Source organism: Tympanuchus pallidicinctus, unplaced genomic scaffold (assembly GCF_026119805.1).
Source record: "Tympanuchus pallidicinctus isolate F22 unplaced genomic scaffold, pur_lepc_1.0 scaffold14, whole genome shotgun sequence".
In the NCBI taxonomy this organism is placed as follows: Eukaryota; Metazoa; Chordata; class Aves; order Galliformes; family Phasianidae; genus Tympanuchus; species Tympanuchus pallidicinctus.
The window spans coordinates 9,283,599-9,355,415 of NW_026294659.1; the positions used below are offsets into that span (position 1 = coordinate 9,283,599).

The 71,817-nt window shown below is 46.8% G+C and overlaps 2 long non-coding RNA genes across 2 annotated transcripts in view; both read right to left on the reverse strand.

Moving 5' to 3' along the window:
- Nucleotides 1-3,044, reverse strand: part of LOC128076464 (uncharacterized) — a 4,618-nt gene extending 1,574 nt beyond the window's left edge. Inside the window, exons 1-3 of the long non-coding RNA XR_008204385.1 lie at nucleotides 2,947-3,044; nucleotides 2,223-2,333; nucleotides 1-325 (exon numbers count right to left, since the gene is read on the reverse strand). The exon at nucleotides 1-325 is cut by the window's left edge and continues 1,574 nt beyond it. This is a non-coding gene — a long non-coding RNA (uncharacterized LOC128076464). The remainder of the gene's footprint in view (nucleotides 326-2,222; nucleotides 2,334-2,946) is intronic.
- A 20,563-nt stretch (nucleotides 3,045-23,607) lies between these two features.
- LOC128076410 (uncharacterized) lies at nucleotides 23,608-45,168 on the reverse strand. The gene is made up of 4 exons (XR_008204373.1): nucleotides 44,945-45,168; nucleotides 41,100-41,410; nucleotides 39,416-39,577; nucleotides 23,608-24,014 (listed from the first exon to the last, which is right to left on the reverse strand). It is a non-coding gene; the product is annotated as an uncharacterized LOC128076410 (long non-coding RNA).
- Between the last annotated feature and the right edge of the window lie 26,649 nt (nucleotides 45,169-71,817).

Genomic DNA, 71,817 nt, shown 5'->3' on the forward strand with positions numbered 1-71,817 from the left:
TATTGGCTACCTGCTGTAGCTAATTAACAACATGAATTAGCAGGGAACAATCCCAAATTCAATTTCTGGAAAAGTACCTAGCTCACCTATTTTTTTCCCCAAGATTGAAAGATAGCAAATCACAAACACGGCACAATATGTCCGATGCATGCAATGTAACCGCGCGATGCACATGTACAAAATACAAAGCTAAGCATTATCACAGATAAGAGCTTACTGACATTAATCCGCTTCAAATCATTGTCCAAACTACTTCAGAGTCAAGCATGCATTCAGTGACCTTGCAGAATATGCAGTTCCTTGGCTGGCACTACACAGACATCTCCTGAAATAAATGATGAACACAGTTTTGTCAATTACACATGTGAGAAAGGTGTGTTAGAGAGGCACCCAGGTGAACCCACACAGCAAAGAATAGAGGAAAGCATCATACCGCTTACTTCTTCTGGCACAGAAAGAGTAGGAAGACTAATTAGCAATTACTGAGGCAAGCCGTTCGTGTCAGGGCTGCTCCTGAGGAAGGTCCTGCAGCTGGGGGAGCCATAAGGAGCAGCCCGGGGACCAGAGGTCACAGTCAGAGGCACGCTCAGCTGAGCAGGAGGGAGCCCCATGGCCCTGGGGGAGCTAAGTACCCAGGGGATGGCCAGAGGGTGGGATGCCGTGACCAGCATGTCACGGTCCTGGGCAGACTCTGTGTTAAAAGCATCTCTGCCAGTGCCTTGGAAACGACCGAGGATTGAAAGCATCAAAGAAATAAAGCTGTTGCCAGCTGGAGGAACAATAGGCAAGCAGAGCTCTCTTTAGCCCAGGGGATTAAATTCAAATTGCAAATGTGAAGGCTGCCCTGCAAGGAAAGGCCTCACTGTGTATGGAGCACTAAGCACAGCCCAGCACCCGCAGACCTGGCTCATCCCCTGGCTCTGCAAGAAGAGAAGAGGAAAGGAAGGAGGAAAGGAAGGAAGGGAGGAACAGAGGGAGGGAGGAAGGAAGGGAAGGAGGGAGGAAGAGAGAGTACGTCCTAAAATGATGCCACTGTCCTCACACAGACCTCTGAATTGACAGTGCTGATTTCAAAAGCCACTGAACTTGTGATCCCTTTGGTAGCAGCCAGTGTAACAGTCCTGGAGGAAAGTGTGTGCTGCAATTGCCCGTAGGCCTGCCTGGGTGCTGCCCCCAAAAAGGGCACAATACCCAGTTCAATAAGAGATGATAATAAGCTTTAAACCCAGCTCCTGCGAGCATCACACTGGTAGAAGTAACCCGCTGTGCTGAGGGAGCTGGAAGTTAGGGACTGCAGGCACGGCAAAAGGAGAGCATACGCGGCTTTCTCCTGATAACTTGCTTAATGAATTGCAGACTTCTAAGCTGATTTGTTCAGCTGGGGAAATCCCACAAACATCTCACACCCGAGCGCTCGGAAATTGGTTTAATAGTCTCAGTGCCCGTAATGAAACGCCGCCACAGAGCAGAGGTCCCAGGGCTCGCCCCACGTGCGGCTGCATGCCATAGCAGCCAGCATCCCTCTGATTTCACTGCGTGCTTGAAGGAGGCTTTTTTAGAGTCCCAATAACCATTTTTAACGGCAGCATAAATAATGGCTGCAGATCAGCTGTGCAGCCGTCCGGTGTGCAAGGCTTGCCAGTAGTGCTTTGATTTTTAACTCTGCGCTGCAGTCATCTGTGCTTTTATGTTTGCTGTTTCATTTTTAAGCAGCCATTTAGCAGTATCTGGAGGGCATTTGCTCTTCTAATACTCAGCCCGAATACACGTGAAGGGAAGAGCTTTCACAAGCGACTGAGCTCTTTTAGGAAATGGGAGAAAATCGTGCTCCATCGCTGTGGGATGTGAGGAGAGAGGTGCTGCAGCCCCCTGCTGCTGCCGCCCTCTGAGGGTCAGGGCAGGAGTGCTGACGCACAGGGGGTTAATGGGAAGTTACAACTGCAGCAGTTAAAATTCACGAGGTGTAAAATACAAATTGCACGTGGTAGATGAGCTGCCTTTAAAGTTTATGTGTTATTTTCCCCCTCGCCCCGGTTCAAAGTGCTGTTGGCCCATGAGATGGAGGGCTTATAGAAGGGGATGAGCAGCCTTCATGGGGCACAGATTACACGGGGGGACGGGGAGACATCCGGAATGCAATTACAGATGTTGGGCTGCAGGAAGCTGGGGAACCCACATCATGTGCATGCATGGACAATCACAGAGCAGAATTAATGGCTCACATTCATTTCTTCCTCTCCTCAGCCTCCTCAGTTTTAAGGATATGAAGTACTGCCTTTGAAGTTTATGCTCTTTTGTTTGATTATTCCCACAGCTTAATGTAAGTAATTTTCCTACCAACAAAAGAAAAACAACAGCAAAACATTTTTAATAGCTCCCAAGGCAATAAAGGTTCTGTGCTTTTTTTTTTTTACAACTAACTCCGATCCCATCTTTTATGTGCACCTTATGACTTGGCACACCAACATCTCCCAGAACCAAGCTGTTTGCAGTTTTGCTCACACTGCTCCCTTTCCCCTCAATACCACTCCTTTCTCCATGCTAGAGAGATAAGGAGTGAGAATCCAACCGTATGGAATCAGCACTCCCATCTGCAAGGTTTTTTCCACACCCCAGCCAACCCTGTGTGTTCTCACCCAGAAGTCACTCCCTGAGGGGATTTTCTTTACACAATTATTCATGCACCCAAGAAGGAGCTGGGATCTGAGATTCGATACAGAAAAAAATATATGTAAATATCCAGAGCAACTAAAATGAGCATCAGCTTATACGTATCTGGATGGATTGAACACAGACAATGATTGAGAATAGGTTGCGCTGAGAGAGGAAATTTAAATTTCTATCCTAAACACTTTCTTTGCATTTCTTGAAATAAATTATTCCCAGCAATTGCAGGCAGAGATTGTTGATTAATTCCAGCAAAGGCAGAGAGATGGGAAAAATTACCGCGTATCGTCTGTTCCTGAGTTTCAAACGTGGGGCTTTTCATTTTTCTTTGCTGTCTCTGCGACTGGGCTTTTCGGCTCCAGAGTGATCTGTGGGTGGTTTGCAGGGGAGTGTGCTGCTCACGTCATGTGGACAGATATAGACAGCAAAGCACCGTCACGTGTACCAGATGAGTAGGAAGCGCTTTTCACCCAGAAGAGTTGAAATGCAGGCTGCGACCCAGCCAGCAGGCACTGAGGCAGCAGCACAGATGCCCTGGAGACTGCCACCTCCCAGAGCCCCTACAGGGAGGGACTGGTGCCAGGGCCGCTTGCACCCTGAGCCCTCTGAGCCGCTGGCAGCAGCAGCAAGCACCAGGAGGAGCGGCTGCAGGGAGGATGCCGTCACGGCTGGTTGAGCCCTGGCTGACAGAAAAGCCCCAGGGCCACTGGCAGCTGGGCATAAATTAGAGCTGTGGTGAAGCCGCTTTTGCTTCTCCGTGGGCACTGGTCCAGCTCCAGCTGCCTCAGAACAGTGAAAGGCCTTGGAGCAGCCCGTCCTCCTCACCCCGCACCACCTCAGCCTTCCTCCTGCCAGCTGAAGCAGGCCCCACTGTCCTGCTGGAGCAAACTGCAGCGGGCTGTGCCGGCGTTCCCTTGGATTGGAGGGGCCTCAGCATCACACAGGGTCTCGATGTCAAGTGAGGCACCGTGGTTCTCTCGGTATGAGCTTGGTGAGGGAGCTGTGGAAACTGTCCACACAGCAACAGAGAAAGGTGCTTTGTAATTCTCTTTCAAGCCTCAGGACTGGGAGCTGAGCCTTGCATGCTCTCTGAAGCTCTGCGAGCAGCTGTGCTGCAACGCACATTAAGAAAGAATGCAATGGCTGAAAAAAAGCTGTCATGCGGGCTAATCCCTCTGATGCCAAGAGAAAGTCTGCACTGGGCCTCATGTGGCCGCTGCCTGTGTGCCCTGTGCCCTGAGGCGTCCAGCTGAGACACACCGCAGCTGCAGTGTACCCACTCCCTCTGCTAGGGGATTTTCTCACATGCCAGCCCAAGCCCAAATTAGCCTTGTGTGGTCCAGGCAGGCCCTCAGTGCTCAGCGCAAAGCCAAGCATGCCAAACTACTCCTCACAAGGGCAGCCAAAAGCCACACGCCTCGCTGGGGGATGTATCCTGCTGGAGAAGCACACTGAGGCTGCCTGCAGCACAGCTCGACCCAGCAGCACACCGAGGCAGCTCTTCAAATTGCTTCCAGGCACAAGTGACAGCCACACCGAGGCTTTGCAGTACAAGGGTTTCTCCCTTCAGAGTGACCTCCGTCACCAGGACAGCACAGGGCTCCCACACTTCACACAGCAGAGGGTACTCAGCAGCAGTCAGTCAACTGCTCCTCAGCATCAGCAGGGTCAAACACTATCAGCACCGGGTTTAAGAAAAACAAAAGACTATTAAACCACTAGCAGAGCCTATAGGGAAAGAGCCTTTCTGGTTCAGGATACACAGGGGGGTTTTAAACCCAGGCTTAGGAATAAAAAGCAAAAAGAGGTTGCTGGGAGGCAGCGCCTTTCTAGCAACCTGCAATGGAGTGACCACCTGAGGTTAATCCAGGCAGAGTGGGTGGCAGGCATAAGGATTGCTTGATTGAAGGGGATGGACCAGCTGAATAAGGGATTTATTTGTGAGAAGGGCAGAAAAGGAGGGCTGGAGGAGCAGGCAACTTGGTGGCAAGCCTTTTCACAGCAAGTGATTAACTGCAGTTTCTAATAAGCAGAGGGAGACTAAAGCTGGCTGCCTTTTTAAAGTCATTTTGATAACGCTGGCCTTGATGCAATAAGCTATTTGTTTGTGCCTGCCGGCAGGGACAACAAACCACAGCAGGCACAATCCTGCAGCTCCACACATCAGCCCCTCCGGAGGTGTCAGCCACAGCATCTGAGGGGCCCGGATCGTGCCGCAGCATCACTATTGACACGCCTGGTGCTCTTTTGTGCTCTTTCTCTCACCCTGCCCTCTCCTCACCCCGTTGCCCCCTCAGGCCGGGGGCAGGCTGCTCGCCTGTCGCCCGCGGCCAGGAATCCCCAGATGACCTCCGCCTTGCTTCTCTGCCAGTTCACTGAGCCGCCCGTCCCGATGAGCATCACTGCTAGCCAACAGATCAGGCAGGGGGGCTGAGCGCCAGGGGCCACAGGGACAGGTGGTGGGCTGGACCCCCCGCCCTAGATATTTTAGGAGCTTTCCTGATCGTTGGCAGCAAGGAAGGCTGCTGGGAATGAGTGCTTCTCTGATGGCTTTGTCGAGTGCACGCTCTGACCTAAAATAGCATGAAAGCACCACACTGCAGCGCAATTAAATGCAGCCCGGAGAACAGCCCTGAACTCTCCGCCCCAGCCGAGCCCTCTCGACCAGAAACACAGTGTTCTGCTAAAGCCGCACATTCACAAAGCAGCTCCGCTTCCCTGCCAGCCCTCTTGTGAGCTCCTTCGATGCTGAATCATTCTTTTTCTATTGGTGCTGCAGATCACTCACGACCTCAGAAATCCCACGGCCCCTTCGCATTTCTCATCATGTCAGAGCCATGACCTGCCAGCACCACCAGGAAACTGCTGGTAGGACTGGGGTGCCTGCAGGCAGGGAGACACTACCTGTCCCTCCTCAGGGCCACAGATGACAAGGCTGCTGGTGTTTGCCAGAAACCCCGATGCTGGATCACAGAGTTGCAGTAGGCTATTTTTATTAGATTATTTTACTAATCATTATTTATATTGCCAGAATTCCTTCTCCCAGGAGTTTCTGCAGCCCTCACCTTTGGGTACGAGCCATCTTCTTTCATGAATTGATACCCACATCCCATGATGCAAAACAGAAAGTCAACTGCTTGCATGCTTCTCAATTCCAAACCTGCTGAAAGCATGCAAATACACACCACACCTCTCTCTTTGAATGCACAGTGCATGATCTGCCTGGAGACACAAGCATACACAAACACAAGTGATTTCTGTGCAGAGTTGCCCACATGTCCCTCTCTTGTTCCAGCTGGCAGATTGCTCCTCTTACACCTCCACCGTGCGAAGAGGTGGATCCAAATGGGCCTGCTGAGGGCTGCTACCTTGAGGCAAGGTGACTGTGTCTACCCCACAGGCTTGAGGCAGGTGGAACATCAGGGCCATGGGAGATTTGTGCTGTTAAAAGCAACTAAAAAGTAGGTTTGGGTTCAGCACCACCCGATGCCATCTGTGGCTGGGGAGCGAAGCACAGCTGATGCTGTGCTGGGTGTGAGACCTTGCAGTGGAATTACCAACGTCACCGAGCTTCCACAACGTAGATATAAAAAGTCTGCCTGACAGCTGCTGGGCCCCCACCCTTTTCCTTTGCATGAACTCATGGTTCCTGCTAACATCCCCAGATTATGGAAGGCCTGGCTGGAAGGGAGCAGCTGTTCCGCAAGCAGCAGCAAAAGCTCTTTACCATCCCATCCAAAGAGCTCCCAGGGCCACTGCTGGCTGACAGCAGGGGTCAGGTGAGGAACGGACATCCCCCACCGAAGAAAAGTGGTCCCCTCCCAACTCTCATTAACAGCGTCCCACTCCTATGGTTATTAAAATGAAGCAGAACAATACAGGCTGAAGTAACATGTTTATCCATATAGCTGTGGAGAACAACATCATAAAAATAACAAGCAAGCTTGTTCCTCCAGTCGTGCCTCCCTTCCTCTCAGTGAAAGATCCTCACTTCAAAGGGAAAATGCAAGTCCCGCCCCCCCTTTCTGCATTATTTTTTCCCCTGAAAATGTTTTTCCTCCACGTTTCCAAAGCATTGCCCAATTAATTACTTCTAGACAGCGTCTCGCAGCACGGCTGAGCAATAACATACAGATCCTTGTGGCTCACATGCTGGTGGCTTAAAAAAAAAATGACTTTTAATCAGCTGAATGAGCACAGGGGCAAAGCCTATTGAACTCCAGCAAAGCAGAAAGCTGGGAGCAGCACCAAGAGCAGCGGTTTCTGCGTGCTCAGCCTGGCTGAGGCAGGATCCTTCTCCCCAGCAGACTCCTCGATTAGGATCTGGAAGGAGCTGTCTCTCGCACGCTGCATCACATCCCTGGCTGCTCATCACGCAGCAAAACAGTTTGTGAAACATCACGGCTCGCTCCCTCGCCCACTCTCCTTTTTAAAGCCCTGTTCTTCAAGCCGAGTGATTCCAATGAAAGTAATTGTCGTGTGCTCTCCCTCCCCTACCAGCACAAGAAAAAGTGCAGCAGAACTTCAGCTTTACCCACAAATACACAAAGCAGAAGTTGTGCTTGTCCTCCAGTATCCCTGCTGCTTTTTCATTACGACCATTTTGGTACCAGAGCTTTTACTCCCTGTACAGCATGCATATCATCATGCTCGCTATTTGCTATCGCAACCTCAGTAACACAGGAGTAATAACAATTCCCACTCCATTTTCTGGTCCTGTTTCTAAACAGGATTGATGGAGTCTTCTATGCAGCACGCAGCAGTCTGTGCCCACCTTCCCTTGAGGTCTCACACATTAAGCTCACTTAACATCACCTTACTACACACTTTGGCACCTTTTCTCCTAACCAGAACCTGCCATCAGCAGCCATCTCTCTCCTCTGTGTGCCTGTCTTGCTCTTGTTAGAAAGCTTTGATTTTTACACATATTTAAGTTCAGGCCTAATTTACTAATATTCTGACAATTAGTAACACACCTCTCACTCAGAAAATGCCTCAGAGCACTTTACAATTTTACTCGCAGATTGCATCTTCTTTAATCTGACCACTGAAATATTTACTGTCCTGAATTGTTAGGAATTCTATACTTGGAGTGAATACTCCAGATCCTTTCACAAAAAAAAAAAAAAAAAAATTGCCCTTTCCTTGCTAAAATTTCAAAGCAAGCATTGATCCACACGTAGGTTGAAGATGACCGGATTGTGAAGACATCATTATGTTTTCTTCCTCTCAAAATCTTAAGTAAACTTTCCAAGCAGCTTCAGAAAAAAAGTTTAACCAGATCCTCTGATTGCCAGAGAATCACCTGGCCCACACATCAAGCATTGCCTCCAGGGTGTAATGCAGCGTGTTATGCAAAATTAATTGGTTTTGCACAGGTTGATTAAAAGTACTTCCTAGGGCACCAGGCTGCTTCTGCCTTTCCTTTTTGTTGTTGTTGTTGCTGTTGTTTTAATACAGAAAAAGAAAGGAAGAAATGACAAAGCAAACTACAAAGCAAACAAGTGACTTTGGTGAGAGATTTGTACCAGCAGCTGCTAAAGTTTATTTCCACCTGAGAAACAACAACTCTCCTGAAAGCCTTAGCCATTTTACTCCAAGAACTAGCTGTGATCTTTCCCATGTTTCTCGTACTAGCCGGGCACAGCAATACTAAGTCTTGAACTTCCAGTTTGAGAAATTGCTCACATTGTCTGTGAATGTCCCAATCACATTATCACCCGTAACTGGCTGTGTATGGGGGAACTTCTTGGGGCCCTGCTAGCTCACCACGCTCTGTCCCTTCTGCTTTGACCATGCTTGATGCAATACAGGGAGTACAAATGTGGCTTGATTGGATTAAGGCCTTTATTTCTGTGAGGTCTGCTACTATTCACAGAGGTTTAATTAAATTTGTGACCTCCAAGTGGTCAGGGAATGTGTGTCAAGGCAGACACATTGGAAAACTGATTCATTCTACAAAAGCTTTGGAGGTGGACAATGCCATTTGAATCTTTCATGATACCGATACCAAGAGAAGGGCCACAGCACTGTGAAGTGTCAGGGTACTGCTGAGCCTCTGAGACAAAGGCTTGAGCTGGGAAGGTTCAGGAGTCCAGGTGAAGGCCAGAGATTCTCCCTTCATCCCTGCCTGATTCCTACTGCTCTGTTTGTCCACTTACATACATTAAAACAGTGACATCCTTCCTGAGAGACTGCACCTGAAGCTGAAACTATAGAGGGCTTGGTACAGCCTCTCTCACCCCTCACACTCTAACTCACAGATGCTAGCAATGCCCTTCCTCAGGGCAGCCCCTTCCCTTGTCCCCTCTCAGCCTCCTGCCCACCCCCCACACACAAATGCTGTCCTGCTCCACTGCCCATTGGAGAAAAAGCCACATGTGGATCCTTCCATATGGATAAGGTCTCCCTGTTGCTAGAGACAGAGAGAAGGAAAACATAATATGGCCTGCAATGGAGAGATGCCAGGAGGGCACAGGATGAGTCTTGTGCACTTTGTGGCCTTGACACCCAGTCACTTTTGTAGCAATGGGTGGCACAGACCTCTCAGACTGCAACGCTACCTTGGTCTAAGTGCACTGACCATCACAACATCAAAATCTGTGGGATCGCAAGTATGAGTTTGTCAGTAACATTCTAACCCATTGCTTTGGAAAATAGGTCTGGTTTTCTAGGGAGCTGGTGAGTCTTCTGTTGTTGTTCATGACAGCCTGGTAGGGACTCTTCCAGAAACATGGATTTCAGTGAAAGCACAGACAGGACAAGGGATGTTGCCTCCAGAGAGAATGCAAGAAGCCTCTCCTCTCTGGGAAAATATCAGTTCAGACACAAGAGAGGAGACTAAGCAGACGAGTCTCAGCAACTAAGGGAAGGAGATGGTACCTCAGCCTGGAAGTGTGGATAAGTTTCAGGAAGAAGTAGTATCTTGAATTAAACAAAGAAGTACAGATGAGAAAACAATTCAGATTTTGGGAATGCAAGCCCTTCTTCAGGCCTGAAATACAATCAACAGTCTATCCAAGGTAAAAATGGGTGAGAAGAACTGGGTTTGTTCTAGTTCATTGAACGATCTGAAAGAAATTATATCTGATGTCTGCAGAGCAGGCTTGGGCAAGGAGAAAGAGAAGGAACATTAGCAAGGAGGAGGTGATAAAACTGAGAGGAAGAAGTCCATTTCTCACCCCTTTGCCTTCCTGAAAGGGATAGAGTAGATGGGCCCAAGGTGGGAAGGCCCTTCCTCATGCTGAGCAGGGACAAGGCTGAATCCTACCCCTAGACTGCAGCTCACACATAGAGGAGAGTGAGGACATTGGGTGGCCTAGCCCTCAATCCAAAGCAAAAATAGGCATTTATGCTGTGTCAGGACAAGACCTGAACAGCCATGCAGTAGTGAGTCAATTAATAGCAGGACAAAACAACAGCACAGAGGGTAAATGTGGACAAAGAGGGACATCTGGTATAAACGAAGGGTGTTGTGATGATGGTGAAGGGAAAAAGAAGATGAGGAAATAGAAAAATAGATCTGGGAAGAAAAGGAGTAACTGACAAAAGCGCAACGGAGGAGGATGAGAGAATACAGACAGGGAGTTGTAAATGGTTGACAGATTGGGAAATGCTCTGTAGGTGGCGAAAGGAAATTATAGAAAAGGGGACACATTTTCTAGGAAGAAGAGAAAGACACTGCAGCCAAAAAATAGCTTGTAAATACTGCAGGGGTTGAGGGGAAAAAACCCAAGCAAGAATCTATCCAAAACAAGGCCCCTGTCCTTTCTGCCAGACAAGTGCTTTCTCTAACAAAACAAGTTTGGGGACCCCAAAGGAACAGCTTAACCGTCTAGAATAACTAGGAAATATTTAAGATGCCAGCAATATTTTTAATATATGAATAAATGGCAAGAAAACCCTGAAAAGAAGCCCTGAGAGCTTCAGACTTGCAGTGTTTCCAGTCTGGACAATCAAGAGGACTTTTTTCCAAACATAAAAAAAATACACTGCAAATGAACACATCCTACAAAGCAGCAAAGGATATTGTATGGTTTCAGTCTTTTATCTGCAGGCAGCCCCTCTGCATATTTCTTGTTCCAGCTACTGCAAACTGCTATGGAATTGCAGGGAGAGAACTTGGACAAATGTCATCTTATTAGAAGACATTTAGAATGTGCGCCTGTCATTTAGGATGAATTAAAGCCTTGGAAATGAAATTGCTTGCTGTCCTGAGGCAGCCACTCAGGAACATCTCAGCTTATTTTCGCTATGGTGCTGTATGATAGCATCATTGTGTTGTTCAGAGCAACAAAAAAAATTGGTCTTAACAATGGCAAAATTGTAAAATAACCGTATTTTGTGTATTTGTTGTAGCATTCATGAATCTTCTCAAGCTTTGACTTTGTGTCTCTATTGGGTTGGAGTTTTTTTTTAACTATGACCCTAAATCTTACTGTTCTTAACCCTTCAATGAAATAATCCCACTTAATGTGAAGAAGGACACTCAGCAAATGGTCCTAGAGCTTTAAGATTTCTCTTCAAGAGCATTATCAATAGTCTCTTGGCAAAAGAGCTCATGGCTTCCTTCTTTCTGATGGCGCCCAAGTGACTGTAGTTTAAGCAAATAGCTTAGCAAATGTACTTCTAGGCAATCATCTTCTACACCAATCTCTGTGCACCAATGTCAGGGAAACACAGTAAGCGCTCGACTGCTCAACGGATCCAATATATCCTCCTCTGTCCTCCAAAGCCTGCAGTTTGCAGTAAATAGCCAGCGCTATCAAGTCAGTATCTGCTTCCCCCCCCCATGTATTGTCAAGATCTTCACAAGGAAGCTTGGAGGATGATAATCCAGTCTTAGAAAAAAAGTGCATTTGTACATAGCAGGGAGCCCAGCATCACCGACTTCAGTAAAGCAGGGAAAGCATTTCCGTGGCTTAAAACAGTTAGATAATGAGTTCTGTAGCTCACTTTAGCAGCTATCTTGCCTTTGGGTCACAAAAAGAAGAAAGGCCAAGATCATGCCTGGTTCTCTGACAACGTTCTGCTCAATTCACAAAGCTCCTCAGCTGGTTCACCTGTGAGCTTGGTTTCCACCACATTCCATGGGCATAGGAAAAACTCATTGCACAAGCACAATGTTTCAGCTAACAGCCACTGTCTCCCGGGGCCTGTGTTGAACCTGAAGGTCTTCCTCGCTGTTTAAATAGTTAGCCGGCCATCAGGTGGTTTGCCAGTCAACCTTCAGCATAGCTACCCCACATCTGAGGCAGATGGCCAGATCCACAAAATGTGTGGTAGCTGCCAGGACCTTCCCTATAAGCAGATCAGGTGGAGTCTTGCACATAGCTCTTTCTGGCACTGACTCACATTGGATCCTTCAAGGTCAAGGATGATTGAACAGAAGTCATCTCCTTTTGGGGCCACAGAAGCGATTGTCTTCTGAGCAGGTTGCTGTGGTCTTTTCTTGTCCTGTCTCAGGAACAATCCCTTGTCAAACAGCAGAGACTATGTTGGGAAAAGCAAGAATGAGTGAGCACTGGATGTTCTCAAGATGAAGCCAACCTTCCTCTTCTTCCCTGTGCCTTCCACGTATTGCTATTGTCATTGCCTGTTACCACTTGCCTGACTGAGAAGCTCATGTGTTCAGGTAGGTAGAAAATTACCTGGTTCCCAAAGGTGTGGAGAATGTACCTGTCATCAACTCCTTCTCTCTGTATGGCGCAGTCAGGGCAGCTCTTGGGGAATGCTGCATGTGGTTTGGGACACGTTGGTTTGAGTTCATTATCTGTGTTGGCTGAATCCAAATAGGGGGATTCATTTTATAGTAATTCACTGTTTTAATTTCTTGTTACATCCAGTGGCAGCAGCAAAGGAGATCTCATTTCTGGCTGCATTTCTTTATGCACTTTACAGGCTTTTGGAGCCAACAATGGCTTTGGGAGAGGGTTTCTCCAACCTGTGAATGTCCTTTTTGTACTTTTTTATTTCCCAGTTCATAGACTCTGTCAAAACCATACAAAACCATAAAAGATCCCTTTGCCTTGTTCAGGAGATTAGTTCTTCAATGCATCCTAACACTAAAATCTTCATAATAACAGATGAGAGGGTCATAAAGTCAGAGTGTGAGCGAGCATCATTTCTGGTTGCTGACGTTACAGGATGTAATATAATAATGTAATCCTGTTGTGTAATCTATTTGCCTGAGTGAGACTTAAGAGTACAAGAGTCTACGGAACATACACAATATCACTTTGCATGAGGTTTGTAGACACAAGTTTTTTCATCACTGTTGCTGGATTAAGATAGCATTAAGATAGATGCTAACGTGTTGTTTATCTGAGGTTTCTGAAGGCCTATTTGACCTTTGGCAAGGAAAGGGCTCCCTGTGCCTGTCTCACATTGTGAAACATGGGAGATGTGGGTTACCTCTTCCTCAGCGCCCTTCTCATCTGACCCATGCAGAGGAAAAAAACTTCAATGTCTTTCGTTTTCTGGTTATGATTCTGAAAAAAGTGAGAGGTTACATTTTTCTTAACAACTGACTGAAGTCTGAGGCCTTCAGCTGATGCTTGCTTATTCTGAACTTGAAAAGGCCTTGACCAAGTAAAACCAAAATAAATACTGATCAGTCTTCAGAAATTACTGTTTTCTTTCAAGCCATCCTACAATTGTGTGTGTAATTTCCCTTTTGACACATTTTTCATCTGTTGGGTGTTGTAAGAACTTCCATATTCTTCCTACAACACGTCCAAGCCAGAGTCCAAGTGAAGGCCTAAGATTTCTGGTGTTGTTCACTTCCAGCTTCTTTTGAGGCCTCTTGTATTCTCATGGCTAAAGCCTTGAACCCAGAAATGATGAGGTTATCTTAGAGATGGGGACTCGGCCTCCTCACCCCCTGCAAGGTCACCCCACAGCACTGAGCTGGGCCAGTGTAAGCAAGACATCTTCTCTCTGTGTTACCAAGGCTCCCCTTCAGTACAGCTGGTCCTTTGTGAGCTGACACTAGAAGGATCAGCTCCTGCAGAGGGCGAATGCTAAAATGGGAACAGCAACCTTCTGCTGACTGTCCCTCATCCTCATGAAATCAACCATCCATATGGCTGCCCACAGTGCAGCAGGTGCTGCTCAGCTGGAAGGTGTGGTGTTGCACCCCAGCATGGCTGACAGCAGTCCCCAGACCCTCACTGCTGATGGATAGTGACAGTGCCCCTCATACCACGATAACTTATCTCTTCCCGGAACGGAGAAGAGGAGGCCTGCAAAAAGCACCATCGCTTATAAGTAACTGCTCCTTTCAACTTCAATGACATGTCACATCCATCCTCAAGCTCTTCCAAAAACTCCCTCCTGGGACTTTGCTTTCCCCATAACTTGGAGTGACATGCATTGACAAGAGGCAAATGAGGGTCTCACTTGGAATCTTCTGTGCCGCCTGTAAATGAAAAGGCTGAAGTAGGGGCAAGGAGGGGGTTCTGGCAGGGAAAATAAATGGTGCCCTGCATGTATGATGCCAGCGAAGCTCAAGAGTGGCTCTACGGGCTTTTGCTAGCGGGAGTTCCTATCCTCCCGTTAGCCATCATTCAGAGCCATGTTGTCAAACAGCATTGCCTGGTGTGTGCCTCATCCAGTGGCCTCAAGTATTTTCTGAGCCACCTCACTCCAAACTACTCTCACAAAATCATTTTTTCCTTTTGGGGGAGGAGAGAAAACAGGGAGAAATCCAACCCAAGAAACACACTGAAAAGCCCACCTGAGGGCTGCAGGAGGAGAGGAAGGGAGACAGCAGGGCAGGGATCAAGGATTGGCTGAGCACACCAAGGGCTCTCACGACACAGGAATCCAGCGTCTCCCCCCATGCGTCCTTGTTTGAATTTAGCATGCGTTCTCCTATAGTGTCATAATTACCAAGATTACCAAATGAATCTTTTGTTTCTGTACACACCGGGCATTCAGCGGAGCTCTAATAGTTGTCATTAAGTTTTCAGGGAGGTGGGAGAAGATAGATTGAATGCATGCACTCCAGCACTGCGCAGAGCCCATTGATGGCTGCTGAGTAATGATTTTTTTCTAATTGGTGGAGAGCAGCGGCCCTAATGGATGGAGCCTCTCTGTGCATTTACACTGTCTCCTCAATCAATAACCCTCGCTGTGCCTGGCACGGAAGAGTTCCTGAAAGCCCCTCTGCAATAATGGATTGCTGGAGGTTACACAAACCGCTGCCTGCCGCTGAGTCAGCCCTCTGCCAGACACCTTGCATGGGTGGGATGGGCAGGGCTGTTCCACGGCAACCAGGACGCTGCAAGCAGCACAAAAGGTATTTGTTGTCTGCAGAGCCCGGCCTGGCCCGTGGGAGTGGGGACAGCTGGGAGGCTTTTTATTGGTTTTGCCTTGGGAAGTTTGGCTTTTTTATACGAGGCTTTGTGGTTTTGTTCCCTCTCATCTTCTGAAAGGAAAACCTGCAGGTGAGATCTGGAGTCTTTAGTGAGGCCAAAATCACTGAGAGGTCAGGCACGTGGCCCAGGCTGTGCAGAGCATGGCCGCAGCTAAAGGAAAGCAAGCCTCAACCCTCTTTAGCCATCATCCTGCAATGCACGTGCATGGGCTGCTTGTTTCTTAGCCCTCAGCATCCCCTGTTTTCTGCTTTCCTCTTTGAGAGATGATAAGCAGGTAACAGGCACAAGGTGACTCTTGAAATTCAGCCTCACTGGTGCACTTTCAAGAGGCAGACAGATCTGGCAGGTCAAGGGGAGACATGATAAAAGAGACATAATAAGACATCTTAAAAGGGAGGCTTCAGCAATGCACCAGCGCAGCATTCCCTTCCCCACACACCAGTCCTTCACTGACAAAAAGGAGGGGATTTCCATGGCTTCTTGAGGTATACAGGCAGCTGGCACTCACTATCACTCGGTTTCTGGGAGGACGTTATCTGGGAGGACCAGCACATTTTCACTGTAAATGTCAAGCCTCCAGAAAGGTGCTTCTAGCTGGGCTTTTTTAGAAGTAAACTGCCCTGTGGTCTGGACCCCAAAAACTCAGAGTTAAGACTTTGCTGTTTGGAGGATCTGGCCTCAAAACTCAGGGCCAGGCCCCAGCCCTAGGCCCTGGCAGGTGGAGTGGCTGCAAAGTGCTCTGCTGTGAGAGCATCTAGGAAGCATGATCTGTTGACTGAGCACAGAGCAGGTCCCAACATCCTCGCATCACTCCATGGACACATGGCTGGGGACAGAGAGTCAGCTGGGACACTGCAGCATCACACACACAACCTCGCTCAGCACGTAGCCATTGACAAATATCCCTCAGGAGGGAGGGCAGGAGGGGTTGTTTCTGTACACACCATAGTTTCACCTGAAGGCGTGGTAGGTGAAAGGGCTGTAGGAGAATATTTTTCTTTGTTCTTGCTATTGTGAGGGAAAAACTACTGATTTGCTTTGGGAGGTGGAACTCTGATTCATGCTCATTGTCACTCCTGACTTCACAAGGGGAATCAGTCATACATAAGCCAGTTTCTCACTGAGCAAGGAATGTCAGAGGGAAGCAGGTCCCCTGTATTTGAGCAGCATCTCTCTGCAAGGTGGACTGAAGACTTGCAGAAACCATGCCAGAGCACTGAGATCTTCCTGCTCCCTTATGTCTGAGATCACCTCTGAGACCCACAAGGTCACCACGTCACAGGATGAAGAAGAATGTTTCAGGAACATGGGAATGCTCTTTGCCTGCACCAGAAACAGCCCACGTGCCCCAGAGGTGCACATCAATGTACACCAGGAGGACAGGATGGTCAGAGTTGCGTTATCTCATCGGTGCTGCAGGAGTTAAAATAAATACATAGGTTTTCAGAGCGAAACAGTGCTTTGCCCATCATACAGCCTGTGCATAGGTCAAAGCAAGTCTGGGCCCCATATCCCATCACGGCAGCAGAGATCCTTGCAGTGGGGCTCACTGGTGGTCTCATAGCACAACTTTCGGAAAGCAGAGCATGAGATTAAGAAAGCCACAGGCAGCCTGAAGGAACCCAGCCGTTAACTTCTGCTGCTACTGCTGCTCCACAGTCTGCTTCTTAGCAGGTGGCTCAGATAAATCAAACTGCAAACATTTCCATAAACTATACTTTCAGCATATTTTTGGAACCAGAGAAAACCTGTGGACACCATCCAGGTGCTCAAGCAAGGGGGATTATGACAGTTGAGTCAAAAGTGCTCACACTCCCCTTTCCCTGCTCCTGTTTTCCAGCAGTACACCTGCCAGACTATTTGAGAAGCCAGTAGCGCTCTGAGATAACACAAAATGCCCTCTCTCACTCATGGCAATGAACTTCTATTCTTCATTTGCAGCCCTCCTTAATTTAGAGGCAATCATCTCCACCTGAGAAGTGTGGCTTGCTCTTTGTTTACAAGAACACAGCCTCCTCACCTGCATTTGTGAATTCTCCCCTGCCTTGACAGCTCCTCAGGGACTCCAGACCTGTCCTCTGCAGCTTCTTTCCTCACTAAGCTTGTGCTTTAGGAAAACAACGTCTGCTTTGGATGGTATTACCAGGCAAATCAGACAAACGGGACCTTTCCAAACTATCCCTGAGAACAAGCCCTAAATCCCATAATTTCAGTAAAAGAGCTAACAGTGAATAATGTGAGGATATCCATTTCTATTATGGGGAAAAAAAAAAAAAAAAAAAGACAGGAGCTGTCTGAAAGAAAATTGCCACAAAAGAAAGGAGTGAGGGCTCAGTTTCTTTGACAATCACAGTGACACGGCTTGCATGAGAATTTCTTTCAGTGTGCTTCAGCACACACCAGACTCCCAGGAGGGTGTTTCAGATCTCATTTCCTAACTTTCCTGATTGGAACCAAGGATTGCATTTACTTGGCTCTTTCTTTTCACATTATCGTTTGGGGTCTTGCTCAGTTTCTCACAACCTCTCTGCCCTCTGTGTCTCACCTCTTCCCCAGCCCCATTACAGCCAGGAGAGATAAGGAACTTCTGAACCCGTGCCAGTGACCGCAGTTCCAGTGAACTGTGCTTCATTCTGCCCCTGTCCCAGCAGGAAGCACTCCCTTCTCACAGCCATTATCCCACCCATGGCTATTTACAGCAGTCAAGAGTTCAACATTTTTTCCCCAAAGCATGTTCTGACTGCAGCTCGGGGTAAAAGCTCCCCAGGAAAGCAGAAACATCTCTTCCATAATTTCCAGCTGCTGCTTCAGCTCAATCTCGCTTCTTTCAGGCTTTTTTCCATCCGACTTTGGGATAACACCTGTTCGAAGCAGGAAATCCCCATGTTTCGTTACACACCTTAGGGCAGAAGGCCAGAGTGCTATGTGATAAACCGTCACCTCTGCCAAAAGCAGCAACATTAAATCCCGTGAAATGGCCGATTGCTGCAGCGGAGCTAGCTGGAGGTGGTGCGCTGGCAGGGTGACAGCCCATTGCCTCTTGGCAACTGCTAAGCCAAGCTCAAGAGCTTAAACGTGGCTTCGAGATCCAGCAATGAGTTCCAGAGGCACCTCCTGCCTCAGCATCCTGAGGGCAGTGCACCCCTTACATCCATGCCTGTCACCCCATCTGGGAAGTGGCACTCTGTCAGCTCCAAGAGCAAGCAGGGAAAGAGAGAGATGTTCACTCAAACTGGCAGCTGCCTTTTGTTTCACAATGGCAGCTGCCAGCAAGAGGCAGGCAGGGCAAGGGAAAAACACACCAGAGCAACATGCTAGATGCAAAGCATATTACACGCTAGATTTAAAATAAAATAGCATGCATAAGGAGTAAATATTCAGCATAACGCATGACAATTCGGCCCCGCAACTCTCCTCCCGGTTCCTAAGAGCCATGGCACTGGGCTGTGCTGTCCTGAAGAAAATTTTATGGGAAGTGGCTGCCTGGATAATGGCTTCCTTCATCCACTTGAGGCAGGTGAAAGAAGAAATATCACAGCAGTGGAGAAGGGTGGTCTGTGGCTGATCCTGTAAAGCAGACTCCTTGTTTTTCTCTTCTGGCAGCACTCTTGCCTCCTTTTCTCACAGGAGTACATTTCAGTCAGCTTAATTCTTTTGTCAGGGCAACAGCTCTGGAGCCTGACTCCCTCTCTCAGTGTGAGCAGTGCTGGCCACAGTACAGTGCATCCCACTCCCACTCCTCCACACCATGCTGCTGCATGGGAAGCTGGACATGAGCCAGCAATGTGCCCTCGCAGCCCAGAAAACCAATCATATCCTGAGCTACATCCAAAGAAGCGTGGCTAGAAGGGCAAGGAAGGTGATCCTGTCCCTCTGCTCTTCTCTGATGAGGCCTCACCTGGAGTTCTGAGCCCCGATATGGAGTCCTCAGAAGAGGAGAGATGTGGACCTGTTGGAGCGCGTCCACAGGAGGGCCACAAAAATGATGTGAGGAACACCTCCCCTGTGAGATCAGGCTGAGAGAGCTGGGGCTGTTCGGAGAGGAGAGGAGAGGAGAGGAGAGGAGAGGAGAGGAGAGGAGAGGAGAGGAGAGGAGAGGAGGCTCCAGTGAGACCTGAAAGGGCCTGTGGTGATATGACATGGGGAAATTGTTTCAAACTAAAAAAGGAGAGATTTAGATAGGGAAGTTGTTTATTATAAGGGTGGTGAGGCACTGGAACAGACTGCCCAGAGAGGTGGTAGATGCCTTATCCCTGCAGATGTTCAAGGTCTGGCTGGATGGAGGTCTGAGCAACCTGATCTTGCTGTAGGTGTGCACTGTGGGGGAGTTGGTAACCTTTAAAGGTCCCTTCCAACTCAAACAATTCTGATTCTATGGGCAGTACTAGACAAGGTCTCTATCTGCACTGCTGAGCATCCCCAACCCTTCACCACCTTCTCTGTATCAGTGTCTTCCTTCCAAGAGGCATAACAGTTAGGAAGGTCACACGTTTCCCTTCTCATTTCCTGAGCACTGGGTTTGGCAATGTGGGAAATCTGGCTCTGGGTTGCTTGGTGACCACAGCAAAAGTGCTTTTAGCCACACAGTTCTCAGTCTGCCGGTTGGAGTTGGTTTTAATGACTCTGACAGGCCAACTTTGTACCAGCAGCTTCTTCTACCAGCTCAGATATTGCTTACCCACCCCACATTAACTTCATGCCATGTTCAATGTTGTATCTTTGCACTGAGCTCACTTTGTGCCAGATCGCTTACAGTCTTCCCTCAGCCACAAAGCACACACTCCCTGCCAAGGACTCACCAGAAAGGTGGTGGCACACCTGAAACTGGTCCAGACTGCATTCCTTGTGCTGAGCAAGGTGGTGCTCCTGATGCTGATTAAGAGAGCACCTGCTGTACTGGGCACCTGAACACTGCAAGAACCAATGCCCCAGTGCCCCAGCTCTGAGCAGGGCAGCAGTAGTGCCTGATGGCTGCAAAAGAAACCAAAAAAACAGATGACTGTGTTTTTCCAATGGCCTCCACCTTCCAGAGCTACCTGAAGCTAGCTCTACCAACACCCCTTTCCTTTATTTACTTGTTCTGATCCGGGAGTGTAAACACACCTGCAGTGGGTCTGAGCTCCTTTATGATGCAAGGAAATGTTTCAGAGGAATCCAAGGAGCAGGGATTTTTTTAAATGCATGGTAGAGAAGAAACATATTGTGTGCAAGTAAAGTGACGCTGAATGTGGCCATGGAGATAAAATGGGTTTTTCAGCTCCTGCATGCGAGAGCAGCATTTCTCAAAGACGGCTTTTCTCTGTTTCATCTTCTTTCTGTTTATTTTAAGTGAAACCCTTTTTTATGTCCTTTTTTTAGATTTTAATCTTTGTATAGAACATACTCCGTGACCCTGACAGAGGAAAAGAAGCAAAGTCCTACATCTATGGATGTGTTTAGAAGCACCAAATGATCAAAGTTAACACTGTGCAGCAGCGACTGAGTTACCCCTATTATCTCACATTCCTGGGTTTGACAGACCACATCACTCAGTGCGTGGATGCATCGGTATCTGATACATGATGAATATTCAGAGTGCATATTAAATTAACCAGGTGAGAACACTCAGGTTTGTTTTGCATGTTAACTCCGTGTTAACGCTGCCCCTAAGTGGTTAAGTCGGTTTATTGCAAGTTAATTAGCCCTCATTTCGGGCAGTTATTTATTTATGTACCGAAGACTGCCATGTGTTTTTCTATTCCAGCTCCATGACTAGGCCTCGCATTTCTTTCTGCTTTGTGTTTGCATCTCGCTCCCTGTGTGGGTTTCACATTACCGCAACATTTACAGTCAACTCAGCTTGGAAAATAAGCATACGGGGGAAACATGGATGCCTACTACATGTCTATTGCTCGATCCAAGAGAGGCTGTGATCTTGTTAGCAGGCTCCTTTCCCCAAGCTCGTTTTAATTAGCATTTCAAGGGAGGCTTGGTACAGCAAAATGGTGAAGTTTGAAGCCCTGATGGGCTGTTCTTTGTATCTTTGCTCCTGAATTAATGGACTGCTTTGCAATTGTTTATCACCTGGGCACAGCCTGCCCTCTTCCAAGGTGCCTGGGTAGCCGTGGGGCTGGGAGCTTCCCTTCTCCAAGTGTGTCCTTCAGCTGCCCCCAGGACAGGCAGACGAGGAAGGGAGGATGCTACACGCAGCTCAATGTCTCTGAAGGGTTTCATGTTGAAACCTGGAACCAAAGAGCTGCAAAGTTGGTGACATGAGGAGCCTTTTAAAATCATCCATCCATCCATCCATCCATCCATTGCAGTCATCACACCTCCTTGCTTTAGCTGCTTCTGGGCTGTGACTGGGGAGCCTGGGGCCATAGTACCCTTTCAGAAATTAAACTGTCCCACCAAGAGGGCTGGTTAGGTGACCACCAGAACCCTTCAAAGTCCAAGCAGGTGACTTCTTTAGGTCCTCATTTAACGGAGAGTTGAGTCTCGCAAGTCAAAGCAAATTTTCATCTCTGAAGAGCTCCTGCTTCCTTTGGGATGCTGTGCAGCAGAAATGCATCTTGGTGCTCATCCTGCTTTATCCTCTTTGGTGGGATCAGGGTCCAAACAGGCAGAGTTAAGCCAGCAGCAGGCAAAGCTGTGTGGACACACTGGGCTTGCAAAGCTGAAGACCTGGAGACAAATTCAGAGTCAAGTCTCTAGATGAGCCAAGGAAACCTGGTGAATAATGCAGTGCCTGCACTGCACCATGCAGCATAGCCATCCATCCCTCTCAGGCTGTGTCTGCAGCACAGGAGGAGAAAGGTGAGGAAGAGCAGTGATAGTACAGCTCAGGACACCTGGATACGTTGGCAGTCTCTCTCTTGATTAACCCTGCAGATTTATCGGCCTCTTGTTTTCACAAGCTCTGAAATTCCCATCTAAGACATCATTAAAAATGAGAAGCAGTGAATTTTCAGGAAGGTCTCCTGGCTTCAGCACAGAGCACAGGCTACTTTTCCTTCGTGCCACCGTTGCCCTTCACCTTGAAGGAGCCGCATTTGTCTCCTATCTCCTTTGCTCATGAGCATGCAGACAGGAGTCCGGGGAGGCGTCTCGCTGCCTTGAGCTCCGTGCATCCATACATTACCTCCTTGCAGCACGTCCCAGCACCAGGGCCAGGAGGGAGGTGTCCGGCCCTGCAACGCAGGTGCTGGGGAGCTGGGAGGGGTGAGCAGGCATCCTTCCTTCCACCATGCCCAGCCTGAGCGGCTCAGGGAGGAGCAAGGGCTGCCTTCATCCTGGCCCTGCGCAGCACGGTTGGATGCAGTGTTAAGGAGTCCAGAAGCTGGAATGTGAAAAGGGATGCAAGGGGCAGTGGGAGATGAGCTCGCTCATCTGAAAGAAGCTTTAGGAGGGCATTGCTGGGGGCACTCTTGCAGAATCTCTGCGTCTCCACATCCTAAAAATCTTCCTCCACATCTCTGTGGTGCTGCACTTCTAATCACAGCTGAGAAGGTCTACATAAAAGCTCAGGGACTACCTTAAATAGCCCTAGCCAAGCCTTCTTAAAACTCCTATTAAAATACAAACGCCACAGTCAAGACAGCAGGCTGGAGATCTGCCCAGTGGCCAAATAAATCAAAATATTACACTATTTGCAAGCACCCATTAAAATCTGACAAGAGGCAGTGTGGATCCAAAAGATAGGAACAACGTGACCCTTCCTGCAAAGCAGCCCAGGTTTACTGCCTGCCTTTTCAGAGCCCGTCTTTTTCCCAGGGGCTGCGGAAAGGGATTGCTGGTGTTTGCAGCTCCTCACATCCTCACAGTCAGCACCAGCCACCCACCAACCCCTGTCAGGATGCCCCGTGCCCAGAATCACAGCTCAAAGCCTCGTGGGAGGATTCAGGCCAGCAAGAAAAAACAGCCATTTATCTGCATTTGCTATCTTTGTGACGTTTCTGTGCTCTTGATATGTTTTCCTAAACAAATTAATAAATAAAGGACAGAGAGGCTGGGAAAAAAAAAAAAAAAAAAACAGGGAAAAGAAAAAAAAAAAAAAGGACAGAGAAAACGAGCAGATTTTGATCTAGTAAGCAATTTAAATCTGGGCTGGCAAGCTGCATTCGTGCATTCATTAATTCCATCGTGTGCTCAGAAAACCCCAGCAGGACTCCCTTCCAGCGCAAGAACTTCCGACTGTGAAATAAACCCCGCGTAACCAGATTAACTATGAGGTATGTATCAGCAAGGTCTTAGGCATTAATTCAAGTATTTTTGCCGTGCACTGCACATTGCCAGAGCCTGATTTCTGGACCAAGTGCTGCTCGCTGGCAGGCATAAACTCTCTGAAGTTTCCTGCCTTCTACCTCCCCCTGCATTGCTGCTCCTTGCTCAATAAATAAAAAAATATTATTATAGGTGCTGTCAAGGAGTCTTGATTCTGCTGTTAATAGCAACATTATCAATACCTTGTCTTTCAGTCTTACATAACTCAAAAGTGCCTGAACAGTTTTATTCTGGCATTACGGAAATGAATCATTTTTGGGTTGAGCCCAAGCATAGAAAATCTCACCTTAAAACTTCAGCATTCGTAAATTCAGAATATATTTAGCATGCAGAAACTGATGAGCAAGGTAGAAGTCTCCGCATAAGCTTAGCGCAGCCTTCCACCTAGCAAGTCTGTGCTGTACTGAATCACCAGATGATTACTGCCTGTATGAATGACTTCAATTATAGCATTATTATGTTATTTATCATTTGACAAATGAAGCAGGACGACGGCCTGTTTGCATCAGGTGCTGTACAAACATTTGGATGTGCTCAGACAAGATCCCGAGGACTATCCATAAAGTCAATGGGACTTGAGTGGGAATCTTCTGACAATGGCCGCTTTCTCTGAGCAGCCTGATCTACGACCACCGTAGCAAATGCTGCGCTCTGGTTTGCCAGCGAGCAGCCTCTTCAAACTCCTGGTTTTCTCTGCATTCTCCCCTGCAAAATGAACACAGAGGGAAAAAGTCAGTATTAAGTCTGTTGGTACAGACAGAAGCTGTGCATGCTTTTGCTTAAGAAGTGGAGAGTGAGAGGGCTTGGGTTGTTTGGGATTTTTTTGGAAAATGATGAAATCTTGAGCTGTCCTGGCTTTCAAACATTTTTATTGTTATAGCCACCTAAAATATATTTTATGACACAGTTTAAAGTCATGTATAGCCTCTACTGCAATTTCAATACTTTATTACAGTTCCAATTCTTTATTTGCTATGGGGAAATCTAATGCATGATAACAACAAAGTTCAGTTGGTGGTAAGCTGGGACCATCCCGTTGTTAGTGAGTGTTTACTTCTCTCCTCACAGAGGCAAATGTCAATCATTGATCACTGTGTTCTGCACTACGCAGGCAAGTTCATGCTGCCAGGGCCTTCGTCATACCTGCTCTGCAGATCACAGAATCATAGAATCATTAAGGTCAGAAAAGACCTCTCAGATCACTTAGTCCCACGTCAGCCCATCACACCATGCCCACTGCCCATGTCCCTCAGTGCCACATCCACATGGTTCCTGAACGCCTCCAGGGACAGTGCCTGCACCTGTGCCACTGCCTCACTGCTCTTCTTGAGAAGAAGATGAGTCTTTACTTCCCATTTATACCAGTCTGGCACCTTTCAGGCATATTAGCTCAACTTTATGTTTTTCAGCAAGGGCCTTTGCACACAGCATGCATGTATCTACTATCACTCTGAAATATGGAAAAGGCCACTTACCAATTGGCCCAATTAATTCCCAAGCTTTCACTGAACTGAAATTTGAAAATGCAATGCATTATTTCAGTGTGGCCTGCAAATCCCACTCTTTAGATCTATCCACACAAAGTCCTTGCTAAGTCATTGTTTTTCTGGTGACATTCAGCCATTTTAAGAGCCACAAGAGATGGCAGGGATGAAAACGTGCAAAAATTACTTTTGTCCTTTCTCTCATCTGACTCTGTCAGGAACGAAGGGCTCACAGCTTGGAGAATTCATGTCTATCTGAGCCCTACGGTGCCATCTATCCCATTTTATTCCAAATAATATCCATGAAGACGTTCAGCTTGTTAGCAATGAAATGCTTAGCTGACATTGATTTTGGAGCAACACGGTGCTGAATAAAAGCCGTTGCTGTTGCTACTGAGCCATTGGATATAATGCAAGAGCATGCTCAGATGCTGGCGGAGATGAGAGCCTCCAAAGTGCATGTGTTAATGCTGCAGTGAAAAAGCAGCTCATCCCACAGAGAATATCTCTGGCTTTTTTGGTTCTTAGAGATCTGTGAGCATCATCTTTTCTCATGCTAGTATAGCATGCTTTCTATTTTCACAAGACTGTGAGGGACAGTGGAATCATTTCAAGCCAAATCCGTCGTGTGAAAAAACAATTAACAGTGTTTCCAGAAGAGGAAAACTTTAGGTCTTCATCACAGATTCTGCGGTCACAAGCAGTCCACATGCACTTTTCCTTCTGACAACAATATTTGGAATGGTATAATATTCTGTATTGCAACTTTTATTTCTAAATTCCACAGGTGAGGGATGCACAGCAGCTTTTAGCTCTGGAATATATACATATGTGATAGATAAAAGACAAAGGGCCCTCTAGTCTCAGAAATATGTTCCCCCTGCCTGTGCTGAAGTCGTCATACTTTAATTTTTTTTTTTCCTTAAGCTTCACAGAACGAGTTTCTTCAGATTCTCCTTACAGAGCAGGTTTGACAGATCACAAATCATTATTCCAGACATTTTTAAATCCTTTCTGCGTTTGCAATAGCCTTTGGAAAGCAGACAAAGAGGAGAGAAGGAGCTAAACCTTTCTGTTGTCTACCTTATCTCCTCCCATGAGCACTACCCAGAGCAGCACATCAACTCCCACTTGCACTTACATACAGCTTCCTGCACCGATGGCATGGCTCTGCTCACATTATGAGCAGATGCAGGAGTTCATTTGCTCTCATTCACACCAGCATAACTATTGGAGCTGGTGCACAGTTACAGCCCTTTTTGAAGTCACAGTTCGTGTGCCCCCTCAGAGCTGCTACTTTCAAAAATACTCCCTGCTCTAGAAATGGGACTAGATTCTTTACTTTCCACCTCACTGTATCAGAAGCACCCAGACTCTAAAGCTCACTTCACCAAGTGATGCAGACTCTCTGTAGAATTTGCTTACATCATCTCCATTCACTGCACCAGCTGCAAACTGCAGCACAGTAATATTTTCCCCAACACACAAGCCCACATCCAGTGACTTCAGTGGTCAGATTGGTGCAGAAAAGAGCAGAATATGACCTTATTCTGTAAGCAGATGAAAATGACAAGGTCTCGTGCTTTTTCTGCCGCAAGGCTTCCTCTGCTGCAAGAGCAATGTATCTCTCACGATCCGAGTCCACCAGCTCTGCTCTGCAGCACCCTAGATTTCAATCTTCAGATTCAGACGCAACGGTGGAGATCCAGCCTACAACTTCCGTTCTGACTCCTTTCCAGAGTATGGCTTCAATGGCAGACACAGCATGAGAGCAGCTGATCAAACGCCGTTTTCATTATTCAGGCTGATTTCTTGAGTTCCTCACCAAAACCTTGAGTGTAATGGATAAGATCTCTGACAGTGCATGACACAAACCCAGACTCCCATTTCAGCTCAAACCTGAAGATAAGGTTAACTCAAATCTGTGTCTCAACACTGCTAACACATCCAAGAGATGGAAGAAGTCATCACCACCCCCTGTCATTTCCTTAAAGAGTAGGTGGAGACAAAGTGTGTATGGTGCATCCAGACAGTACCAGCTTCACCGTGATTGTGCAACAGCAGGAAATGCCACAGAGCCATTAGTGTATTTCAAAATACATTATAAATCACAGAACAGACATCAAATATTTTTTCCCATGGGATCAAAACAATGAAAAATGGGTATTTCAGTTGCTTAAAATGAAGAAAACTTAACCTAAGTTTACACACCACTGTGCTTTATCCATAAAGCATTATAACACTGCAAGATCTGAAGAACTTCAGAAAATCCAGATAGAGCTCATCTCTTGATATATGGGTTTGCTTTTGAAAACTTCACTTTGGAGGCAGGAGAGATAGCCAGACATGTCCTGCATCCCAGGCTAATTGTACAAGAATATTTATTCCATTCAGTAAGTGTGCATCTGGTAGCAATGATTGCAAAGCCTATAAGAAGGCTGATACTTCCTAGCAAGTGACATTTTTATGGTTAATAGAAACTGTCATAGAAACCACTTGGAGGGGGATATGTACAGGCTTGATTTTCAACTTAACAGTAAATCACTTCAGATTAGAATTAGATATCATGATAAAATCCTTCATCCTGTAAATTTCCAGAATGCAAACAGCAGAGGTTCTGGGAGAAACTGTGATAAAACTAGAAGAAAAGTTTCTCATTTGGTTTTGTCATCCACTGTGCCTGAGATCATGTCTTCTGCATAAATGATACCACATACAAATGTGCCTGCCCTTTCATTTGTTGCTATTGTGTTAATGATAGGAGGTAGTCCTTCTAGCAGGCCAGGGCTCCTTGAGCAAGAGATTGTTCAAACACAAAAGGGAAAGATGGGCATCTTGCCAGAGACATCACAGGCAGCATCAGATCTATGGTGCTGCAAGAACGTGAGTCATCCTCTGGGTTCCTACAAACATGAATGAGCACAAGCCCAGGGCCCTAGCAGGGCACACACCATCAGCCTGCAGAAATGAGGATGCGAGGGATGATGCCAAGGGTGATGGAGTCAGGCTGGGTTTTGCACCACCCATTCTTCAAAGGAGCCCATTGCCCACTAGCAAGTGCGGGGGCACTCCCAGAGCCCTATGGCGGTTGTGTGTCCAAACTGTGGGCCTCCACTCCTGTCCCCTCCTATATCTGTTCTCCTGGCCTCTCTGACTTCACTCTCCCTTGCTGTTTTTTGGACCTCACCCATGTACAACATGGAGATAAGGCCTCCCTCTTCCACTTTCGCTTTATTATCTTCACAGAGATGGAAAAGCTCCACAGGAATGTGGGGCAGCTCCTCAGAAAAAATACCTGTACAGTGCTCTGTATGGGACAGTGGGACTTCTGCAATGCTAGCAACAGCACTCTAGCATCAAAGATGCAGGGATATTTCACCAGGAAAACCCAAATTCTCTGCAGTTGGGAGGAAGCTCCATGAGAAAATTCAGTGAGAAACCAATGGAAGATAGAAACCTAGGTGTAAAAATGTTTGGGATGGAGTGTAGCTGCAGAGCCAGATTATATTCCAACTAACAAGGGTCCCGGAACCCTCCTCTCATGTCCAAGGGACATTCCTCAGCTGCTTTTTTTCAGCGGGGACCTGCATCCAGCAGAGACAACAAATAACCATTTCAGCAGAAGTTCCACCGTGCTGTACAGCATCTCTGCAGCCCTCGCCAAAGCAGCAGTCACACGCTATTTACCACAAGCTGGAGAATTCACTAAATCTGTCCTATTTTAAGTCAAACGAGGACAGCTTCAGCCCTCACAAGGACAGCCCTGCCAGCTGCCCTCCCTTTTGCAGAACAGGGAGAGGAAGGGGACATCCATCTCCAGCACCCAGGCTGAGAGCAGACAAGGAAGCACACGCAAGGAGACAGGTGGCTGATAAGGAGCTACAGTGGAAAGGCAATTGCACTGCACCTCTCACAGAGTACAGGCACGTGCAAAAGGCTGCTAGCAGTCTGAGCCAATTAATTTCCATATTCCCTTTCAGTCAGATCTGGAAACGAAGTGCGTTGCGTTCAACACGGGATGCTTAGTACGAGGTGGGGGAAAAAAAAAGGGGGGAGGGGGGGGAATGAATCAGCAATCAGTAAACTCAGAGGAGTGGCAGGATGAATCAGCATTGGCTTCAGGTGATGGAGGGAAAGAGGCATTTCTGCTCCACTGATTTGTGAAGCCTGATTGAAGAGAGCCCAGCACTGCACGGGAATGGGAGCTCTCTGATAGGCTGTGAATGCTACGAGGGGAAAAATCCAGCAGTCGTGCAGACTACATCTTCATTAAGCACATTTTGTCACCTCCCAGATGATTGGACATTTTTTGACTGACTAGTAGTAACATTATAGATGTTTGGGGTTTCTTGTTAGATTTTTTTTTTAAGTGTATGGTGACAGCATGTGGGGTAGTGAATTTTAAGCAAGGCTGCATGAAATTCAATCACTTAATCTTAAATTACAAGCCACTGGCTGCCAAAGCAATTTTTGAGATGGAAATTCTTCTGATTCACAGATTCCTTTGCCTCTTTTAAGGAACAAATGAGTAAACAAACTATGAAAATGTTATTTGCTTTTTCAGAATTTGCTAGCAGGGAAAGATTAAATTTCTTCAGTGGTATTTGACAGCGCCTGCTTTCACCTCTGTAGCAGGTAGCTGGGAGAATATGATTCATGATGAATAGATATTGTTTCCAACACTCCTCTGTTGTACAGCCAAGAGATGAGCCTATTGTCTAAAATGTTGAAGGGATGTTAATTAAGGTAAACCTCCTCTTGTGCCCTTGAAAGTACCTGAGGAAGCAATGGGCCAAATATGTTTTTGGAGTATGTATCGAAGGGTTTGGTGATATTCTGGGAGTCCTTAGTCAGACAGGTAACTCCTCTCGGGATTACTCTGGGATTACTCACAGAAGTAATTGTTGTAGACTCAAACTCTTCTGTGCCCACTCTCCAGCAATCAAGTTGTAGGAAGAGCACACTTAAAAGGAGATAAATAGCAAAGCAGGAATGATCAAGTGGGTACATAGGGGAATTAGGCCTTCTGAAAACCTGACCCTGAGTCTTATGCCCCCACAAGACAACCAAGACAAGTAGATGGTCCTGTCTGCAGGACCTGTTTGCAGATCCTGTCTTTCTCTAATTCTGATTCTGGTCTCATTCTAGCACAAACCGGAACCCTGTGGTACTAGTTTCATACATATGCAAGTGACCTTAGCCCTGCCTGCAGCTCCCCTACCCCTTGTACTCTGCAGCCCTCCAAGGGACAAAGATCCAGAAACAGGGAAGAGACCCCTACTCTCCCCTGGGGAATTGTGCTCTGGAGTAGCACACCTTCCCACCTCACCTCATGAGGTGGCAGTGAGGGTGACCAACACATCAAGGACTGTTTGGCTCTCTGATGATGGGGCATGGTGAGTGTCGCTGTGTCAGGTGATATTTCACAGTAGCACATACGGAGGAAAAGAGAGACGGCACTATAAACACTAAATAGTGTTTTGAGGAATAAACATTACAAACCAATTTATTACAGGGGATTTTTGCTCATTTGTTTATTTTTGAGATACATCAGACCAGCCTGAGACAGTCCTACACGGTCACCCAAAGAAATAATTACCAAGCAGATAATCTTCTCTTAATAAATGGTACGTATGTGATCACGTACATCCCTAAATTTTATTCAACCCAGAAAAAAGGCTACAAAACAAACACGGCTTTCTTATTTTCCCCTCTCCTCCTTTATTTCATGAATCAGGGCATCCATGCATTATTGAGGCTTCAACACGGAGCTGCCTTTAGAGCACTCTCTGTACTGGGGATTACGTGTGGATTATTGCCGAGAGATCATTCAGAATCAGAGCTGAGCGTTTACCCAGAAATCATCTGTAATTCCAGTTGCCCCTCATTTTGGCTAATAACGGATGTAAGGACAATTGGATCAGCACTGTGTACCTGTCAGCCGCGCCGAAATTCCCAGTGCAGTCCCGAATTGTGTGCTGTACGATTACCGAGGGAAGCTCAGCGCTGCGCCTTATCTTTTTTGTAAATCCTCTTAATGCAGTTGCTGCCGGATCCCCCACGCACTACTGAATCAGCACCTTCTGTCAATCACAGGGAGGGGAGCCCTGCCTGTGGAAGAACTGATTCAGCAGGGCTGGGGACCACCACGCACCGCCATCCCGAGGAAAGGAGATTTGCAGATCGCTGAACGTGGACGCGGACGCAGGAAAAACAACGAGGAGGAATGAGGGAGGAGGAAAAGAGCCTGAGGGAGAGGCTGCTGGAGAAGGGAACGGTGTGGGGAGCAGAGTGCCTAAGAGAGCTGCGACAGCAATGTAGTGCTGCCAATGTGACGTCAGACATCCACTGCGGGAGCACCCCTCACCAGGAGCAGGCCACACACGCTGAGCCCGCTCTTTGACAAGTCAACCTTTCCCAAGCCCAACCAGAAGGATTCCTAAAACCTCACCACCGCAGCAGTGCTTTTTTTAAACAAATCCTCCCCTGACTGGCAGTAGGGGAAAAGAAAAAGGAAAAAAAAAAAGAAAAAAGTTCCTTGGATGTTATCCGTTTTGCATGCACATAAAAGATGAACTTCCCTTTGGAAACAGAATGTGCAGAGTTACGGCTTGAAAGGGGCCTCAATTTGGCTTCGACCGGGTGCAACTAATTGCAGTTGCAAGCGGTGGCAGGTGCGAGCAAGCAGCTGGGCACCCCCTGCCCCCGCGCAGCCTCCCCCGGGGAGGCAGCAGGGAAATGACGGAGGGCAGGGTGACAAGCGGCCTGGCTGTGGGGGCACCGTGGGTGTGGGGTCAGCTTGGCTGCTCCGTGTCTGAGCATGGTGCTCTCAGTGCAGGCAGGGCTCGATGGCCTGGTGACCCGCATCTCCTCATGGCCTCAGAAGGCCCTAGAAAGCTTAGGAAGGTTCTGGGAGTCCCCAGAAGGCTGTAGGCTGTTACCAGGCCTCTCCCCTGGATGACTTCACTCCTGGAAGAGGCCATTTCTTCCCCTGGGAATCTGTAGGGTGATCCTTGCCCCAGCCAAACCCAGCGTATCACAGCCAGGTTGTTCTGTCACTGCCTTTCCTGAAAGATGCTTTTGCTCGCAATACTTTAGGACAGACAATTGCATTTGCCATCTTAATTCTTTCATTCATTTCATGTCTTTTAAGAAGTAATTGAATCACAGAGATAATGCATAGGCTTTCACAAAGGTGGATCTACAATCCCAACACCTTTAACTTTCCCTTCCCGTTCCTATCCATCCATCCTCTTTTTCAGCAGTGCGGAGGTGGGACAGAGGACGAGCCCATTGGGCTGGCTATGGGCTCCCTGTGCAGCATCATGACCAAAGGGCTGACTCAAGCCAGGCCTAAGCTCTTGTGAAACACAAGCAGTGAAGGACATCTCCAAAGTCATTCCTGAAAGAGCTGGAGCCAGGCTCTGAGCAACCTGATGTAGCTGTAGGTGTCCCTGTTCATTGCAGGAGAGTTGAACTAGATGGCGTTTAAGGGTCCCTTCCAACTCAAACAATTCTATGATCTTTCAGGGGAGGAAAAAAAAAGAAAAAAAGGAAAAAAGAAAAAAAGAAAAAGAAAACCCTAATCCTGATTTAAAGTCGGTGTTTGTCCCCATAGTTCTTGACAATTAGTTCCACTGGTTAATTACCCTCACTGTTAAACATCTGCACCTTATTTATAGTCAAAATTTTGTCTGGCTTCCAGCTTCCAGTTGGATCATATTACAGTTGCATCAGCTTGACTGAAAAGCCTTATATTATCACATTTCTGCTCGCTATGTCAGTACTCAGAGACTGCGATCAAGTCATCCTCTCTCTCAACTTTGTCTTCGTTAAGCTAAACAGATGGAGTGTCTCCACCAGTCTGTCACTACACACCACGTTCTCCAGTACTCAGTCATTTTGTTCTGTGGACTTTCTTGGGCTCCTCCTCACCCCAGCCACAACCTTCCTGAACTGTTAGATACACTGATCTTTTTTAGGGTCTTTCCTTTCTAGATAGGAAGTCTAGGATTCCAGGTAGGATTACAGCCTATACTCTGTTTCTGGATGTAAGTCTTTAAGTCTGACTGCACAGAACAACACATTTGTGGTTTGCATCCATCTCATTAAACAGCCCAGCCCATACTGTCTTGGTGACATATCCGTTTTACTCTTTAGCCAGTATTCTCAGTATTACAGAGTTTTTTGGGACTGGGGGCTCAGGCATCACTTTCCTCTGCTGAAGTTCCTCTTGCATGAATGGATGGAGGCAGGGAACAGGAATTGCAGTGAAGGCGGGGGGGAGGGCAGTACTTAGCTTTTGCTTCTGAGTTATGATGAAGGCCTAATCTTTTCCACTGCAGTCCATAATGCTGAATGGTTCATTTTGATGATAAAATAAGTTATCCTTATGGATGAATAGTGGCTAGATAGCCAGTAGTTTTTGGCTTCCCTTCACCACAGTGTATGACAGAGATACCCTGCCTAGCTGTAAATAACCTGGGTATCTAAAGCACCACTGCATCACAGAGTCTAGCCAGGGCACGTGATGCTGTTTCTCACCACTTCCCATGGGACTCACTACCTGCCGTGGATTCCCAGATAGCAGCAAGTATGCCACTAGTGGTTCACAAAGTGCTTCACGGAGGGCCACCAAAAATCCAAGCTGGTGTTGCTTGTACTTTTTTTCTAAGGGAGACACAAAGCAGCTTTCCCTATGCCTGCACATGACACAGAACAGGGACTGCAGCTCTACAGCACAAGCTACTTTCGTTTGCATAACCACATACACAGCATGGGAGCACACGCAGCTCTGAAGCACAGAAATGCAACTGGCCCGGAGGCCTATCTCCCAGCTCAGGAGCAGAACTGTAGCCTTATTTCCCCACAGTTCCCAGAGCTGTGTACTAAACCCTGAGCCTGCACTGCTGGTGAAACCCCACACAGCAGGATCAAGGTTTCTAGGTTGTCAGTCCCCAGGTATCTGGCAGCCGGCCAGGAGTGAGCCAAAAGGTAGTCGTGTTCCTGGATAGCAACAGGGCATTGCTGTCCAATGACAGTTGGCAGAAGGGTTTCGGAGGCAATTGCCCCATTGGATTTGCCCACTATGTGAAAATGCCCAAGGATGTCGGGGAAGTGCTGGTTACAAACACTGTGAACACTGCCGCTTTTTGATCACCTTGTTGGGAAAAGCAGCCATGTTGCAACTGGGGGTGACCTGTGTTTTGGGTATTGCACACGGAGCTGAAATTGTGCTGCACAAAGCCTTGCGACTCCTTACATGAATGGGAGCTTTGCCAGTGACCTCACTGGATCTATGATTTCATCATGACATCTGTCATGCATTAGCTACCTCAGTATCAATGTAACAGGCTGAAAACCAAGACCTGGCTTGTGCTAGTTCAGAGGCAGGGGAGGAAAACTGGATATCAGGATTTGGGGGACAGCCAGACCCAGATACAGCATTTTCATCATTGATATAACTGCACCAGGCGTGGGGACAGTGGAGCTCTTATTGTACTAACAAAAATGATCCCAAGTGAAAATACATTGGTGCAAAACCACTGCAGAGAGAGGCTTGGTTTTCATGTCAGTGCGATTGGGATGCACTGCCAAATTCACAAGTGCCCACTAGCATTCACTTCACTAACTCTTACAAAACACTGACTAAAATAAAAGTACGACATTGTTTCACTACCACATGGACTAAATCTTTGTTCTTATAGCATGAGACATTATTTTCAGTTGTAGAACAGCGTTTAAAAAAGCAGTGTAAACAATTGATCACAGAGATGTAAGTAAAATCAACCGCAGATGCACACACACAAAAAAACCCTAGAGTCTCCTCACAACTCTAAGAAATACCCCAAATATTGAGACTTAGCACAAGCCTGATAAACATTTCAGTGTTGAAATAGGAAAAAAGTCCTGGCTTGAAAACAGCTTTGCCTTTCTGCATTTTTTTTTTTTTTTTTTTCTCACAGTCCAAATAGCAGAGTGAAGAAGAATCCAATCCAATTCCCACAGGTCTCATTAACGAACCTGTAAAGGGAATGTGTTAGAATTGCTGAGGGCTCTCACTCCATTTAAAGCGTGTAACAAAACCAAGAATGACTTATCCTCACTGTTTTGGGAGCATATAAAGTTTGCACTCAGAACAATGCAGCTGGAAAACTCTGGCACAGACAGCACGCTGCATCTCCTGGGCTTCCCTAACTCGGTGCAAAGCCAGACTGCCTGTCCACAGAAAGTGGGGAACCTCCTCTGCCATCAGCCCCATTCTTTCCAGCAGGATGATTTCCAGCCCATTTCCAACTTCCCAGCTATTCCATGCCTCTTGGGTGCGTATCCCCACATTGGGCTTGCTTTTCTGAGTTGCACTGATGAAGTTTTCCACACCCCTGCTTAAGCTGAACAAGAATCAAGTGGTGTTATACACCAATTGTCCCAGGGACTGGCAGGAGGTTCTGGGCCTGGAGCACACTTTGCTTTTCCTCCTGCTGAAGAGGAGTGGGATGCAGTTCCTAGATGCAGCGATGATATTCAATGCTTAGGGAACTGCAGCCATTCATTCCCAGGTGTGTGAAATGAAGATCCTGTTAACCCACCCATGAACCAGCTTCACCTTTCCTTGCAGCACTTTGAAAAGATGCAGCCTAAGCTACAGTCTGGTTCTCCATTCTATTGCATTCTTCTGTCTCTATCCACTGGCTCTTCTGTGCCAGGCAATACCAGTGTAGCTGATCCAAAAGGAGCTCTCTGCACTGGGGATCCCAGCTCAGCACAACACAAGTAAAGGACCAGATGCAAACCTTTATTTTGGGCTCTTGCCATCTCCAATTGACATGAGGAGAGCTAATTTTGTTCCAAGGAAAATGAAGACTGTGTTTTACCTCCCACGTCCTTCACATAGTCTGTTTTTGTTTTCTGAGACTGGGGTTACTCAGGCTTTTATCTAGGTCTTATTTAGGAAAGCTGAATTGCTCAGTGTCTCCTGCTTCTTCAAATCCAGCCCCTGCTCTTCTCAGCAATCACGTCTTTTAATGCCATTTATAAACTGATCGAGTGCTGTCTAAAAACTGGTTCTATTTTTCTGTTGTTTCCACTGCTCATGCTGAAAAGATGCTTCAGAATCTCCTATTTCAGTTATGCTTTTTTTTTGCTTAGCACGATGGCAACTCCAAATAAGGGAAGGCAGTCCGAAAGGAATAAATAATATTGTGTGGAGAAGAAAAGCAACTAACCTACACATTATCATTAAACAACAGGACGTGACAGGCAGTGTAATGTTTCTGGTTTTGTTGTGAGTCAGGAAGATGAAGGTCATGTGATATCAGCTCTCTCTGCAGCACAATAAACCTTATTAACATTATAAGATAAAAATAAATATTCAACAATTATGGGAAAAAGGGTCACACGTTTGCATCTGCTAGGGATTATTGACAGCAGTCTGACATTACCGTCGGCTGAACCCACTACTCTGTTTTGTCCAGAGTTTCTAAAGCCATTATATAATGATCGGTCTAATAAAGTCTAGATTAGAGGCATTTCTCTTGTGGACAAAGAGACTGGCTTTTGGGTTGCCTCGTGGAGAAGCAATATTATCCTCAGGGAGTGAAAGGGTTAGTTGTCTCTAGCAGTGATGAAAAATGTAAACTGTCTGAGGCCATTTCAGACCTCTGGCAATATTTTATGCAAACAGGTTTATGTCTGAATTAACAAAGTTCTCTAACCACTTAGCCTGTTACAACACTGTTATTTTCCAACCCCTTCCTAGGAAAGTGTGTGCAAACCTAAATTTGGATTGCGTTTATTACCGTTTGCAATCACCTGGTGTCAGAGGCCACGTGAATCCTGTGAGTTTACCTGATTTGAGTCTGCTGCATCTAAATGTACCTTCCAACTTGTTTTTTCATGCTGTGCATGTCCAGAGTGTTTTGCAGTAATACCATAAGCCCCTACAAGTGCATAGAGTGATAGAAAGGAGCAGGGTAAGATACTGTCCCTTGGGTACTACGTAGCTAGGAGGAAGGTGCTGAATTTGAATCATCCTGCATCCACTGACCCAGCATCAGAATGCAAGCTGCCTTCCTTCTCTTCTTTTGTCCTTAAAAAGGGACAAGGGAGCGCTAGGGCAGAGGGAAGGTCACTGAACTAAAAGATGCTATTAAGGCAGGTAGCACTGAGGTCTAAGTCCTCTCTCACACCATTTTACAGCAGGCGTGAAGATTCAGCACATCTACCAGCTCCTGCCTGCCACAAGAAGGCAAAGTGTCTTGCCTTCTGCTGCTGCAAAGCCTGGGATCACAGACTGAGGAGTGAAAGACCTCAGCCCAGCTTCAGCTATTCTGAATGAGGCCCATGAGCTGTTCACAGCAGGGAGGCTGCCCAGCAGCCTGTGGAGTCCCCAGAGGCAGGAGTTACTAGTAGACACGGGGCACTGTGCAGGCACAGCCTGGCTTCCCCACACTGAGCTGGCCCAGCATGGTGCATCACCTCGTGTCTTCTATGGCTCATTGCCAGTTAATTAAAATCTGAAAACTTTAGTCAGCTGGAACACCCATCTTATTTTCGCTCTGTTTTGAGAAACATAGAGCTGATTTCAACCCTGGGGGGATCTGTCTGTGTTGGCCTCAGAAACTGTTTTCAATATTAAAAAAAAAAAAAAACTTTGCCTACAAACACTTTTTTTTTTTAACCTGAGAGGCAATAGCAGTTTCACTTGGCTACCAGAGGCAGGGCTCAACTGTTCTTTGAAGCCGGTTTGTACAAGGCAGTTTTGCAAACCATTTCAAAGAGAAGCTAAGGCCCCATTTACATTAGCATCTTTGTCAAAGAGGTTGTGTTTAGCTTCAGATCATTAGGGAAATTATAAGGCATTTTTCCTCTTGCCTGCTCAAGCCAGACCTGAGATCTGCGCTAGATTTGGGGCAGAAGGACAATACTGCAGTGCTGCAGTCTTGAAAGCAGCTTCCTCAGCTGTGTCAGGGCCCGCATAGTAGAGGAGGCCAGCCCTTGCAAGAGGTGAGGAAAGATAGTTTGGCTGATAGAGGCTTCCAGATAAAGACATGATGTTGATGGGTTGGACTAGATGATCTTTTCCAACCTTAATCATTCTGTGATTCTGTGACATATCCAGCTGTGTTACAGGCAGCTGGTGAATCACAGTCCCAGTTGCATTTTATCCAAAAGCAGCACGTGCACTCGGGACACCTTGCAAACAATACTGCTGACCCAGCTAGCAGGGCTGTAACTGCTGTGAGTACTGCTGCAGAGTTGCTCCCCTGATGGGGACTGGATGCTGTCAGTACCACTTGTTGCCCAAGGCCAGATAGGTTTGAGCTGAACACCTGATATCGTTTTAAATTCTTTGTCAACCAGATGGGGACACAGGCAGGATAGTGTGCCTCAGCTTTTAGAAGTCTTGTACCTGTAGCTTCTCCTTAGGATTCCTGCTTTCATTGAGATTAATGCAACTCGATAACCCGGGATTCGAATAAAAGCAAATTTTGTGAAGTTATGCAGAATAGATATGGTCCAAATGAGCTTTGGCCTATCTACATTAGCAAAGAAGTGACTTGACTGGCCACCCACGTGAGCAATTTTTGCGTGTCTGCTCGCAGATGCCCCAGTATTCGCTGCTTTAGTCTGCTATGGCATCAGTTTCCAGGAGTAGTTCACTACAACAGGGTTACAGCAAGAAAGATCTCCAGGTAGGGGCACAGATCCTGCCCAATCTTAAATGCATAACATCTATCTGTAAGCTTCTGTATCATATGGAAGTTCAGAAGCAGACACATGGAAGCACATGGACCTCAGTTTGGAGCATGCATTGCATTGGGTTGCATAATTGCTTAGGATTGTCACATCCCTTATGAAAAGATAGCATCTGTTTTATTTTCCTTGGAGGAAGAATACATATTTGTCTTGACATTACTAAAGAATCAAATCCTCCATTGTGTCCAACTGACTATTAGCTTTTACTGCATTTAGACTCTGCCTGAGTAACACTTTTCTACAGTGCTTCTAAATCCATGAATACATGGTTGAGCTTATGTCTGGAGACATAAGGATTCTTCCACATAACTCTGACACTATTCTCATTCCTTTGCCTAACAGTTTAGTCCATGAGCAAAGTACTAGCCACCAGCAATCCATACCGCAGTCCCAAGGGGCTTCAGAGGGAGAGAAAGGGTGTACTTCTGGGGCAAAAGCTTGCTTTTTGCTGTCTTGTGCAAAATTTTAATGAGAATTCAGCATTCAAGAGTGCCTTTTTCTTATTTGTTGTATCTCAGAGTGGTCCCCTAGCCAGTGCTAGTCAGTGGAAAAGTCATCATCCTCTCCAGACCCTTCTGATACTTACTCTCAACCTGAGCTAGCCTGCTTTAAAAGGACACGGTCTCTTAATTTTAGATCAACAACGTTTTGCTTTTAGCCATTTACCTTGAGATCACTCTTACGTCAGGTGAAAATAAAATCCAAATGTAAATATTAATATGCAACTCCCAAAACAGACCACACAGTTTAAAAAGATGCACACACGGAAAGGCTCCAGTCTTTCCGTAGCCATTCTGGTAGGTCCAGAGAGACTCAAAGCTTTCCATCAAAACGCATTCACTTCTTCTCCAAAAGCTTAATTACCTTAAGTGTTTCAAAAGGCAGTCTTGCTGTTCCTCCAATGAAAACAAGCATTCTCACTCAGAGATGCAAATGTCAATGCACCAGACCAAAGCATCGCATCCTGTTCTTGTCTTGACTAAATCAGCAACTCCTTCACTTAGTGAGGGTCAAATCCTCCTTCCCCTGAAAAAAAAAAAAAAAAAAAAATAAGTGATGCAGTGTGACTCATCTCCAGTGCAAGTGCCTCTGTCTGTTACGTGCTGTATTTTATTTCGCTCCAAACATTAGCCAACACACTTACTACAAGCATCTGCTAGGGACAAGCACACATCGTTCATTAATCATTCTTGACTGAGACCAGACATCACAGTCGTTGTCTAGTTGTGCAAGGTGACAGTAGGACGGAGGGGTTGTACCCTAACATTCTCTTTTCAAGACAACAGGAACAGTCTTATTTCCTACTTGCCCCAGGCTCCGACCCCTGAGATACGTGTTCCCATTCCCTAGCAGCAAGGGAAGAATAAGTGTACATAAGCAGTACATAGGAAAGCTGCACTGATACACTGTCCTCCATTTGTAGGGCAGATGTTGGCTACCAGCAATGCTGCCAGTGCCCATAGAAAGGGAAAAAGAGAGTAGAAAGTACTCTTCTAGCTAAGCCTGCGTCTAACCTGGTCTCTTTGGTTTGTGGCTATCTGTGAGTTCTGAACACCACTGTATTCCACCTTTCCTCTGTTTCAGAAAGTTGCATGTAGTGTTGTGAAGCAGATACTCCCAAGCCCTCTCTTAGAAAGACGATTCATTTATTTTCATGCAGAGACAGGAAGAAAAAAACCAACACTTAGCACTAAACAGAGTGTTCTCAAACGTGATGTTTAGCAGTGCGCCTGGCAGAAGAATGGCCGGACAAAGCTACTTGGTCACCGTGACAAGGTGTTTAAGGGAAAATGATGAATGTCCAGAATTGGCTGAACTTGGTCCCTTGAAGACCTTCTCTAGACCTGCGTTGGGCATGAAAGCACTCCAGCTGCTAATCCTCTGCCCAGCATTGTGAAGATTTCTCCACAAAATTTTCTTCCACTCATCAGAATCATTCTTCCACTCATTCACCAATCCCTGTTCTATCAGGGCCTACAGCTGACAGTTTACAAGCATAATAGGAATGCCTTGCCAGCCTTCCTCTCCATGGGCCACAATTTATCCTGTCTTTCAAGAGGCATATCCTTTTTTAAAACCTTCCCAAGTCCAATGGAAGAGTCAGAAGCTCTCTGCACAGTCTAGGGCATTTGTCAGGGCAGGTCTGTCCAGCCAACATGCATAAAATTGCAAGAGGCTCTGCAAAAACCCTCATCAGAGTCAAATTAAATTGCTGTATTTTTCTTCAAGGTCATTTTTAAAACTGCCTTCTGCAGGGAGACCTTTCTAGGAGGTTACTCTCATCTCCTGCCAGAATCAGAGATCCGTATTTCCCTTTAGCACTCTCTCACTGATTGCACTCCCTGTAGAAATTACTCTCCTTTATTTGAGGCTAATACACTCAGCTTTCTCAAGCCCAAGTCAAAGCAAGCTTTTGGGGCCTGCATAGATCCCCTGTGGAATCAGAAGGGCAGCATGCAGACACAGGAGCTCCTCTGCGTGCAGCTCAGATCCAGCTTAGTGTTCCCATCTCTTCCCCAGTCAGATGGATTAGAAGAGAACCAGCTACCTGCTACAATTCTGCGAGGAGGAGAAGTTCAGGATGGTTTTCCTGTCTTGGATAAAACTCACATCTGGCCTTTCCTTACATAAAAAGCTGTTTTGAAAGACAAATTATTGATTTTGAATGATAAGGTGGCATCAAACAGCACATTCATGTACTGCTGAATGATTTCTCAGTGGAAGATGCACCTCATCGGGCCCATCTGCTTCATGGTACAGTGTGATCAATTCATTCTGTTGCCCTCAGTCTCTTCACTCTTAGGCTGGTTCTCCATTTGTGTTCCCACAGTGACTGTAACAATTCCCCCTCATTTGTACCTAGAAGAGAAGACACAGAGATTTAGTTTTCAAAAATAAAGGAAGAGCCTTTCCAGCACAATGTAGCACAACATGGTCTTTTATCCCACAGGGACAACTGTAAGGGAGCCCTCCTTAGGTGTGCAGTGCTCCTCAATTACAGCTTTCTTTTCCAAATAGGGCAATGAGGGACTGAAGCAAATTTTTAAGCTTCTTGGTGCTATCTCTGCCCCTGTGGCATCTCTATGAAGGAATGACAGTGGATTAACCACAGACTAAGAGGAGGAGAACTAGCTTAGCAAGCCATGGCCAATTTTTCCATCTCCTGGTGCAGCATAGCGTGTTGGAGTTCGATCCAATCTGCGCACTGAATTCCACGCCCTCGACCTCTTTGCTTTTCACTTATGCCTCTGTCACAGTTAGCCAGATACCATCAGATAGGCCAGAAGTGAGCTGTTTCACTGTGGGTGTGCTTCAGGAGGAGCTTAATGCGAGCTCTGACCAGTGACAGCTTTTGGGAAGAAACACTTGACAGTAGGAAAAAAAAAGCCAAGTCTAAGCATGAGAAGAAAGCTGAGACAAAATTCCCCATAAAAGGCCATCTACTGCTTACACCCAGCTCTCCTTAAACAGGAAAACCTCTTAAAAGACCTCTGCTGATTTTGACTCTTTGAGGCTCCCTAGATGTACTTCTATGCGTGTGAAGCAGAGAGAGGGAAAGGCATGTCAAAGCATTGCTTTCTCTCTACTAACGGTTGCAAACAGACCCAGCACCTAGAGCATGAGATAGCATCATGCCTGATTTACATCAAAGCTACTGCTACCTCTTCTTCACAAAGAAAAAAAATCCAGCATACGTTTCAGCTACTTAATTCTCAGCTCTAGGTACAGCACAAAGCAGCATTCAAGCCATGGATAATCACATCGGAGAACACCCATCGAGTGATCAGGTGCTACTTATCGTTCAAAAAAATCCTCCGTTTTATGACCTCCCATTACCCAACAGGGCCCTTGGCCCTTTGACTGATAGCAGGTGCTAAGTATTTACAGCCTTCTGCACTTTCCTTCTATACACTGACTGTATTGCTGTACAATTTCGAAGCTTCCCTGAGATTGCTAAGCACTAGCAAAGATCAAGCCCCATCCAGGGGTAGAAGACGGTGAACATTCCACGTGTGCTGGTGTTACAGCACTGATGCTACTTTGCCAGCATTAATCCTCAAGTAGAGGGAGGATCCAGGCGCAGCGCATTGTATGCGCATGCCCTTACATTTGACATCTCCTGAGCTCACACGAAGTTAACCTGTCCATTCCTGTGCCTTCACTGTTGTTGTAACATCGGCACTAATTTTTCTAGGCCGTAGAAGGAGAGTTCAATTTTCTCTTCTTCAAAAAAAGTGGTTTTTCATGGTTTGTTTCCATAAAGCCCAATGCATTATGCATTATCTCATTCAAAGGTAAATAGTGGATACACACATGGATGAAAGATTAAATCCTGGAAATTCTAAACAATTGGCAGGAGGCATAACCATGGCAAATTGATTCTGCTACCCCTCTGCAAAAAAGAAATGAAAGAATATTTGTGCATTTTTTAAATGACAGGTAAGATTTAAAGACGTGGGGTTTGGCTTCTTTGATTCTTCTTTTTTTCTTTTTCTTTTTCTTTTTTTTTAATGAAAAAAAAAAAACAAAAAAAAAAACCCCAGTGATTATCAGAAAGTTCCTTGAGTTCAAAAGATTATTTAAAACAAAACCTGTGCCAACTTCCCTTACTGCCCATCTGCAGCATTACCAGTCTAAGTACCTGAATAACAAGGACTGTATCTATCACAGCAATGATGCAGAGAGGCAAACAGTGGGGCAAAGAGCTCCATGCAAAAACAGAAAATAGTCCTTAAAGAAAATTGTATTGCCGCAAAGAAAAAGGTTAATTTGAATACGTAGGTGGTCTTGCTTGATTGGTTGGTTTTGTGTCAACCCTGACCCTACAGTAACCCCAGTCCTGCTGATCAAAGGGATTATGCTGCAGGCTCCAGGGCTGTGTTTGTAGTCTCTGTGCATTTCCTCTCATGGTGTGGTAGTTTGCTGTCTGAGGACATCAACACTCCTGCTGCCCTTCATCTGGACTCAAAGGGCTTTAAGGTGTTGATGTTCAGCCTGGTGACACAAGATGTTATTTTTTGTCCCGTGTCCCAGACTGGCAGAAGGAAAACCAGTCAGTGACAGCACTGTCCACAGAGAAGGTAAGGAGCTCTGAGCTCACCAGGTATCAACACTGCTCCGCCTGCACAAATCTGATGTCAAGTTGATCAAACAGGCAATTTTGATGACTCTCTGCTTCTTCTCTACCCAAATATTGACTGCACCCAGTGCACAGCACTAAGAGCAGACACAATAAAGAAAAGCTCTGCTGCTGCCCATGATAGCCAGTAGAGTAGCAATTCCATTTCATGGCCACTGGGGCCAGGCAAGCCTTTTTATTCTGTCGCTGTTCACCACATCAGACTGCATGTAAGCATGCATATGTGTATAGGTGTGTACACGAGCTCATGTTGGCTGGAAGGAGGTGCGGACCCACTACCCTTTGCTAAAGGCCACCTTGCTTCCCCATAGGCAGATATGCACTCTTGCATATAGCCTGGCCATCTGCAGTCTAATTCACCCTGCATCTCACCTGATGCCATCCCTCCCTTCCCTAAATAAAGGAACTGGGAAGCAGCATGGCATTGAGAACCAGCTCTAGTAGCAGATCAGAGGAGCCTGAGCTCACATGGTCACGCTAGATGTAAAGCAGGCTTATTCCCCCTGTGCTCTCCCATGCCATCCCATCTGCACAGGCTGGTATCTGCACCCTTGCTTCCTGTTGATCACATACACTTCAGCAACCCCACTGCTGGCATCCATCAACCAGTCAAGGCTCCACATGTTTCCAGACAGCCCTTATTCCAATTCCACATTGTTACCCTGGAAAAAAATTCTCAACTCCTCTCTAGACAGGGGTGGGAATCAAAACATTCACAGCAATATAAGGCCACTGCTAATAAAGTAACTTTACTGAGGATGGATGCATGCCTGTCTTTACCCTATGCCCTTTCAGTTTGCCTGAAGAGGGCATGTGGCTCCTCTGTTCCTGTCTAAACACAGGAAACCGGCCAGCTGCATGATCTGACATTCTAAATTTGAGCAGCATCTCCACTGCTTCATCCTGCCTCTGCAGAGCAGGCAGCGAGCACGCACCTGCAGCTCGGGTTTTGCCTCTCACTGAGGTCACCAGTTTGTCATCCGCAGCCCTGAATGCTGCGCAGCAAGGAGGAGCACGTCTGCGAGTGCATTCCTGCAGATGAGGGGAAATGCAGGGTGGAGCAATAACCAGCAGCTGACACTGTTTGCCACGCACTTGCTCACCACGATGCTCAGGACGCTGCCCGCTCCTTGAATGTTTCCTTGATTACTTATTCCCAGCTCACTCACACACACAAACACACACTCACCCGCTTCTCTCAGAAGACCAGAAAGACGAGCTACCAGGGAAACAATAGCATTTCTCCTACTCACAGCTGTGTGACGTTTGTTTTTGTTTCTCCAGCTGGCTTTTCTATGCTAGCAGAACATCTCACTCCTCAGATTTTTACTTCTCTTGGCTCTTCTTGACAGTGTTAGACACGGCCATCAGTAGACACAGTTCTGAGCAATCACCGAGGAAGGTCAGGGAAATGCTCCTTTTCCCTCTGCTTTCTTTTTCAGTCTGGAAGCTGTCAGCAAGGCCTCATGCATCACTCTCTTTGAATTCCTACAAAGATGGAGTTTGAACCTTTTCAGACCTTTAGTAGCTAATAATAACTGGGACACTGGTCACATCTCAGCCCTCAGAGTGGGTCTGTTCTCTGCAGCTTTTTCTTATGCACTGTGGTAATTGTGTCAGAATTCAAGGCAGTCCCACCGGTGCTGAGGTTTCATCTGCCATTCCCAGGGGATTTCATTACTCCCGCACAACCCTTTTTTCCTAGCAAGATTTCACATTGCCAGAAAAGTTCCTCTGTTGTTTGCAAGTACGAGAGTCACCTGTCCCACAGCTGCTGGATATAAAGGGGCAGAGTGATGGGGTCTGTCTGGTTGTTCTACTGTCACTACAGTCAAGAGAATGTTTTTTTTTTTTCATTGAAAAATGTTGTATTTTTTTTCCCCCATTGTCCCAAAATGATTGTTGGATTCAGTGTGGACTTACCAAATTGCTTCCCCAGAAAAAAATATCATGATTATATTCACAAAGCTGAGAGGAAGACAGCCACTTTTTATTCACTCATAAAGGATGTGGGAGTCCTGGGTTTAATTTCCTCCTCTGCCTGGGGGAACTAGAACCAGCATCACTTATCTCCCAAGAGAATGCCATAAGGTTGTGCTGTGCTGCATACTAAGGTGGGTTCTTCTTACTCCTCACCACTGATGTGTCCTGATTTGTGCAGAAGGTCTTTCCAGACCCTAGTAGAGACACTCATGGACACGATTCACCCTGCTTCCCCAGTTTGTGCTAATGAGTACTGCACTATTAAGGAATATGAAAGTGCCATTGGCAGAGCCTCTCCCAGAGTACCCCTGCTCCGGTGAATGTGGTATTCTCCTAGAAAAGAAGAGAGGTAGACAGGGAAGTGGAAGAGGGCATTGTACACCCTACACGAGCACTTCAGGCAAACCCATGTGCTAAAGTTCACAGAGGTAAGAAAGTGCAGCTCAGTCTGCTGGAGAAAATTACTTGGAGAAGTCAGCACAAGTTAAAGATAGGAACACCAAATTAGTTCAATCAGAAAGTCTTCCTAATATTAACCGAGGACTGTGCTAAGGTCAGGCCTGATGTACAAGATAAATGCCAAAATCAATGGACCAAAACTCATGTGGCAGGAGCTAAAGCCAACCAATGACTGGTGGCATGTACATCATCCTCTGGCGCACATCCATTTTGATACCGATCCTAGGATAGGTGGACAGAAAGGAGAAGTTCAGACAGTTGTCATTGTCAACTTCATAGAATTATAGAATCATAGAATCACAAGGTTGGAAAGAACCTACAAGATCATCTAGTCCTACCATTGCTACCACAAGATACTAAACCATATCTCATAGCTCCTCATCCAGGCGCCTCTTGAACACTGCCAGGGACGGCGACTGCACCACGCTGCCTGACCACTCTCTGAGAGAAAAAGTTTTTCCTTATGTCTAAACTATTTACTTACTTGATCTGGTCAGACCTTCTGGTAAGTTTCTGGTGAGGAGATACAAGGAAGTCATCACTGCATCCACCAATTTCAGCACAGTCCTGGAAACCCACCTGGAAGGGAAGACTTGGGGTCCTGAAGTCACTCTTCTCTCAGTAGCTCTGTAGTCTGTTCACATGCTTCTCTGCCTTTTCTTTCTTTTACTTTCCTTTTAATCAAACTATCCTAGATAGGAGGGTACAGATTGTACAACATAGCTGTGAACTGCAATCAAGGAGACAACTAAAAGCAATGTCTAAATGAAACAGATGCTGGTATAAATCCCCTTGATCAGAGAGGGGCTGATAAGTCCATGTGCTGTGCTTGTCTTTTTCTAACAGTGAGGCTGCAAGTAAAAGTCAACACCTGAAGAGGAAGAAATAATTTTTGTCTTTGCTCTCCTTTTCTCTCCCCTCTGTATACATGTGTCTCCAAGTGAGTAGAGCAGAATCCCAGAATATGTACCAACAGCAGATTCAGTCTATCTCAATGACTGTCTCTCTTTCTCCAAAAATAGTGAGTGCTGCTGTGGACTTAAATAAAGGGAGGGAAGCACTGATACAAAAACTGTTGACAGCTAAACGAAGAGGAATAATGGGCACTTTTAAAGCATAAAGTCTTATTTTTCAAGTGCTTAAACTGTTTTTCCTCTTTTTTTGTGTATCTTTAATTAAAAGTTAAAAGACTTCTATCGGTGATTGTTTGCCATGGTAACCAAGTAGGCCGAGGTCTCCGTATTCAAAACCCCAAACCTTTTTAAGTGTTTAATGTTTCAGAGTGTCTGTGTCACGTTAGCATCTTTCACTCATTGAGCCCACTCCTTCCCCAGAACTGAACAGGACCGTGCCTTGTGGGCCAGGCCACTGGACTAGAGGGACAGCCTCTCAGCTCCACTATCCCCCTGTGAATGGAATCCCTTCTTCTCACTTCTCTTTTGGGTGCATGAATGTTTCACTTTGAATTAAATGCAATTTTCGTTATGAAATATGGCTATTCCTTTGCAGTTTTTCAGCAAGAGAAATAAAACCTAACCAGACTCGTCTGTTCCTACTGAGGTGATGTTTTCTTCTTTCCTGCTGAACCAAACAGCACTTATTCATACCTTGCTGCTATTTTTAAGAGTGGGGCCCAGCTGTATGGCATTCAGAGGCACCACTAAAACTTCAACAGCAGAGTACACATCATAGTACATCCTGGTTAGAGAAATGACTGGCAGTCATTTTTGCAATGAGTGCTGTCTGTATCAATGCATGTGTGCGTATTTATTACATTAGTCACCTCCGCTACTAGAATGACTTGCAATTAAGATTGCTGTAGTACCTGAAATGTCGCATTGCTTGCCTTCGTTCTGAGTGGGGCACTGCCTTAACTGGATAAAACAAGGAGAGACATACGAGGGCATGACCAGACTTATCCTTATAACCACATCAGAATGGCTAGAAAAGTTACCACTTCTCAGCAGAGAAATGTCTTTTAGTTGAGATACAGTCACTGGACGCATGTAAGTTCTCAGTCTCTTGTACTGCAAAGCAAGATGAGTTTCAGATGTGAAAGGAACTAACCCATTTCATTTTGCATTTGCCATACATGCCCATACAGTTTTCACACCTTTGCTGAGAGACAACGATCTCCAACCACAGTGGCACACATTTCCTAAGTTCTTGTAGTGTGACACAAAGAACATAAGCTGATATGCAAACAAAGAAATTAGGATAGGAGTACCCACTTGGCTGATGTGCTGCATCCTTTTCTTATTCTCAGAGGTTGATATGAGCTTACATTTTATCTCATGTGAAGTGTGGAGCCAGGACCTGCCCCTCCAGCAGGTTATGGCATGTGGTCGCTGCTTGGCCCTCCTAGGAACTCCAGCAGGTCACTAATGATCACAGTGCAGGGCACCAACAGTCCTTGCCTGTATTCCCAGGGCCCTTTCCTTCATACAACATAGAAAAACAATTAGATCACTTAACGTCAGTGGGCAGCATTGAAACCTGAATGCTGGGATGGTTACATGGCATAGACAAGCCATTCAACGTACTCTTTTGCTCTTCTGAACTAGTCATCACAGATGCCAAACTGGCACAAAAATACAGCATTTGTGTGTGTGTGTGTGTGTGTGTGTGTGTTTCCACCACAGGACTTGCTTGCTTATATCAATCGGCTTGAAACAAAATCAAAAACAAGTTTCTGTGTATGTGGGTCTCCGGATGTCCCACTGCTATCCTTTTTCCTTTCAAATGTTTGTATTTCATGAATTACCCTTGCCATAAATGTGTTCATAGTAAATGTAGAGGAAAGAACAAGGTTATCTGCCTTGAACTCCATCAGATTTACCCATTTGGACAAGATCTCCTCTACCAGATGCTGTAAGAATTTCTGAATAACCACACTGGAGCACCCAAGCCAAAGGTTTGGAAAATTTATCTACAAGTAGTATTTAGAGTGACTTATGTACTAGTTCAGGCTGTTATGCTGGTTTGGGGTTAGACAAAACACTCTCTTTTTCTTTTTTCTTTTTTTTTTTTCCAAAAACACTGTCAGTTCCTTATAGGCCTGCTCTGCATGGCTCTATGGCCAGTTTCCCTATCGTTTTAAAACAACCCTCCAAACACTTGCAATCTTTTAAACACCTTTTATTTTGTATGCCTTAGTACATAGTTTTTTTGTGGTTGTGGAAGTCCTTAGTGAATGTCAGTGGTACTCTCTGAAAACACCTGACTAAGTAGGAACCATCTAACCCTTGGGAGCTATTGACTGCTGCCTCCAAGGGCGTAATTAGCAAGTGGCAGAACTTGCCATGCAGGTCATGTTTTACAAGATCTCACAGTATTGGTATTGATTATGATTAGATTAGATTGGGTTGATGGTAAATGCTTATTTATGAGATTTTCAGGCAAATAGTGAATATCTTGTCATGAGCATCACCAAGTATGCTTTTCACACAACTCTAGAATGAGTTACAAACTTCATATACGCATGTGCATGCGTATAATAGGAGAGAGAGGGCAAGCCAGGGAAAGGCCAACATCCTGTATTTAACATCTTACAAGCTGAAGGCAGAAATGAGTTCAACACACTAAGAAGGAATTTTACATTAAAAAGAGCAGCTTATGGAAACCCCTATTCTGTGTATGCCTGTCAGCTGATGGTACATATATGGAAGATGGCAGCAAATACAATTGAGCTGGCACACCATGTGTTACTGCCTTGACACTGATTCCAAGGAGGTTTTCACAAACTTGCACAAGAGAGAATGTTATTTTTCAGTCCTTCAAAATATGTCGGTGGTTTTCTGAATCCTTAAAACTCCGTGCATCTGTTAGAAAATTTCTGTTTTATTCCAAGATGGTTTTGCTGCTCAAACCACGGTGCCTGCAGCCTGCTAGATGTGCTGGAGCATCCACAGCATCTGCACACAGCTGCGGACATGACGGAGGACATAACAGATACCGTGCCTTTGTAAAGCTGCCGCTGAAGGGAATCCTGAAGTATCTCATATATCTCTTCTTGCCTACGGTTAGGCAGCTGAATCCTACCCATTTTTTATTCTCATTTCCACTCGGATTTCCTAATGCCTTCTTTACCCTCCCCTTTCTTATTCCTGCTTCTTCAGCAACAAAGTGGGAAAGGTCTATAAGGAGGAGAGAAAAATCTTTTTTTTTTTAAAAAAAAAAGGGAACATTTCTTAATTTTAGAAGGAATCAGAATTGCAAAAAGTCTTACCACAAAATAATTGGTTTAAAGAGACTTGCACTTTTCTGTTTTATCCTTTTTTTCTGGTTCTCACAACACCACTGCAGCTGGGAGCCTCCTCAGTGATCTGGAAGGCAAATCAGAGGGCCACAAGCATTGATTCTGTTGCTGACCTCCTGCATGGCCTTGGTTGCCCCAGTTTGTCTTCAGTGGGATAGCAGAACAAACCCCCTGTACAGTTTTGTAAAAATTTGAGATATTATAAGTACAGGTCCTCTTGCCTACCTACAAGAATTATTTCAAAACCTCATATAAGAGAACTGGTTTTACTGGCAAATGAGCATAGAAAATGAGAGTAGAATTTGCCCTTCTAGCAAGAAAGACAGCAGATCTTCAGACTGTGAAGTCTGTGGGTGTTTGTGTATGTATGTGTGCAGCAGGGGATGAAGCAATAATTTACTGCTTTCCAAAAAGCAGCAGATGGATCTAACTGCCTTGGTATTGGAAGCACTTGATCCTGGAGTCATTGATTTGGCTAAGCCCTCTTTCCAGCCATGACTCAATGCAAAGTGATGGCCACAGCCAGGCCTGCCCCTGGAGGTAACTCTGGGGAATAGTGAGGCTCTGTGGCAGAGGATCTGGGGCTCACACTGGCCAAGGGCTATGCATGTCTCCCTAGGAAAGCTCCAATAGAAGTTACTGTCCTGTCCTGAGAAATCAGGCCATGGAAAGGGAAAGAAGATGGGTTTCTACCAGCTTTTGAAACCCATGAAATATTACATGCTATGGAAAGCAGATTTATGCAGCTCACTCTGATAAGGAAAGCTCCATTGTGAAACTTCTGTTGCTGCTTTCATATTTTAATGCCTTTAGTTTTCTTTTCCTCTGAGGTATTATCTTCTCGTTGGCATGAGGCAGAGCCAATTCTCAGGTGCTCTGCCATTAGGGAGGCCAAGCCTTGATGGCAACACTTCACCCAGAAAAAGCTGATGCTGAGGGCCCCTCAATGCCCCTCCAGTGCCCTTCAGGCAGAACACAGTGGCCCTCAATTTGCTGCATAGTTGGCAACAGAAGCAGTCCTGGTGATGGGAGAGGCTAGCACGGAAAGGAGTCGTGGCCCATGTGCAGATGACAAGCCAACTATTACTTGCCACCTGCTGCTTCACCCACTATAAAGGTCTGGGTAGGTGTGAAACAGCATGGAGCTGGGCACTCATCTCTGTGCCCACTGCCTCTGCTTGCAAGCCTACCAATGACCCTCTAGTACTGTTGCCCAGCCCTTATAGACCCATGGATCCAGGCAGAGAAGAGTGAGCAGCCGTTTTTCGTCCCCAGCATGGAACTTCAACCAGTGTGATCTGTCAGACTGCTGTAATCCCACCTCCACCAGTGCCGTCTTGCAGTGTGCAGCTTGGGATGGAGCAGGTGAAACCAAGACCCAGCTGTGCTGTGATCTGTACAGCTGCAGCCAGCCAGGGGCTGCTGATCCCGTGAGGAAGAAAGAAAATGGCACAGCCTCTCTTCAGCAGCACCTTCGTAGCGTCGCCTGTAATCCTCCGCACGCATGCTACCAGGCAAATCATCAAAGCAGCGCCGTGAATGGCAGCGAGGACTCTCCTTGGGTGCTAATGTTTCATTGTTTTCACAGACTCTCCTCCAGCCAAGTTTATGAAAGGAAGCCAAGAGCTGTCCAAAAGTGAGCTCAGGAGAAAAACAGAAACTGGAGGGAACAGACGGAATGTCTCACTCAGCCGGCAGGCTGCACGGGACGCAGTGTACATTTACTCTGGCTGTTCCCTGTGAAGTCCCTCCACTTCCAATCCCCTAACACACTTCTTTCTACCCAGTCACAGTAGGTTCTTGACTGTCTGCCATTGCAACCTCTTGGCTTCAACTGTGTTCCACCACCAAAAGGCACCAGCTCCACCACTGGGACTTGCTCTGTGCAGTGTGAGGGCTCCCAGTGCCAGGCTTGGAAGTTCACTGCTCCGGCAGCACCAGGCAGGATGGGCTGAAGCAGGGGCCGGTGCCTCTCTGCCCCTTCTGGCACTCTCCAGACAGAATTATTTATTAATAACAACCATACAACTGAGAGAGCCAAAAAGAGCCGACCCTGCGAAACGGTGCAACAGTTACCTGCCAACTGAACCCTAGCAGCAGCAACAATAAACACGATGCAAGTAGAAATTATCAAAGACAACTTGGGAGGAAACCACAAGAAATGGCAGTTGAGCCTTATTAGTGCCATAAATCATAGAACGGGTTTCAGTTCCTGCAGCTCCTCGTGAGCCGTGTGACGCTGCCTCTTGCACAGCAAGCCATAGGGGTCTGCACAGCCTGGAGGCACAGAACAAAGCAGGCGGGAGAAAAGTGCTGCTTTTTACCAAAGTAATTCTTAATTTAATTGTAAATCAAAGGAGGGGGGCTTCTGCTGCTGTCTGCAAGCAACAGAGAGCAGAGGGAAACACGTAAGGTGGGAGCAACATGGACTTTCTGGGGTTTGGAAACTTCTTGGAGAGCATCTTCCAGGCACTCTCAACAAGACTTGTTTACTTATTCATGTAAAGATTTACCATCGCTGCACTCTGCATTTCCTTGGTTGTCCTTAAGTCCCTCCTGGGTCCCAAGGTGTTTTCTCCCGCCAGAGGTAACTCTGACATCAGGAGCTGCAGCGTTCGATTCCTCCGCTGACTCCGGAGTGGAGGGGGCAGAGGAAGGGTTAGTTCCTCTCACTTCTGATTTTAACAGTATTTGAAGCTTCTTGAAGGGCACGATCGTTTTGTAGGTGGGATGCTCCCATCCCCAGCCATTGATGTGAGTCATTGATTATCCTTCTTTTCCTTCAAAGGAAATTCATTTCGTACTGAATTCCACACGGAATGCTCTCAGCAGGACTTCAGACTCACCAATAACCACTGTTATCTACCTGAGCCAGTGAAGCAACAAACCTAGGAATTAATAATAATCACTATTTATTTTTAGCATTATTTAAGGGACAGCAATGTGCTCAGCATGGTAAGAGAACACCAGGACAGTGTGGGCTGATTACAAGACACCCATGTGGCAATGAAATACACTGGAGCTTGCTTGTGCCCTTTGGATGTCTGCAATGCCTAACAAAAGGAGGTGGGTAAATACCAGGCAGTATTTTTACCCTATCCTGTGTTATTTCCTAGAACTATTGAATGATCTGAGTTGGAAAGGACCCCCAAAGGCCATCTGGTTCAACTCCCTCACAATGAACAGGGACACCTACAGCTACATCAGGGTACTCACAGCCCCTCCAGCCTGACCCCATTTGGTCTTTGATGCCGTCACATCAGCTAGAGATATCCTGAAGAGGCCGAACGTAACCCACTCTTCCAGTCAGACAGGGAACCAAACCATAGGCTCTGCATTGCCAGCAGTGCCCAGAGGGAAAGGCATGGCCCAGGTGGACCATTTCCAGACCACAGGAACCGCAGCTGGGGCAGAATCAGAAAGCTTCTGAGCATTAAGCTCGTGCTTCAGAGCATTAAGCACCCAGCAGCAACTGGCTCATGCAGAGACACTTCTCTGCACTTGCTGAGCTGCAGAAGCCCATTCTATATCAGGCTTGCATGGGGCTGGGAAGCAAAGACCTGCAGCCCGGCCCTGGCAGGGGCAGCACAGTTTGGTGACTGTACACTGAGCCACCTCCTGGCAGCCCCAGCTGTCCCAGCCTGTCCCCCCCCTTGCCACCAGCTCTCACCCTGAGGTCATCTCCCTCTTTGGCCTCACGAGAACTGATCCCACACACACATACCCTTTTTTTTTTTCTTCTTTTTTTTCTTGGTTAATTTTAATCCAGACTAATTCCCTCATTCAGGTCACTGTGCGGCCTCACATGCTCCTGCATTCAGCAAGCGAGAGCTGGGAGGCAGGAGAGGGCAGCCAGCAGGAGAGCTTTCTTCTGCTTACCACAGCAACTGTGTACTGCTGCTGTGGCTTTGGGGTTTTGTTGGGGTTTTTCAAAAGGGAACTCTCAAAAGAGGGCAGAATGCTCAAGTTCTGGCTCTGCTCTTAGGACTCCAAAATATTCTCAGTGATCTTGTTCTCCAGACTCAGGAAAACTCATGTGAGCTTGTCTCAGACATGGAATAACTGCCGGCTCAGCTTTTGTGCTACTCTGTAAAAGATGTAGGGCATATGATAGGAACCCACAGTCTTGCTGGGCACACATCCTGTGCTGACTGGTGCCTTGCCAACTTTCTGGGCGTAAAGAACATCTACCCTTTTGTCTTTGGTACAGGACAGCCTGGATTCCTTGCAGCTGTGCTACAGGACAGCCTACAGCAGTGCACTGGTTGCTAAAACATAGCTGCTGTTGCTAGCATCTAGCAAAGCAATGAGTGATAGGATACTTGGCTTTGTTCTGACTCAGTCTGGTTGTTCCTTTGCATGTGGGACCACTTCTTTCAGTAGTGGTACCCATACATGCCTGCTTGAAATGACTGTCTCAGGCTTGATCTGTCACTGTCTTGCTCAGGGAACAGTGCCGTTTCTGAAAGTAAGCACATCACACCTAGAGTTACCCAAAAGCACTCTGCTTCCTTTTCATCAGCCAGCCCTGAAATTTAGCTGCTTCTTCCAACACCTTCTGATTCCTGCAGCACCAAGCCCAAAGCCTGGAGGAAGCTGAGTGCCAGGCCAGCTGCCTGCTCATAGGGATGCTTTAGCACTGACAGCATCCAGGTATTGTGGGTTTGCAGGGACCAAGTAGCAGATGATGCAGGGAGCATCATGAGAAGCTGCTGCTCCTGGCCAAATCCATCGCTCAGCACAGGAAATCTCTCTCAGGGTATATCTGGTGAGGTAAGGGCTAGTGCATCATTTGACCACACACAGATTTTAGCCTACTGCCAGGGCTTGCTTCACTTGCCTGAAGATGAACCAGACCTACAGGAAGTGAGGAGAAGCATACATGGGTGAAAGAGGAGGGTGTCAATCCTTTCAGAGAGGGCGGTTGCTGGCAGGAAGGATAAGTGATAAGTGATAAGAAGGAAGTGATATTCAGTAGCTAAGGACCAAGTACATAGTTGGTCCATAATCCCCAAAGCCTATCTGTTCTTCAGGCAGTACAAGAAAATACGTACAACCAACTCCCAACCACTGTTTCTGCTTTCCTGCCTTCCTCCATCACTGCATTCCCTTCTGCAGGGAAGCAGGCTGCAGACTTCTACGCTGCTCCGTTACAAGGAACCAGGATGTGATTAGACCCTTCGAGTAGCTTTATTTTCCCACCTCTCTAATTACTCACAGCTATTGTGAAGACAATAGATGATCAGATGTGTCCAGGGAAACAGCTGGGGTAAGCACAAGGATAGGAAAGCTAACTTAGGAGAAAAGACACCGAGAGAAAAACAGTGAACCGCACTTTCAAGTTTTGCCAGCATAGCAAAGAGTGTGGGAACAAATTACAACCGTCGGAGAGATACCTCTGGCAATGAAAGCCCCAGTTTCTTCCGGAAACTGGTGTAACTTACACTGGCAAAAGCTGTATCCCCAGGAGGAGTTTGTCAGAAAAACCTTCCCGGGGTAGGGAGACCCAGCAATATTAAAAGGCAATAATATAGCCCAGCTGTAGGAAGCCTCTTTTCACAGGGAGAAATGTTTTCCTGTGACAAGTCTCAAGCAGTTAAGCTCCAGAGAGCTTCACAGTTCAGGCAGAAGCTTTGTACATGTTCTATATGAATATGTATTTAATTATGGCTCCAACGCAGAACACATTAACATAAATAAAGAGGAGAAATAGAAAGCAGGAAAGGAGAGGGTAAAGGTCTAGCTTTCACCTGTCTCTATTAGCACCAGCTCTTATGCTCTGCCATTCTGAGGAGGAGCTGCGTTTGGACGGTGCATCATTCCCACTTGCTCTGGAGAGATGGAATCAACCTCCTCAGCCCTGCTGGTGCTGCTTAGGGCACAGTACGCACGGGACTGTGCTCAGATAACTAGGAACCAGCATGACAAAAAAGCTAAACATTGTGGGGAAGAGGGTGTTTTTCTCTTCTTTAGTGGCTGCTGTAGACCCACAGAAGAGGACCTCGAGGACACTGCCCTAACACCAGGCTGTCCTTCACCTTGCCTGCCCTGAGCTGCAGCCTCCCACTGCTGTAGGAATCCTCCCTCTCTTGCTACCAATGATATAGTAGGGATATAGTAGGCACCCTTGTATTGCAGCTCTCCTCCAGTTTCTCTGTCCCCTGTGTGGCACACAGTCCTCTCCATAACATGAGCCCCTTACATTGCCAAATGGGGGCAAAAGAATAGACAAATGAGAACAGTGGTGCAGGGAGAAGGAAAGCTTAGCCTGAAGATCAAAGCAGAACTTTCCCTTCACTCTGCCCCTCATCCTGCAGGACATCCCCTCACATCTGCATGAGCATCAGTCACCATGTCAGTACCTGTCAGTGAATGGCAGCCCATCAGCATTCTGAAGTAAGTATGTAATGTCATTGTGGATGACAGCAAGTGATACCTTCAACTGAGACTCTGCCCTGACTGCTCTAGACCAGAAATGGAGACCTCACTTTAATTTCCTTTCCTTCTTTATTTTTCTTTCCTTTGCAGCTCGCTTCCTTCTTTCCACCATCCCTTCCTTCCACCATCCCTTCCTTCCACCATCCCTTCCTTCTACCATCCCTTCCTTCCACCACCCCTTTCTTCTACCATCCCTACCTTCTACCATCCCTTCCTTCCACCATCCCTTCCTCCCTTTCTCCCTTCCTTTTTAAAGTGGAGGCCTTTGTCAGAGACCAAATATTTTCTTCTTTCTGCACCAACACCCTCCTGTGCCCATCTTCAATGGTACTTCACAACAACATCCTCAAGGATATGATGAAATCCCAAAATGCGCAACACCGTTTGATCTTTTGCTGTTACGCTTCAAAAACACACTCTAAGAAAAAATACGAATCTGAACCTTTGGGAAAAGCCCCTCCCTTTTGTTTGTACTAACTTTGTTTTGTAATCCTGCAGCAGTTGAATTCTACCTGAGTGCTCAAAGGCCAAGCAGAAACCAGATGTGCCTGGTTTGTTTCTAGGAAGCACCCCCACATGAAACTCTGCTCAAAGCAGATGAAATCCAAACAAATCCTTCAGTGCACGTGGCTGCCTGGTGTCACGGGATCACAGGGTCACAGAGTGAGCTGAGATCCCTACATCTGGGTGTCATCGGGTCCAACCGCTGCTCTAGCAGGGACACCCAGAGCAGGGTGTTGGGACCACCTCTGGGTGGCTTTGGAAGCTCTCCAAGGAGGAGACTCCACAGCCTCTTTGGGCAAGTGTCCCATTAGCTGGAAAGGCCTTCTTTCACCAGTGGAGTTGAAAGGGTTAATAGTAAAAGGACTTCTTTTCTTTAAAAAAAAAAAAAAATCCATACTGTAGACAGGGGCAGCATGTTTCATCCTCTTGTGGTCAAGGCTGGCTGATCCTGGTGCCTACGATCTGGGCTACTCAACAAGTGCAGGGCTGTTTAATTATTGACAAAGAAGCAAGACCTTCAACCAAACTACATTTCATTTTAAGAAGAAAAAAAAATCCCATCCAAACTGGCCATGCTTGAAAAATTTGCCTCGTTATATTTTTAGCATTGGTATATATAAGGAAAATACAAGGCCTGGCCTGAACAGTAGCAATAAGTGCTTAATATTCTCTTTGCATACCCTTACAAATCAGTGCATGATTTAAAAATGTCACTGCACATCTGTGTGTTTGGTGTGTTTTGCTGCAAACTGGTACAGGAGGGAGAGGAACATGAAGATCTTTCAAACTGTATCTCTACACCATGACTTGAGTGGCACTTGCTGCAAAGCAAATCTACTGCATTTTTTTGCTTCAATGAGAAAGTGTGGAATCTGCTCCTTCCATATATCCCCAGTTGGTTATTCATAACTCATTCAGCAGCACATCCATAGAATCATAGAATCATTAAGGTTGGAAAAGACCTCTAAGACCAACTTGTCCAAGCAGCAGCCCATCACACCATGCCCACTGCCCATGTCCCTCAGTGCCACATCCACATGGCTCTTGAACACCTCCAGGAAGGCGACTCCACCAATTTTCTGGGCAGCCTGTGCCACTGCCTCACTGCTCCTTCTGAGAAGATGTTCCTGATATTCAACCTGAATCTCCCCTGCAGTTTGAGGCCATTTCTTCTTGTCCTATTGCTATTATCAGGGAGAAAAGGCCAACCCTCACATTGCCACATCCTCCATTCGGGTGGTCGCAGAGAGCGATAAGGTCTCCCCTGGGTCTCCTCTTCTCCAGACTGACCAATCCCAGCTCCCTCAACTGCTCCCCATATGACTTGTGCTCCAGATCCTCATGGATCATAACAAACTTTGGATGAGATGTGAGCTTGCCAGAAAAGACAGCATCAGACACAGTTGCATACACCAAACCAACCAGGCCCTCTTGGGAAGGCAGTTGCTTTTGTGGTGAGGCCCTTTGTGGCTTCCCCAGCTGCTCCCAGCAGCCTGACACACTTTGCTTGTGTCCCTGGCACAGGACGAATAGCGATCGAACAGAAAATACCAAAGTCATCCCACGATGATAGGCCACCATGTGCCTTTCAAAATGGGAGCAGAGAGACATTCTGGAGAGAGTGTACTGCTTGTACTGTCCAGCTCTGGAGATAAATAGAGGACAAGGCTCTGTGGCTGCCAGGCTGGCACCTTTTGTGGGTAATAAAATACACTGAACACTTTTCAAGCTTTTCTACAAATAATTGGAACTGTTTGTAACTATGTTGAAGGAATTGGGGTTTTTAGACAATGCTGGAATGATTAAGTAGAGGTCTTTCTTTCAGAGGGGCATGCAATTTAGCTGAAAAGCAGGGTTTGTGAGTTCTCCTCTGGGCAAACCAGCCAGGACAAGCTGGCAAGAAGGAAGGCAGGCTCTCCAAGAGGTTTCCCCAAGTGTTCCAAGCAGGAACACACAGCCTGCTGAGCCCCCTGTTCTGCCTGCCCACGTTGTTGCGTGGCATGGAGAGGACACGTTACAGCCTCCAGGACATGGAGGAGGCTGGTTACAAATCCCATCATGGCATGCAGGAGGAGAGAGGACAAACTGAAAAGAGGCTTTAAATTCACAGAGAGAAGTGGTGGTAGGACTGCTAGAGAATGGGCTGAATGAGTAGTGCTGGGGAGAGAGATCTGTGAGTTGTCAGTGCAGAAATGGTCGCTGAAGCATGTGGCAAGATAGAAGCACTTAGAGACAAAGTGAGACCTGGGGAGAGGGACTGAGGCGATGAAGGCTTACAGAGGGGAAGAGAAAAACCCTCAAAGAAGACAATGCTGGGACACCTTGAGAGGTAGGATGAAAACCAGGAGTGTGAAAGGCTCTGGAGCACCTCAGGAAGAAAGCTGTTAGATAAAGGAGGAATGATCCACATCAAAGGCAGGCAACTGGCTGGGACGGAGGCTTCAGCGTGCCAGGAGTAACAACTGCACCTCAGCTCATGGTGTGTTCTTTCTCACCTGAGCACCATCCTTTTCTTTGCAATCCATTTTTGGGGCAGGGAGCTGGCTCTCGTCCCTGTTGGGAAGCTCAAGTCATCGTTTGTCATTTGTACCAAGAATATTGGATGAGTATGCATGTGTGCTTTTAAACATAGAGGGGGGTATTACTCTGAAACCACACTGAAAATTATACATCATGATAGAAAAGAATAAACTATCCTGATTCTATGAATTTGGCTTCTGCTTTTTCAGTTTCCCAGCACCATCCCCAACAGAGGTGCAACTGTCTCAGTGTGAAAATTCAACCTTAAATATCCGCTCTGTAATTCTGCAGACCTTGGCTACCCTCTCTTCATTCGTTTCTGCTCTCCTGCTGCCACAGAAAGCCCCTTTTCCATGTTGGCTATCTGCCTCCCTGCACCCCAACTTGCAACAGCAACTTGCAAGATCCCAATTCTTCCAGCCCCTGCCTGTGCAGTCAGAGCTATCTTCAGCCCAGAGAGCCTTTAAATATATTCCTAAATATTTATACTGTAGTTAGTGCTGATCCTAGAAGGAATGTAAGTGTTTCTTTGTGTGCCTCTAGCTCCAGTGGCACTTTAAGCATGTACATAAGAGCTTTGCTGAACGGGAGTGGGCCTTAATGCACACTTAATTACTTTGCAGTCTGGGCCCAAATGTTTGCCTATATTGCAACGATCAAGCTCTGTCTCTTGATTTCCTGTCTGCAGTTCAGGGATAAAGAGAGCAGATGATGATGTGAGATGGAGACTCCATTGGCCTGACCTTGGGATTGCCAAATAGCTCATGACTGGCAAAATCCTGGATTTTTGATTGGTTTTCATGGTTTTGATTTCAGTTGGATTTTATAAGGCATGAAGCTGGAAAGAGTGGCTCCTTGTTATATGGCAGTGACTATCCTCACCATGGCTCCTCGTTCTGTATTTGGTATTTCTCATGTCTGATGGGATGCCAAGTACTTTCTTCCTGCCATTCACAGTACCCTGGTTTGCAACCTTTTTTAATTTGTAGACGCAGTGTACTTTCTAAGGCAGATGTGGCCCCTTTAGACAGCCAGCAGTCGTGGGGCAGAGTTTATGATAACACTGAAACTAGTTCTTCTGACTGCTTTCCATGGACCTTTACGGGCAATCTGCAGAGGGCTGACTGCAAAGCACTGCCCATTCCACAGAGGCTTTCTTCTCTTCACTGATGATCACCAGTATGTGAAAAGCACTGTTTGGATTTAGAGTGGGACATAGTCCCTGTAAACTAAAACTTGTTATTGTTTTGCCTTTCCCATTCAAGTTAACCTACTCTCTGCTCTCGGTAAATCCAAATTTTAATGCTACAGATTTTCTGCAACAGAACACTGCCTTAATAATCATTTAGTATGCAGAATTGGAAGCCATTAATAGTAAGCAACAAAGAGGAAGGAAGATTACCGCTTTTTAATCTTCCATTTAATTACTTAGACATTATGGCCAGTTACCATTACTTGCTAAGTTTCACAGAGCCTTATTTCTAGAGTCTTACTGGAAAACAGTGCAGGAAACTACCTATCTAATATGAATAAACCGTCTGTGAATGTATGGGCACAGAAAGCCCACCCCAGAGGTGAAGATTTTGACACACCTGCCTCTCAGTAAACTCAAAGAAAATCAGGTTCTGCTAATGCCCTTGCAAATCTGGATCCTCATGACCACAGCACTTGCTGTCAAACATTACAATAGTAGAAATTTGAGATGAAATTATAGTCGTCTCACACAAGGGACACAAGCTGTTTCTCTGAAGCTGTTTTTATTTTTATTTTTAAACGAGAACTGCAGGACAAGCCCTTTCGTTCCATCACTGTAGTGTTAATAGAAACCTTATTTGCAGCTTTGATAACAGCAACAACATCAAAAGGTGGCAAACCAGTCGCGACTTCTTTGCTTAGTATCAAAAGCCACGACATGAAAGATGTAACATCTGTGTGCTCAGCTGCCATTTCAGAGAGCAGAGCTCTTCTTCTGCCAGCGAGAAGCCCACGACCAGGCCGGTGTGAGCTGCCAGAGCTGGAGCGCGGCCACGGCCCGGCTGCGGGGCCCCAGCAGCACAGCTATTTCTGGCTTTGTAACCGGCTGGGTGAGCACAAGTGGGTCCCTCGCGGCAGCGGGGCTGAAAGCCTTTGCCAGCACAAATCACCCGCCGTACGTCCTGCCTTCACATGGGATTTGCACAGTGGCTGGTTTCACCCGTGTCCAATCTTCCTCCAGGCTCTGTGGGCTTTGCTGGAGCAGCCTGTCCAGAAGAGCTCAGGCCTGCCAGTCATACCTCAGATTTGAGGTTTATTGTATCGGGAGATAATTGGGTGTCCATTTTTCTGAGCGTGTCCGTTCATATTAACTCTTGCTCAGCCTTCATCACCTAGGTCTCCCACACCTCTTGGTCTAGGGACAGGATTCAGGAAGGATAACTACAGGCAAGTGGATGGGCATTGAGCCAAGGATAGCCTGAGAACCAGTAGTTACATCCGAAAGTGCCAAGAGAGCTGTCCCATGTCCTTGCAAGGCTTCTCTAGCATCTTTGAAAGTCTGCAGAGGTCTGGGGGGTTCCCTGACAGCCAGAGAAGGGCAGATGTGAGGCCTGCCCACACCTGCAGGAAGGCTATCAAGGAGAGCGTGCATGGCAGGAGGATGAGAGCCAAGTAGCACGCACTGAAACATGGCTCATTCACATGGGATCCAAGGAGAAGAAATTCCCTCTGAGGACAGTCCAGCAGCAGAGCAGTTTGTCCAAAGAGGCCATTCAGGCTCTGCCTGGGGAGCTCAGAGCCCCAACCAGTCATAGACCTGAGCAGCCTGGTCTGGCCTGGGGCTGACCCTGTTCTGAGCCTCCCAAGTCCAACCAGAGTTATTCCGTGGTCCCATGCTGAGTTGAATTGGACAACAGCGGTAGGAAATTAAAAATACAGAAATATAATCCTACTGTTGACACAAATATCCCCAATTCTCCAGACTGCTTTAGTTCTCAGTCTGCTGTGACTTATACGAGGAGCCAGATTAGCTCTCAGCCAGGGCAGCAATACAGATGTGTCCTCGCTGCTCCTTTGCCTCTGCCAGCCTGAAGGCTGGAGGCTGCTGCTGCTGCTAAGACTCAGATGTATACAAAGCAACTGCAGAGGATGGCTGTTTCTATAAGGAATCAGTCGCCATCACCTCCACTCCTTTTCCCAGCTCCCTTTTCCTCCTTTCCCTCTCCCATATCCTTCAACAAAAGCAGAAACCAGAAACCAAGTCTCCAGAACTGATCTTACAGGCTCTGTGCCCACCTCTCCCTGTCCCCTCCACTTCCTAAACCCAGAGGGACTTCTGCCAGGCCACAGCTTATCTCCTGGGGGTAACGGCCATGCCCGCCAGCTGCTGCAAGTTGAGCTGCTTGACAATATTAAAGCTCCTTTCACCCTCCTCCCCAGCCATGGATGAGACTAAGCACAGCTCAGCGAGCTGTAAGGAACTGGAATCTCATCACGACCAGGCCTGGCCAGGGAGAAAATTTGGAGGGATGGCTACGGCAACCTCACGCTTAGAAAAGATGCTTGAACTCCCCTCCTAGCTGGTCATGGAAGCTATTTTCATCTTCAGCCACTGCAGATTTGTTCCTGGGATGGTGGCTGAGTGGCTGACACAGACCTGGGAATCAATCAAAAGTAATTGAAACAGAAGAGGCTCAGCAATCAACCTATTAGGTTGCTGGAGCCAGAAAAATGCCGCTATGAGAAGCCAGAGAAAGGGGAACTGACTTTCCTTCTGAAAACTTAATGTGAGGAAGAAGCTATGGCTGCATTGCCTTTTCTTATGAGAAGAATGGAAATCTGTGGAATTCTCTTTCTGTGTATTTTTATCCCCTTTAATGGGAAGGGGAGAAAGGAAAGAAACCATTAAACCATTAGGTGTAAAAAATACCATCTCATTCCCTTTTCTTTCCCTCATTCCCCCCTCCACATGCAATAAAATGATTCTTTGCTCTCAATTGTTGTCTGTTGTGGCAGTGGCTGGAATGGGCTTTGTTTTTCTTCACTTTGCTGCTCCTCACCGGAGGACTTCGGTGGCTGCAGCAACCTATTAAGCTGGCTGCTGGCTCTCCTCTGTCAGAATGGGAGTTGCTGGCAGAGTCCAGTTACTTGCAGATGCCTGCACGAATCGGTTCCCACAAAGTCAAGCCTAGGAGTCGTCACCAAGATCACGAGACAAAATGTTCAGGGGCTGCCATCCCCCACTAATTTCAAAACCTCCCAGCAGATGTCCCAAGGGGAGCTGCAGAGGTGAGCTTCAATATTTCATCTAAATCATTAGAGCGAAAAAGAAAAATTTTATTTAAAGAAAAAAAAAAAAAAAAGAGTAAAGCTGAACTGCCTGCATTCATGATAAGAGATATGCAAAGAGAAAATGTAGCACCAGGAATCTGGATTTGGAGAGAACTGTTGTGTATGTCAATAAGCAATATCTTATCAGCCTTCTCAGATTGCTGGGGTCTGATGGCCATAGAGCCTTCTCTCCTACACAGGTAGCATGCTGAGCCAAATTATTTTGGTTACAGAGGATGGACTGGCTTGACCCTGACACCAGAGACTCCAGTTGGCTCTGAATTCTGAACAATACGTCCCTGGTGGGATGTGGTTATGAAGCATAATAACCCCTCTTACTGTCTGGATGTCTTGCCCCCAACTCAATTTCTAATTAATTCAAGGGAATTAAAATACATTTTCCCCTTTCCTCCTCATCCAGGCAATATAGCGTGGCAGGAAGGGGCTGAGATTTTATATTACAGTCAAGGTTTGTGTTTTGATCTTTGTGGCAGCAGCAAACCAGCTGACCAAGGGGATTTGTCTTCAGTTCTGGGGTGACTGATTAGAGCTGTTCTGCCTCTTTTGAACTATGGAGAGGAGCACTCCAGAGATCCTGAATGCCCAGCGCTGTACATGTTCTTGGAAGTCTGCTGCACCAGGGGCTTTTCCATAGGCTGGGCAGGTTTAGAGAGAGCACTTGTAATGGTGAGGTTTACTCAGGGGGATTCCACATGACAGAGGTCTTGTAGGGTCAAAGGGAAATACTTCCTGGGCTCTGCAGAGCAGCGCTCCAGTTTTTATCAGTACTTTGTTTCCTTACGCTATCTCTGAAAATAAGTTCAAGTAAACAGCAGATCTGGGGACGTTAGCAACTCAAGCCGGCATCCAGCCCGTGTCTGTACAATGGTTCAAGCACTGTCCAGACTACCAACAGCCACAGTGTATGTGAGAGATGTGATCTCCCTGTGGGTTTAAGCAATAACACTCCAAACACACCTTCAGAAAGCATATTGCTTTCATGAGTTCACATGAAATAGGGGAGGGGAAGGAGAATGAGGAATTGGAGGCAACATTTCTCTTTGCTGAAATTATGTCCTAATACTGCTAAGAGAAGAAAAATCAATTTTTCCCACTAACCCCCTACAGTAGTGCTAGATTCAGTATTACCCTCCTCCTAGGGAGCAAAGCTGACGGTGCCATGCACTGCTCAGGGGCAGTGCTGGAGTAATACAGGAGCTCATAATTACAGGACAGCTGTGTGCTAACGCAAACCTCCCCCAGCAGATGCTGAGTCATCAGAAGTGCAGCACCCTTCTCCCATCATCTGCAAACAGCATCTGAAGGAGGTGGGATTAGATCACAAAGTTTGGAGCTGGGACCATCCAAATTCTGATGCTGCTTCTGATATGTCCCTCACATCTGCCTGGGGAGTGCTTAATAGAGCTCAGATGTTCAGACATTTTTAACATCTGTCATTCAGAGACCTTCAAATGCTCCACGGGTACTTAAATGCGCCAAATAAGAGTTAACCTCTGAAAACAGCAGAACAGGAAATAAGGTTAGCATGTGTAATGTGCTTTTAAGAAGAAAAAGGGACTGAGAGTCACTTTCAGTTTTTCATTTTTTTTCTGCAGTATATATAAAAACACACAGGGATGAAAATGGGAACAGGACTGATAGTAGTACTGGAAGTGTTGTTGGGTCATTGCTGTTTTATACGGGCACCTTTATCGAATAAATGCCTGGATTATATGTGCCGTGAAGGAATCACCCTGGACAGGTGATGTTTATTCCATCAAAGGGACACTCTTAAAGGACACACAAAGTCCCCTAAACTTCCCAGGATTAGCAGTGAGTGACCCAATATCTCCTCCCACTGCTGGTGCCTAACACTTTACAGAAATTTATGCACAGAATGTGACAACTTGTCATGAAATGCTCAACTCCATGTATCCCATTTTCCTGTAGAGTTCTCTGCATAATATATAAACAGAGGGGGGTGGGGAAAATCTCCCTGAAAGCTCCTGCCAACTCACATCTATTTCATTCTTTTCTTTTGAAAAGAAACCTATTCCAGATGGTTTGTCATTAGAACTTCTAAAATCTCTGACGCTATGAAAAACTGGGGAAAAAATACATAAGATCAAGTCTAGCATGGCCTGAATGCACTCCAGAGAGCTTTCTGTACTGGATCTGTGCCTGTAGATACATCTGCACCACAGGAATCAATGGATTGCCCAATGCAGCCAGCCATTGGGTATCGCTGCAGGACAGCATTTGGATCAGCCTGCCAGCAGACAATCTTCTCCTCTCCTTGGAGACCTTCCTCTTTGTAGGGTTTGGGTACCTATAATACTACATTAGAAAGCACGTCCGGACCCACGTCAGCAAAGCTGTCCTAGCTGTGCCCCAGGCAGGCTGTACACGTGGCTCCCACAGCAGCAAACAGGAGCTGTGAGATCTCCCTGGCATCGCGTGACCTCTGGGGTGTCAGGACTGCAGCCGGGCTGACAGCCAGCGTGATGACGGATGGTTTAAGCCAGGCCTCAGAGACAAACCCCTGCTTTCAATGAAGTGCCACAGGATCTTTAATGCCCATGCAGAGCAGGCAGCTGTTACCCAAAGGACATTCTCCACCCTGAAATTACATGGAAATTATTTGCCTCTGAAGCTATGTTTAGCCTACAGAGATTCAAACATATAATTCTATGATATCTAGTTATTTGATTAAAATGCTAATATAGCCACCTAACTGCTAATGCTGCCAACCAACCACACTCCCTAGGGCAGCGCTGGATATTGCGTTTCTGCATCTCACTCTAAGCCAGGCTCTCACCCTAAACCAGGGATTGTGATCACAGCCTTAAGCCCAGGACTCACCCTCCCCAGCAGCGACTCAGCAGGGCAGCCAGCTGCTGGCAGGCAAGAATGTGCAGAGATTTGCCTGCTGCTTCCTTCCAGGCACTTTCCCTCTCCCGATATGAGCTTCCTGAGCAGCAGCAGCTGCGGTACGACACTGGGTGAACTTACGACAAATAGATCTGAGCTCTTCTTCTAACGGTCCCAACGGTTCGTCACAGCCGCTACTCATTTTTTATCAGAGCTTTATGCTGCAGGGGCACGGACACGCCAACCACCCCAACAGTGCTCATCCTTGTGCCCCATGCTGGTAGCGGGGATACAGTGAGGCTGGCAGTGGCTGTGCGTCCTGTTGTCCCCACCTGCGTGAGCTGCTCACCACCACCCTGCAGGAATCAGGAGAGCAGAGAGGGTGCTTTCTTCAGAGGAGTAAGAAGGGGAAGGATGGGTGTACATGCCTGATTAGTTACAGGCAATTAAACACGTCTAGCTTCCCCTTGCCTCTCATCCCTAACCTCCAGACAGTGGAACAGATCGACTAGCAGAAACTGAGTGCAGCCATCTCCCCATGTACGAGCCCTACATCCCCTCGCCTTCATAGCCTGAACTCCTTCAGCCCCCGGTCACGAAGCCATGTACACAGCTGAGCGCAGGGCTGTAAGGAAGGGACTACCCTTTCCTCGCCTACCAGTCCTCTTTCCCAACCACAGGTTGAACCCCTCTACTGTGCTCCCTGATGTTGCTCATCTCAAACCTGAGCTTTTGGAGACAAGGTTGCAATAAAATCCTGCAATCTTTTGGAACACAAGCCCTGGGGCTTCCCTGGCTGAACACTGATCTGACTGAGGGCCCTTCTGAGGGCCTTTTCCTTGCTGACACATTCAGTTTCAATCTAGCACCAACAGATCTGCAGAATAGGGCCACTGATCAGCCTCTCCCAGTTCCTGGACCATGAAACCAGCAATAGGACTAGAGGGAACGACCTCAAGTTGTGCCAGGGGACGTTCAGATTGGATGTTAGGAAATACTTCTCTAAGAGAGTAGTCAGGCACTGTAATGGACTGCCCAGGGAGGTGGTGCACTCACAATCCCTGGAGGTGTTCAAAAAACATACAGGTGTTGTACTGAGGGACGTGGTTCAGTGGGAAATGCTGGCGATAGGTGGATGGTTGGACTGGATGATTCTATGATTTTGGCATCAGGAGCCTGTCCTATCCTGGAAGAAAATGCCAGCAGAAAACCCCACATAGTGCTCAACATCTTTCCTTCCAGCCAACTCTGTTGCTAGTACTGCTGAAGCCAGAGTGAGAGCCCAGACGACCAGAGCTTACTGTAGGCTGGGATTCTTCTGAATGTGCTCAGATGCTTGGAAGGGAAACACTGAGGAAGAGCCCATAGGATTAGTCTTACTAAAGCATGCAACTGTTTTTGAACATGGTCGTCACCAACTGTTCACTTCAGCTTTAAGTGCGGGTGGGTGGGAACCAATTTTAACCCCGTGTTGCCAAGTCCCATCCTTTTCCCAAAACTGCCCGGTACTTAACATATTTCTTTAAAGCCTGTGTTCCAGATTCAGGTCTTTTTTCTGCATGTACTTCTTCATATCTGCTTTTTGTGTCCCTCATGTCACTTCCTGACTTTGCGAACCTTCAAGTTTCAGAAATCTCCTCATGAAGATTTTTTTATCTCACACCAAAGGGAGCAGCCGGATTCTGATTTTACCCTAATTGGGCTCAGCCATACTGCATGAACAGCCACTCAAACATGGACAACAGGTACACTTCCAAACTGCCTTTTCCTCATTGACACTCAGTCAAAAGTCGTAACTAATGTTGTCTCCAGTAACACAGCCAAGCAATTGTGTTCAGATGTGAGAAAATATTGAGCTGAAGGAGCTTCTTAGCACAGAGAAGAGGGCTAAAAAGGAAAAGATAAGAAGCTGAAAGCATCCTTACCTTTTCCTAATGACTCTCTCCGTGCCCAGCATATCTGTCATGGTCCAGATCTACCTCACGCAGCCCCGGCTCTCTGTCCTGCTCTCTACATGTATTTATAGCCATCTGCAGTGAGTTACTTTTACTCAGAATAAAAAGTAGTTTTACTCCAAGTTACTTGATGTCAATCCAAAGCATCAGCTCGCTCAGTTTAAGTGTGGGCATGAGGAACATTAGAAACTATTTCCCTAAAAGGGTACTGGGGTGTTATTTGATACAGGGGTCAGAATAGAGGACGTGGTCTAGATTTGACCAAGATGGAACTTGATAGTGGCCTGTATAAATGGGGCTTCTCTGTGGAGTAGGCAGGGTTAGAGGTCAGCCTTTGCCGAGGAAGGAGAAGAAAAGAGTACTGATCCAAGAGGGTAATTTCTGCAAAAAGCAGACTTATTTATCAAAAGCTGAATTGATCTAGCTTGCACAACATTAAAGCCAAAGAATAAATAATAAACAGCACCTCCATTTGTCACATGGTAAAAAGAACAAAAGTGCACAACTGGGAAAATGTAATTTGGAGGGAAGTCCAATACGGAAAAAAAATAAGGCCGAGTTGCACCAGCAAAATAAAATCAACTTGTGATTTATTAGCGACTATTGTGTGTTCTGCGCTCTATTTCTTTATTCAAATAAAGCCCTGTTCAAATTCCTCTGAGATGACTTCTCAGCAGCATTTAAGCACGTTGCAGGGCAGGGCTCGAGGATCACAAGTTCAAGAAAGGACTGGTGTTCTCCTGTCCTCCAGCCCTGGCTGAAGCTGTGGGCATGACACTCAGCTGTGGCAGCGCTGCTGGAGGGAGGGAGCAGTGTGCCCTGTGCATTAGCATCTCTTGTAAATTATCTCAGGATCAAGGCTGGTATAGCTGCAGACAGAAGCAGCATTTCGGCTGTCCTAGCCTGCAGGAAAACTACGGCCAATGCCAAGAAAGAGAAAAAAAGCAAGGAAGAGAGAAAAAATGTAATTTTGGAGGGCGCTGTATGAAAATTTGTAACTGCATTATTTGCACAGGCCAAACAGCAATAAAACACAAATGTGCTGGAGTAGCTCATTCTCCTCTGGCTTCGAGCAATGCAGGAAGATCTGCCGTTAGGTCTTCCAGTGCTGCTTTCTCTTCTTTTTTTTCCCCATTTTTTATTATTAGCCTCCTACATTCTCTCTGCCTTTAACGGAAAATTGCTTTCCAATCAGCAGCCTGTGACAGGGCTAACCAGAGGCAGCAGAGCTCGCACTGTGCAGGGCCCTGGTGGAAGGCGACGGCTCGTATTCATGGCAGGGACACCTCATGCTATTTTTCTTACCTCCCCCAACCCTTTGAGGTCAGGGGGCCCTGACCATGATGCTTAGGCAGTGAAGAAAAAAACACAAATCCTGCTGGACTTGCAGCTGGGGGGAGAAACAACCTCAGGAACTGGGAAAGGAGCTGTCAGCCTTCATTATTAATATCCAGCTGTTAATATTTAATGTCATAAAACCGTGGCTCCCTCCGCAGCCTAGTCATCAGACATGCAGGGGTCACACCAGCTAGAATCCTTTAGACAGATGATTCAACGTCCCTGTGCTTTAGCTTCATGCCAGGACTGCTAAAGGTGTTCTGGAGGTATTCGAGATGAAATGCTAGAAGCTTTAATACAGCCTGAAATTAAAAAATTTAAAAAAAAAAAAATTAAAATTAAAAAAAGGGAAAGGGAAAGGAAAAGGAAAAGGAACAAAAGTCCTTGCTGCCTCTCCCACCAGCTCTGCCTTCCAGTGCAGACCCCTTCCGCTGAGCCGAAGGGAACTGCAGCCAGCTGAGAGCAAACAGCGACGGCCAAAGCACGAGCGAGCGCCAGCCCAGCACAGACGTCAGCAGGGCCAAAGGAGTGCCCTGGGTCTTGGCACACAGGAAAGCTCTGGAGGCGAGGTCAGAGAGAACCGACGCTTCAATCCTTGAGACTGCAAAGGCCAGCAGATGCTACGGTGGGCCGTCCCCCAGATCGTGGGCTCTCCCCGCAGCGGCTCCACCTGCTCTGCCAGCGCTGCCACTAAAGCTGCCTCGCAGTATTAATTTTTAAAGACTCCTTCCTCCTCCCGGGTATAGATTCAGAGGCAGCTCCAGCAGCCCGCACAGGCATGCATACCAGTGCCGCGCGGCAGCCAAACACGTCAAACGAGATGTTAAGGGAGAACGGGGGAATGAAAAGTGCAGCCAGAGCTCCTTGGCACGCAGCGCGGAGATAAGTGCAGCGCCTCGTGCTACAGCTGCTGCTTCTTGGCCTGCCTTGCTCTCCTGCTTCCACCTGTACGCTCGGCATTGATTTCTTTCCTTTCTTTCACACGGTGCTGTAGTCGGAGGGGCTGGAGCACCCCAGGCGATGAAGAAATATAAGTAATGAGGATCCTCCGCATGCGTTAGTCAGCGTGACATGAAGACAGCTGAGAGGGCCCACAGAGCACCGGTCAGATCCAGCAGAGCTCATTAGCTCTGGCTTGGGGCTACTGCTGCCAGACCTGGGGCTGAGCGAAGTCCCAGGTGCCAGTGAGCTGCACACTGGGCTCCAGGCTGCCGCACTGCTTCAGCGCAGCTTCTCAGCCAGGAGAAGCGCTGTGAAAAGCGGCGCAGGCAGCTCTGAGGGGAAAAAACAGCATGCAGCAATGCCTGTAGCGAGGTGTGAGCCAGCTTTATGCAGCGCCCGCAGGTGCCTCAGTTCCCCAGCCCCAGAGCCTGGGCTTTGGAGAGGTAACCCAATTAAGCTGCCTCTGGATGGCGAGGACATGACTGCAGGCTGATGCTGGAGCAGAGTGAGCATGGCTGCAGTGGTGACGTGCAACGAGCAGCACTAAGCAGTC